The 71,539-nt window shown below is 33.0% G+C and overlaps 3 protein-coding genes across 3 annotated transcripts in view; 2 read left to right on the forward strand and 1 right to left on the reverse strand.

Moving 5' to 3' along the window:
• The window catches only part of LOC129216084 (electroneutral sodium bicarbonate exchanger 1-like), a 303,250-nt gene extending 297,521 nt beyond the window's left edge, over positions 1-5,729 (forward strand). Inside the window, exons 22-23 of the mRNA XM_054850233.1 lie at positions 229-452; positions 4,117-5,729. Coding sequence (XP_054706208.1) covers positions 229-452; positions 4,117-4,315 — 423 coding nt within the window. The 3' untranslated portion in view covers positions 4,316-5,729. The remainder of the gene's footprint in view (positions 1-228; positions 453-4,116) is intronic.
• A 13,430-nt stretch (positions 5,730-19,159) lies between these two features.
• LOC129217424 (uncharacterized) lies at positions 19,160-38,116 on the reverse strand. The gene is made up of 3 exons (XM_054851723.1): positions 37,733-38,116; positions 29,903-30,014; positions 19,160-19,379 (listed from the first exon to the last, which is right to left on the reverse strand). The coding sequence occupies exons 1-3, from the start codon at positions 37,809-37,811 to the stop codon at positions 19,322-19,324; spliced, it is 249 nt and encodes an 82-aa protein (XP_054707698.1). The 5' UTR covers positions 37,812-38,116; the 3' UTR covers positions 19,160-19,321.
• A 202-nt stretch (positions 38,117-38,318) lies between these two features.
• Positions 38,319-53,184, forward strand: LOC129217425 (uncharacterized). Its single transcript, XM_054851724.1, has 4 exons — positions 38,319-38,578; positions 40,263-40,346; positions 48,541-48,580; positions 52,793-53,184. Exons 1-4 carry the CDS (start codon positions 38,541-38,543, stop codon positions 53,021-53,023), a joined length of 393 nt encoding a protein of 130 aa, XP_054707699.1. The 5' UTR covers positions 38,319-38,540; the 3' UTR covers positions 53,024-53,184.
• Positions 53,185-71,539: the final 18,355 nt, after the last annotated feature.

Here is a 71,539-nt window from a genome sequence, read left to right on the forward strand (position 1 = left end):
AAACTTCATGAAAAAGGGCTTAATTTTGTAATTAAATATTTTATTTAATTATGCAATATCTAAATGAAAAGTAAGCTGCTTATATATTTGGTTCTTTTATGTTTATTTTTGAAGATTACTTTGTCTTCAGATCATATCCTCCCCCAAATAAAAACCACAGTATTTTTGAGGTGATGAGAGAAGAAACTGGTGGCTAATTTAACATTCTGGAACTTATTTCCTCCTTAGGGAAGTCTGATGCCAAATGCCAGTTCAGGAAATGTAGCCATTACATTAGCTAATGGCAACATTCTCAAGGTACCGGTTGAAAAATTCAACAAAGATGAACCTGATCAATCAGCAATCAACATATCAGAACAGCTTGCACAGTCTGGAATTTGGCAGAGTATTGATCAGCAAGCACAAAATACACCTGTTGTTGTTGAACCCAAAGTGACTAATTCTTCATCTAGGTAAGCACATTGTTCCAAATACGAACAAAAGTCACTATGGTATATGATCTAAAACTAAGTTCATTCATTCCATATTATACACTTTTTGGACTCAGACAAAAAATTTCTTATAACAACAGAAAACGCTGGTCCATTTTTATGTTTTATCTTTAGTTTTAATTCATATTTTGTGTTTTCAAAATATTTTATGCTGTTTATTATTTTATGATTTCATTATATGCTATCATTTTCTTCAAAAGCGACTGTTAAGGAAATTTTGCTTATTTTTAACAGAAAATTGAGTGTAAACAATTTTTCACAAAACAGAGGAAAATAAAAACAAAATTTTGACTTGTTAGTTCAGGATTTTTTTCCTTGGGAAAAAAAAAAAACTTTGCGATAGCCGAATTGATCTTTAGCTAATGCTTCATGTACTTTGAAACTTTGGTATCTAATCCAAATATCAAACCTGTATTGAATGAAAATTGAATGGGGTTGTTTCCTTCTGTCAAAAGTACTCTTTTTAGTCACTGAAATTGATAGAATAAGCAAAAAAAAAAAAAAACATCGACCCAGAAAATACTTTAATTTTCCCAACAGTTAATTTTTAATTATTTTTTTTTAAATGACCGATTTTTCAAACAAGGCATGGTCTTTATGACGTCGCAAATGATTCACTTTTGGGTGGTCATCTGTCTGCCACGATTCCAAGTTATGATAATCATGAAGCGAATTAAATATGGTCCTCTAGGCTTGCTATCAACCATATTGTTGCCAGTACACGTGAGTAAAGAAGCAAATCAAATATTACGTTCCGCGAACAGCAACAGTGAATATCATTTCATCGCTTGTGATGTCATCGGCAGAAACGTCAACGATAAAAGCACATCGATTAAAGTAATTTTTAAAAAATATTTAACTTAGTCAAATTATTTAAAAAATGGTCAGACCCTATGTTTTCAAGCATGCTCTTTCAGAAAAAAATACTTTTAAAATTTTGAAAACGACCCCATTTTGTTATTTAATTACTAAATTGTTGATGAAAGTCGGATTTCATATTGAATGCAGGACATGATGATTGGCTTCAAGAACAGGAATAATTTTACAAATAAATCAAGAAAATACAGTATTGGTGTTGTACAAAATGAATATGTTCAGTAACATGTTTTTCTTCTAACCCCATTAACTGTAAAAAAAAAAAAGAAGAAATCGTAAATTTTGTTAAAAAAAATATACTAAAGTAATAGTTCTACATAAATAGACATATCTTTTTTGTTGAACCAGTGAAACAATGTTGTTTAAACTTCTATACTACTTTATTTTTAACTTAACCCTTTATGCCCCGACAGAACTCATAAATCCCATAAAAAATGCCTAAATTTTCAGTAACTAGGACTTTTTCATGTCCTAATAATTTCTCCTTAAATTTATTTCTCACCTTCCTTTTTTTTTAATTAAAAAAAATAATGAAGTGTCTTTAATGCATAATGATAGGTAAAAAATAAATTTCAAAACTTTTTTTTTAAATATAAAAGAATTTGGGTCAAAAAGGTTTAAACACTTTTCCAATTGTTTTTGTTATTTTAATTTATTAATTTATTTTATGTTGCTTATTTCTAATTAAAAAAACAAATAGGAAGTACATTTTCTGTAGCTCCAAAATCTGCTGCTATGTGTAATTGAAAACTAAATTTGGCGATGTTTACTGAAAATAGATAATGATGAAAGTTTTCTTATTCATTTATCCAGCCATGGTTTTTTCTCTCTGGATCACCATTTCCTCTCTTCCACCCTTTTTGCTTTTCTCTCCTCTATTTCTAAATTATTTTATTTGCGGCATTTAATTCTTCTCTGTTAGACACAAAATATAAATGTATACTAACTTCAGAATAGAGAATTTCATGTTTTATTTATGAATTTTATTCTGTTAAAAATAAATAAATAAAAATTATTAGAAGGTAATACTAAAATAATAAATTAATTAATATTCTTTTTTTTGTCATTGAAATCAATAATAAAATTTGAATTTTGCAATTTAAGAATTTAAATAAAGTCTATGAGCAAAAGTGGATTTTTCTTTTTCCACATTTCAGTCAAATTTTTTTTTTTTTTATGTGTGTGAAGAGTAAGCAAAGCGATGCTGTAAACCATGTTTTAAAAATTGTAATGAACTCCTTACTTCTGCTTTATTATTATTATTATTTTTTTTTTTTTTTCTGGTATGTTTAAAGAAGTCTCTTTTAGAGTTGTGAGTTATGATGCTCTTCTTATATTAAACATGTCTTGTACTTTTTGAATTATATTACTGGGTGGACAACAGAAATATTTTTTATGCGTTTTTACTACAGATAATGATCTTCCCATGATATTTTTACTTGAACTTGCTCTGTTTGAAAAATAGAAACCCAAATGATTTAATTCATACAGTGAAAAGAGTAACCAAAGTAATGGCCATTTTAATGGGAATGTTACTTTAGATATAAGCCACAAAATAATGATAATGTTTCTGATTGAAAATACAGTCAGAACCCGATTTAACGAATTCAACGGGAACGAAACTTTTATACGTTAAATCGGGGTTATTCGTAATATCGGGGTGTGAAAAAAAATAAAAATTTAAAAAACTGCACTTACCTTATATAAAACCCCGAATAAGGAACGGCACAAAAATATCCATAATTAGAAAGTGAACACATTTTATTCAGCATTCCATGATTGATTACACACTAGTTAATGTGAAATTTTAAAGTACTGAGTAATAGATGTTTGACAGTTTCCTTGATACTCGAAATGCTTCTCTTTCAACTTAATGGAGATAAGAAAATACTGTGTCATTTGCAGCTTGTTGCATGAGATATTTTTTTAGTTTCCAATCCATTTAAGCATTTGAAAAAGTAACAATTCTAATGGGAGTTTCATTATTGCTTTCTGCATCAGAATCAATATTCATTAGTTGCTCCCTTGCCTGTCAAAAATTGTTGATTCCAAGAAAAGTCTTTTCCTGCTTCGGACTATATCGAAAACAATCCATTATTTCCTTACTCAAATTTACAAAAAAAAAAAAAAAATCGGCTGTTGAAATAATTTGGTAATTCAGGGTTTATAATTCGGTAAATAGAGGTTTTTGCCTTCATTTTTGTCGGGGAATAAGAAAAATTTGCTAAATCTCGATTTCGTTGAATAGACGTTTGTTAAATTGGGGACCGACTGTACTAGCTGATTACAACAAATAGTCCACTGTGTATCAGAAAACTTTTAAGTTTTATACAATGTTCTAACTCTTCAAAGTGTCAAACATTTATCTTAGTTAATGAGTAATTTTATAAGTGAATATTCAGATGAAGAAAATTTTTGCTTGTATGTGCAAAGTTATTCTAATAGAGTGGGAATGCAAATTATTTCATAATAACTTATCAAGCAATATATAATGTTTATTGTGATTGCAGGTAGTTTAATTTTCATAGTTTCTTATTTTATTAATTATATTTTGAAAACAAATTTATTTGTTAATGGTTAACCAAATAAGCTGAATTTTATTACGCAACATAAATTGGTTAGTAATGCAAAAATGTAAAATCACTTAGCAAGCAGTGACAAAAATTTCCTTGTTTCTGCAGCTGTTTAGGTTTTGCGCATGTGTGCTCGCATTCAGACGTAAATTCACAGTAAACGTTTTCTCTTTCAGTAAGAAAAAAAGAGGCAAGAAGAAAGATGCAATCTGCGACGAGGAACATAAACGACTTTCCACCATGGCTGAAGAAGATGATGAAGATGACTGTGGAATAATGATTCGAATTGATGCCCCAACTCCTACACCTTCTATTGTCTCACCCAAACATTCAAGAAAGAATGGTGGAGGGGATCAAAACGAAACTTCTGTGTGATAGGCGGATGTTACGAGTTGTGGGCATCTCAGGACAAACTAATTATGTATGCTCTTGATTAAAAGCACGTACCCACACCTGCCCAGAGCTCATTAGTAAATCCAAGAGATTGTATATGTTGCAGAAATAAAGGGATAGTGCTTTGCATATGTAATTTAGTCTTCCGCATTGAGGCTATAAGAGTAGTCTTGTTCCAACGTTAAAGAAAAGTCGAGTAAACGTGAATGGGTCATACTTTTAAAATGAAGTACTGTAAGGTAAACACACCAGTAGTGGCCAGTGCTTCAGTAGTAGCCACAGTGAAGTATATTTTTAAACTGTGGGTCTTCAATATTAATAACCTCTCTTGAAACTCAATCAGCGTATTATAGCGCAACTCTTCCTTCATTGTCCTATTCTCTAAGAATGACAGAATTCCAATTTGTTCAATATTTTATCCATTTTTTCCTCAAACATCAAATTTGATCCATTAGTGACCACTACAAAATCTGAAAATTTCAGTAGTGGCCATCTGACATTCTCCCCTCTGAAGAATTTACATTACTTACTTTAAATTCAAATAACTGATGAATTAAATTGATTCAATATGATAATTACATTAAGTGCCAATAAATTAATCACATTCGTTCGTTTCTTTCTTCAAAGTATGTAAGTAACCTTGAAGTTGCCACTACTGGTGTTTTACCTTACTGTATGCTCGCATGGAAACATTTGCTAGGTTAATTTTGTTTTTACTTCTAAGCCAAACAAATAAAAAATTTTGTACTAAGCCTGATATCGTAAGATCCTAAAGGTTGTTGCTTTTCTATGAGTTAATAAATATTTGGTTTCATAGCAATTTCAGTTACTCACAATTCTATATAAAATGGGAATCGAATAATTTAGTCTTCAATCACTAGATGACTTGCTTTACTTTCAAAATCCATCTTGTGAAAGTCATCTGCAAGAGAAAGCAAATCATTCGTCGATTTTAATGATTTTAGCTAGAAGTTTCTCTGTCCTTTCAACAAACGTAAAAATGCAGAGATCTTAGCAGCCTTTCAGAATAGCAAATAGGAAATTGTGGCCTAGTGATATAGTTATATCACTCACATATAAAATAAAACTTGCATCATTTTGAAATGTTTTATCATTAGGAGAAAAAAAAATTTAGAGAATGTTGTGGATATTTTTTCCTCCCAAGTAAAGGAAGTATTAAAATGATGTTTATTTTCTAGACGTTATTTATTGAACATTTAACCATACATTTCCTATTATAATAAAATATGTGCAGTTGTTTCAGGGAGCAATTTTAATTTTTAAATTTACTTTCTACTTTTATTTTAGTTTTTAAAATTGTGTTTTTGATTTACAATTATTACATATTGTCTTCTTCAATTGTATCTGTTTATTAAAAAAAATGCTTATGCTTGTACTGATTCATTTTTACTTGTTTAATATGTTGTAAGTGTTTGATGTTTTAATAAGCATTACCATGTAAATATTACATTTCATAATTTATTTATGATTAATTCATCAGTTTCAACTCATTACATGGAAGCCCTTGATAGATTCATTCATTAAAATACAATAGAATAATAACGTACCAGTTAAAGCAAAATGCCATTGTATAATAAAAGATCAAATAAAATGCTCCAGTTTGTATATATGATTAAGCTTCATTTTTATTTCTATTTGGTCAAGGGCATATTTTTATTTATTTATTATTTATTTTGATAAAACAATTGTTCCTAATGTTATACATTTTTTGACAAATGTTGTTAGTAAAACTTAAAATAAATAAATATTTTAAGATCATAAAATATTTATTATACTGTACATAATATATTATTATAAGAACATAAATTTTTACTTTAAAGAACATTCATATAATCAAGTTCAATTTCCAACTTAATGTCTGGAAATTATTTATTGATTGAACTTGTTTTACAGTTGTTTATACTTTCAAAATAAAATAAATCCAGATACATTTTTTGTGGAAATAAATATAAAGCATATATTATTTTTATGTTTTTCAAAAGAAATGCTTTTTTTAAAAAATATAAAACTAAAAAAATTAAGGAACTAAAGCATAGGAACGCTGAAACTTATTTTAATTGGTTCAAAGTGTATAATGGGAATCATTACTTTTATATATGTTTAAAAACTTTTGGAAATCTAAGCCATAATATTTAACACATAAAATAAACCTCTAGTAATTGCAGTGCCTTATGTGTTTAAGAAGTGCAGGGCGTAGGAACAATTATATTACAAATTAATTAAATTTTTATTCTCGTAAAGACTTTTAATGCAGTATTTTTATGTTTTCCAATAGCTGTATTGTGTCAAAAAAAAAAGTCATAAAATTGCTTAAATTTTACAAAAATCATTTGTTTTGAATTTTCTTTCATAACTATCTATCAGATTCTGGTTATTCAAGATTTAACAATCTCAAAATTTTCGAATAAGTGCATGTAACATGTTTCAGTTCACATTCATGTTAACAATAGGGATGCACCGGATAGTGATTTTGCCGGATACCGGATATCCGATGCCCCCTTACCTGCTGGATTTGGATATCCGGCATTTCGATTGCATTGCATGTTCGCATTTTTCTACAACGCCATTTCAAAACAATAAATCAAACTTGTTCCACATATCATTTCTTTAAAAACATGTTAAGTACATTCAAATGTACTTTTTTAAAGCTTCTATATTTGAATTGTGCTATATATAAAATGAAACATTAAAATATTGTTTTATTTCGACAGATTTTTTCGAAAGAGACAAACTTTCGGCAAAAATTAATTCTGTATATAATGTACATATGGTTTAAACTTTTAATTATTCATAGTTGAAATCTTAAAGGTTGTATAATGAGTCGTTATTTGTTATTAGATTTGCATGACGTGTAGAAATTTTTTTAAACTTCATCATAAAGTAATACATTTTCTTGTTTCCAATTTAGAAATAACAAAAAATAAAACTTAGCTTTGAAATCATTTTTATTACAGATAATACACGTGTAAAATTTTTCTAACATACAAGTTAAAAAAGAAAATATTAAAACAGGGCCAGTTTGACTCAGAAAATAAATAAACTTCAATAATCAACTTAAAATTTTACTTTAATTCCAGAAATAAAGGTACATTTTCTCTAAAGATGCAAATTAGCATCTTAAATACAGGGATGCCCCCCCTAAGAGCAAGGGCCCACCCCTAAAAACCATAAATACCCCCCAAATAGAAAGCCCCTCCATCCAAAAAAAGAGAAAATACCCCTAAACCCCCCCCCCCCAGGTGGGCAACCCAGTTAACAAATTAATAAACTTATGCTAAAATAATCAACTGAAAATTTTACTTTAATTCCAGAAAACAAAGATTCACTCTCTTTAAAGATGCAAATTAGCATCTTAAATACAGGGGTGCCCCCCTAAGAGTAAGGACCCACCCCCTAAAAAGCATAAATACCTCCCCCCAAAAGAGAGAAAAATACCCCTAAAACATTCCCCCCCCAGGTGGGCACCCCAGTTAACAAATTAATAAACTTATGCTAAAATAATCAACTGAAAATTTTACTTTAATTCCAGAAAACAAAGATTCACTCTCTTAAAAGATGCAAATTAACATCTTGAATACAGTATTAAGAGTCATTCTCAGAGCATTCACTTTTTAAAAACAAATTAATAAACTTACGCTTAAATAATCAACTTAAAATTTCCCTTTAATTCCAGAAAATAACAATTCACACTATAAAAAATGCAAATTAATATCTTAAATATATTATTAAAAGTCGTTCTCAACATGTTAACAGTTTTTTTAAACATAAATAAAATTCTACTTAAATAAGCAACTGAAAATTTCACTTTAATTTCAGAAAATATTCACATTCGTAAATGATGCAAATTAACATTTTAAACAAACTATTAAGAGTCGCGTTAAACACGTTCACGCTTTTAAAAATAAATTAATAAACCAATTCTTAAAGAATCAACTTGAAATTTTACTAAATTCCAAAAAATAAAGTTACACATTCTTAATGATGCAAATTAACATCTTATATTTAATATTAAAAAATATGCTAAACATGTTCAATCTTTCTTAAATGAATTTATAAATTTATATTTGAACAATAAACCGCTCCTCCAACTTCAAGGGCTTTGATATGAAGCATTTCAAGGTTGACTTTTCACTTCGGCCTGTAAAAGCAGAGTGAGAGAGGGAGGGAGAAATTATTCGCAGCATACCGTCAGCAGATTCGCGAAGGAGAGGGGGGGGGACGCGGGTGAATGTCAGAAGCTAGGTTTGAAGAGGAATGGTCGTTTTTGAAGCAGCAATTAAAAGAGAAAGCATCATCGAAAAGTTTATGAAATAGTGAAAGCTTTAAATGGAATTTTTGCAAAAGTAAATTCAAAATTAAACCCTCATTTCGTACCGGATAACCCCACATCAACCCCGGATATCTCTCACATTTTTACCGGATAACTGCCCGGATATCCTGCAAAAAACTGTCGGATATCCGGATCCGGAGTGGCTTGTTGGATCGGATACCTCATAGTTCCGGATAGTTAAAAAATCAGCCGGATACCGGATAGTTACCGGATATCCGGTGCATCCCTACTTAACATACTATTGTGTAATTATAAAATGTTCACTTATATAGGCAATCACATTGAGCTTAAGCAGTTTTAAAGAAAAAAATGAACAAAAAATTGATTTGATACCAATAAATATCTTTGAATTAGTTATTTATAAAGTAAAATAAGACTTGTGAGAATTATCTCATTTGGACTTACTTTATGACATTGTACAGAATTTATCAGTCATTTTGTTAGAAGGACAAGCCTCATAGATGATTATTTCTTTATGATGATATAAGCACATCAAATATTCATCCTTCATCTGGAACTTATGCACCAAACTTGTTTCACATAGTAATTAAATCAGTACTTTTAAACATTTTTTTAGGCATGGCAGGAGGATACTTTAATGAGTATTATATTTAACGTAAGTTTTATATTTAACTTACTCTTAATTTAGATACGTACTTATATAAATTCTCATCCCTATGTGTACGGAAAATCTGTAAAAACTTATAGATCTGATTTTTGCGTGGCTTTTCACTGAAATTCCTTATAATATTAAGAGGATTTTAGGGATATTACATGTAATTATTGTTATTGAGTGATTACATGAACCTTTTGAAGGATAGCAAAAAATAGCTTTTTTGATAATTTTTCAGTAATACACATTTTGCTAGACTTCAATTGTTGCTTCAAAATGTCTCATTTCCACAATCACATACTTCCTTTGTGGTAGCCAATTCAAATTTGAGTATTTTGAACATTCTGTGGAACAATGGATTTCTAAATCAATAATGAGGAGCTTCGTTCTAGGCAGAGTATTTCAGCATATCGGGAAAACCTTTTTAAGTTTGCAACTAATTAAGTGTGAAATATGTTGAATATTTTGTTTAATCATAACAAATTTTCCAAATATAATACGGAATTACAGTGAAATGTAACTAGCATGAATCACTTGAGACAAATTACGATTTTTCTAAAAATTGAAATATGCATTAAAAATAAACGCTTTTAATGGAATAAAATTATAACTTATGTTAACTATCTTTCATATTATTGTTAAGTAAAAGTATGTTTTTTCTATTATTGTTCAGTTAAAATAAAGCTACATTCGATAACATCTAATAGTTTGGGTCTAAATATATATACATATATTTGGACATACCACATATAATGTATACAAATACAAGTCGATCAATGCTGTTGACCCCCCTACTTTAGGAGGCAAATCGGGAAAAAATCAAACCCGCATATAAGAGGAGCTCTTACTTCCTGAAAAGATCGGGAACGTTTTGCCACTAATTTTTAATATAAACGTTCTAAAAAGGAGGAAAATGAAATGCAATGAACATTTTATGATAAAAACCGTCTTATTCTTTTGCACAAAAAGGATTCATTTCTGCAATCGCGGTTTTCGAAAAGGGCCATTACGATTTTTATTATTTGTTGATTTTATTTTGAATAAATATGAATAAATTTCTGCCCTGTAGTCATTTTTTATTATTGTGTTAAAAAATTAGCATTTATTCACGACTATCAGGAAAATATAGTGATTCCTGCACTTTTCGCGTAGTCGTCCATTTACTGTAATTATTTAGTCGTTATTTCAGTCAGACCGTGTAAAATTATAGCAGAATGTGTAAGTATTTACCATGGGCGGATTTATAGGGGGTCAGAGGGGGGCAATGCCCCCCCAGTTTTGGGCGGACTTTATGTAGCAACAACACATCTTCCAAAAATTTAAAAAAAAAAAAAATCATTATTTTTTCGTTTTTGAGTAGTTCAGAAGAGCATGGGTGGATTTATAGGGGGGGGGACGAAGGAGACAATGCCCCCCAATTTTGCGAGGAGTTTATATAGTAACAACTTATCTTCCAAAATCTTATAACAAAAAAAAAATCATGATTTTTTCTTTTTTGAATAGGAAATTAAAGTTTTTTTCTTTTAAACTTAAAATAGCCGTTTCTTACAAAGTTTGAACAATACTGTACAACTGTATAATCTACTACTCAATTTCAAAGACTGGAAAGTGCAAATTATTGATAGGTTCTAAAATCCCTGAAAAGAATTGCCGCAGTATAGCCTACAAGGGCTCTTGAGCCAAAACCCCAATCTAACCAACCAAACCTTGAAAATAATTAGACAAGTCTTTGAAACTCTTAAGCAAAGAGTGCTTCAATTTTATTTCTTATCAAGTGTATAAATTAAGCATTGTTCAAATGGGTAGTATGTTACTCTCTTGATACCTATTCTCTTAATCTGTGCACCATTTCTTTAAAGTATTAACTTGCATCACAAAGCACTTTTAAAGCGTAATACTTAAAAAAAAAATATTTGCCTATTATTTCTAATTAACCCTTATAAGACTTCAAAATGCAGAATTTTATATCCATTTTAGATAATTTCCTCCGGGGGAGTAACCCCCGGGGCCCCCTAAAACTGGAGATATTCTATATCCCACTTAAAAGGGAGCACTGCGTCACTCTCTTAATACCAGCCCCCTCTCTTTTAAGGTCAATTTAAAAAGGACAGCATGGTTACACACAGTAATGAAAACGACACATAAAAAAGTAAAGAATGGCCTTACGTATCACAGAAAACAGGCAAAAACATCGGAGGGGGAGGGCAATTAAAAATCTTGTTCAAAAAAAAAAAAAAAAAAATCCTGCCCCCCCCCCCCCCAGGAACTCAGTCCTAAATCCGCCTATGGTATTTACTTCTATAGCATCTGCTTAAAAGGGTTGGACTAAAATCGGGAAAATGTTCACGTTTTCAAATAATTTTTTTTCCAAGAATCGTTTGCAAAAATGTTTCAGAACTTTGCTCCTATAAGTTGACCCTCGAACTTTTTATCTCATTTTTTGTACTAAGTTTCTCTACTTATACGTGAGTATATACGGTATATAACATTATATTTATTATGAACTTTTTCTTTGAGCAGACCATTCTGCTGAACATAACTATATTATTTAATCGCATGATTTAAATCGACTGCTGGCATAAATTCCCGACGTGATGAAAATAATTCCATTATTTTCAGGAGAAAAAAATGTATCCAACTACGGAATGATTTTTTTATCATGCAGAAGTTTCTTAATTTGAAAAATTTGTTTTATAAACATTCATTCGAAATATTTCACTGTATATACTTCTTAGATGTTAAATATAGACAATCAAACTCTATGTATAATAATGTAGAACTCTATAACTGAAAAGTGCTTTTCAGATGCTAGTTTTTGCTCTACTATGCAAAGATTTTGAGTTGAAAAAACCTTTTTTTCTTTCTCTCTTCCTATTTATTCCTTATTTTTTTAAAATATTGCTTTGAAAAATATACCATGTTGAGAAAATTGTTTGTTTTTCTAGTGTATTAATCGTTATAGTGGGTCACTTGCTACAATTTTATGGGTAAATATTAATAATGCAAGAATCAGAAACTTTTTGGAAACATAACATTTTAAAAGCATCAATTTTCTGAAAAATTAAATTTTTGTTTTAAAATGTTTCAAAAACAAGTGGCAAAATCTGCTAACCATTTTTGAAACTTATCGACTTAAAATCCTATTCTATGCATAAAATATTGAATTTCTTGTTTTGATTTGGTACATTAGGAACAGAATGGAGGGTTTTCAGTGTTTGTGTCATCTTAAAGCAATGGGAACCTTGTCATACAGTAACATTAACTGCATTTACGTCATGCAATTATTTTGACTAAATTGAAACAAACTTTAAATTTGAAAGAAATGGAGAAAAAGCTTATTGCCAAAAACATTGCAATGTGCATAAAAGGGGGGGGGGGGGGGCATGTTTAGTGTCCATAGGCCAAAAACCCGTAGGGAGTTAATTTACAATGTACCAGGAACACACATTAAATTCCTTTTATTTAAATATATTTAAAAGTATTTGAACATTCACCTTTGTGTTGAAATAGTTTAGGAGCAAACTGAATTATACCATAAATTAAAAAAAAAAATGCATGTTTTGAGGTTATAAAGAGTGTCTTTATCCTTTTATGAAGTTGTGAGTTTTGAGATGCAAGTAATTCAAGTCAAGTAAACACTTGCTTTACTTAAATAACGTAAAAAATTACATATGCTTAATCCCTTCTTGCTGAAAATTTTTATTACTTCTAACACTTGTATTCGGAAAACTTCTTGAGAAAAATCCCCTCCGGCTTTCGCACGCCAAAATTGCCTCTTGAAAATTAAAAAATAAAGAGCATATACTGTTTTATCACAATTGAATTCGTTTTTTAGTTAAGTTTTCTCACTTCCCAGAAGAATTCAACGAAAAGGCTGCACAACATAAACAGTTTTTTACCACACTATCAAGGGTTTGGTAATGCCTAAAATTTTGCCAAAAATATCATGAATGGAAATTTACATGCTTAATTATAAAATTGTCGTTACTCTGCTGAAAGTGTAGTTTATCTTTTGTTAGAATGTGCTACTGGTAATGTGGCACTAGTACATTAACTATACAATCTGACAACGACAAATAAGTAAACTATACAAACTTTTATAACGTTGTTATAGTGAATATGACATTCTAGGTGTTCCTTGTGGTTTATGTGTTGTGTGTTGCACAAGTAGGGCAGCATTAAAAAAAAATCTAAAAGCATTACAAAATACATTCTGGAACTAATTAGTGTTTTAATTTGCTTACATTGAAATACATTGATTACATTTAAGATGCCTATGATTTAAAGTTAGAAAATAATGCTGCTTTTAAATTAGAGTTATGTGGAATCAAGATATGATGTAATTTTTAAAATGTATACAGTTAAATATTTAATGTTTGTGGTTGAGCTGCTTATTAAGAAAACTAGATTTACTTGTTTTACATAATGGCTAAAAAAATTCCAAAAGTATAATTGTCACACACAGCTTAAAGCCTTGGGTGAAACACAGGAAAAACTAAGCACTATTTACGTCATCTAACATTTGCAGTTCAAGGGTCTGAAAAATTTTGCCTTTTTAAATTAATAAAAGTAATAAGATGCAATCTTAACAGATCAACATACCGGGTGATCCAAGAGTCAGGATGAACTTTAAAAATGAATATAATTTGAAAACCAATAAAGTTAAAAGGATGCAGTTTGCACTAGTAAACTGATAAAAAAAGAAGCCGAGTTTTGTCTGGCAAAAAAATACAAAATAGTTCTGTTGGCGACCAACAGATGAGGCACTGTCAAATGCAGGATCATGCTAAGCAACTAAGGACATAAAAAGGAGCAATGGGAGCAGGTAATGGTAGTCAAAGCTTATATGCATCGAAATGTTGCCTATGGTGAGAAAGCCCTTTTAGTTAAACTGTATCATAGGAATTAAGAAGAAATAAAATGCTATAGCACTATCTGTTGGTCGAAAACAGAACTATTTTTGTTTCGTTGCCATATAAAACCCCGACTTATTTTCTATTTGTTCTGTGCAAACCGCACCTTTTAATAATTGTTCCTTTCATCCTGACTTGGATCACCCTGCATTTATGAAGGTAATTATTTTTGCTTATGTTTTGCTGTAATCAAGCTAGAAGCATTATCAATTTAATGGCAAAATAAGTTCTCGGGGTTTTTTTTTTTCAAAAAAAGATAAAATGAACACGTCGTTTTTGTGTTTGACTGAAAACTCGGAGGGTGAACCATACCAGTACCCCTCTCTGTTAATAGTACGCTATAGCTATACTTTAGTAAAAAAAGTTGTTCTATTGAACTCTGTGTGAAACGTGTAACATTATCATTTTTGTCCATATGAATGTCAGGTTTTTAGAAAACAAAGCATTTAAAATTTAAGTAAATTATTCTTCAGTTGTGTATTATTTTCATTGTTGTATTTTAATTAAAAAATGTTTTATTCTGTTAGTTTTGTCGGTCATTTTGAGTAGCAATTGACTCATTATCAGGGCTTAATTTCTAGCCAAAAGAGTGCAAGAGCCTTCATGCATAGTTAAAATTCTACTTAATGTAGAAAAAAAATCCTATAAAAACAAAAGACTTGAAGCTGAGTTCCTATGTAAATTAGGCCCTGCTCATACTTTTTATATATATATACAAGGATGAGAGTGGTCAGAGAGTAAAAAGGAGAAAATCTAAAAAAAATTCGTAAAAGGGATGATATCCAAAAAAAATTCGTGAAAGATGATATCCAAAACTGCATCAAAATAGAACCTGGAAGCCATGATATTCAAAAATTCAACAAAAAATGGCTAATTCACCAGTTTTAAAGGTAAAACATATTTAATTAAGTATAAGTAATAATTTTGTACAATTTGCTGCATTGCACCATTTTTTGCAAGAGTATTTAATCCTAAATTAATCTAAATTTTGTAAAAGAGGCAACAATTTCTAACCCCTGAGTCCTTGAACAAAGGGTTGGGGGAGTCGGAGATCAATCTTGGCTGCATCACACAATAGTGTCAACTTTTTATATTTTTTAGAGAAAAATAAATTTTTTTCATTAAAAACATATGAGTTTATAGTTTTAAACGAATGAGAACATAGATTTTAAAATTAGGTCTGTTTGTAAAGTAAAAACTTACAACAGAGAGAAAAATCTAAAATTTCTTTATGTGGTAGAACATACTTTTCATAATAAGAAATGAAAATAAATAAATATATATGTATATAAACAGTTGGTTATCTTTTTCCTTGCATACTCAAAAGTTGTTTTTAAAACTTCCTAATATGATTTCAGAATCAAAAGAACAACTTGCAGCTGCCTCGTGAAATCACAAAACTTTTAACAGGCTGTAAAGCATAAACCGTCTGAGATTCACAATAAATATCTTTTACACTTTCTTAAATACACAAAAAAAGTAACCATGCCAAGTTTCAATAAAATTCGAGGCTGTGGGTGTTAAGCCACATTTTTTGATTAACTTTTGCATTTTTTCTAAAATAAAGTAATAAAAATATTATTGAAAATGATGAATAAAATAAGCAGATATAAGGTAGCATATAGTAAAAAACGACTCAACATTAAAAATAATTGAAATACTTGCAGGATGCAAAAAGATTGAAATCTCAAACGATGAATGCAACTTTCGGCTCAGCAGGTGTCTGACGTCGTTGGCATGCTTCCAAAACATACGTTTTTGGCAGATATCGCGGAGTGTGAAGACTCGAGGGGAAAAAATAGAAAGATTAAGAAATCAAGGACAGAAAATTTTAAAAAATAGTTTTATTCCCCCCGATTTTTGAGAAATAAAAGGCTTGAAAGAGGCAAAAAAAGGAGAAAAGGTTTAAAAAGTCAACAGAGAAAGCCGGAAAAATCTCATCCCAGTATATAACATTTCATTATATCTTAAATCAAAATGACAAAGAATTAGTCCCATTGTTTTACATTTTTCTGCAAGGGGAGGGGGTGTATACTCAATGCAAATTATAACGAAACACTACTTCCTTTTATATGTACGTATAAGTACATTAAATTTCCCTAAGCCATCAGTTGCCTCTTCCTGATACCCCCCCCCCCCCACCTAAATGATCAGAGTTCGTACGGGTCATGGAAATCCTGGAAAGTCATGGAAAAAAAATAACAGAATTTCAGACCTGGAAAAGTCATGGAAAATTGAAATTTTCATTGAAAGTCATGGAAATTTATTTCAAGTCATGGAAAAATGTCCTGGATAAAGAGAAAGGAACAGTAGCTAAAGAAGCATTAGAAGTCTTGAGTGATTAACAGTATAGCACATAAAAGCTATTAAAAGTGGAAAATTGCACGATCCCAAAATCAAATCTGAATTTTAAAATCTCATTGCATCCACTTCTGTCGCAGCCGCTTGCTATTTTTTGGGATGTGATTTTACTGCCTGGACATCATTTATTTTGAATTTTCTGTTATTTTCAACACTTCTTACGTTTCATATTCTGTAGTAGCAAAATTTCACATTCTTATTTTTGCCACGCCCACTCAAAAAAAAAAAAAGCAATTCAATTGCATGCGAGTTCGATTCCATCATTCGTAAGAACTTTATTATTAAATTGATCAGGGTTTATCTTCATTTGTTGAATATTTTAGAAAAAAAAAGATCTTATTCAGGCAATAGAATACAGAAAAAGAGGAATTCTAATGCTCTAAAACAGTAGTGCCCAACATACGGCACACAAAACTAATCCATGCGACCCACTGCTACGTTCAATGTCGGGAATTAGACGTGTTCTGGAATTTCTGAACCTATTAATTTATATGCATTTGAAAATATGCAAATTTGTAAACAAAACAAATATACTTTTGAATCAGAAGATTGATTCATAACTGAATGATTTTTTTCAAAAAAGATCTAGTTTAGAAACATAAAGAACTAAATTATGTGACTTTACTTTAAAGAACCAAAATACTGTCAAGTTACGTGGATGATTAAAGGCACTGTTGACACCAAAAAGTAACTTTTGAAGCAAATTTATTGAAATTTAGTAATGACTCATTCAACCTTTGTCCAATTCATTCTGCCTGTTTTTTAAAAAGATATCAGTCATTTAAGCATCATCATATTCGCTTCACTGCATTTTTACTGTACTTAAATTAAAATGACGAAGAGAAATAAGAGTAGTTTTTTAAGTGGGCACTTATATTTTTTTCATTACGAGTAAGTGCTTCAATGAGGCTGTGGCATTCGTATAGACGTTTTGCTAATGCTCGTTTCCAAATATTACCAGGTTTGAGATTAGAGTGCTATTCCCTTCGTGTATTGAGGTCATGAACATTTTCATTGAAGTCATGAAAAAGTCATGGAATTTTTTCATCCAAATAGAGTATGAACCCTGAATGATGGACCTGCAAAGAACATATATGGCAGAGGGTGCTCTTTTGAGTGCTTGCACGGTATGTCACATTCAGCATTGGAAACCAATATTTGAATGTCTGGTTTTTGTCCTATAAGTTAAAGGTGGTTTTGTGATCACTTTTACCTTATAAATATATAGAACCCTTTATATTCTCTGAAAGATTCAAGAGACCATAGATTGTTTAGCTGTTAGCTGAAAATTGTCCATATCATGACTTATACTAATTTTGTGGGTGTGATTCCTCCCCCACCCTTAATTACTTACTGAGCAAAAATTATAATTCCAAACAACATAATTTCTCCCCCCCCCCCGTTTTGATTTTTTTTTCCCCACTGAAATTTTGCATTTAAATGGGAATGTCTTGGGTGCTACTTTCAAGTGGAGACCCGGGGCATTATTGTAACAAATAAATCAAAAATTAATGCTTATTACGTTTTTTTTTTTTTCATAAATACTTTTTAGTTAAAAAAAACCTCAACAATCATTTTCTGAATCGAAGTTTATGGGTCACATTCAAAGAGATGGCATCCTTAGGGGAGGACTTCCTAAACGTAATGTTTGCTCTGGTGTCCCACCTGGTTTTATTCAGCTCTGGTTGCAACTCCTAAAAGAAGTTGTAAACATTTCCAGGTTTTGCCTTCCTTCCTCACTTTTGTACTCCATACAGATGTATGCTAAAAAACGGGAGGAGTTAACGAAGGTATAAATTATTGCAAGGACGGCAGTAGCTGAAATATCCTTTTAACACATCAAGGGATAGCATAAAAGTATTGAGAATAGGTTCTCAACCTATTTTAAATGTGCATTTAGTATCTTATCTGGATTTGAAAAATTTAAGGATTTGGAAAACAAAGCAACATTCTATGATGAGTTCTGCACTGTTGATAAGCTACAATCAACAAAATGACTTTGTTATCAATGACGGTTAGCCTCCCACCTCTTTTATGTAAAATAGATACACAGAATGTTTCTCTTACCTTGATAACTGCAACTCTAAAAACTAACAGGATTTCTACAAAACTGAGAACAAAGTATTTTATGGATACCAAAACAGCAAAAAGAGAAAGTGAACCTCAAAATAAGACGGGCATAACTAAGGGATGAAGCTATCACTTCCTGATGTAGCATTTAGAGAGCTCCAAGTTGATTTTACGAAATTGTAAATTGCAACATTTTCCTTTCTAAAACACCAAAAAAAAAAAAACAAAACAAAGATGTAAAATCTGAAGTATTGTAGTTATTGGTGGATACTTACACAGTATGAGAGAGGGCTGCTTTGAGCCTAAAGGAAGAGGATTGGAGAATGAAGTAACATTCAAAACTTTTGACTACGCGCCTACCTTCTTCTATTACAAGGGCCCTCCCGCAACATTAAGAGTTTTTCATTCCAAGCATCACCTTCAGGCAAATTTCATTAAAATTACTCTCCGTATAAATTGCCCTGAAAATTGATGCTTGGTTAAAGAATGAAGCACCATTATTCAAAAAGCTGTCTCTCTGTTACAATGTGAAATTATTTATTTTCAGTTCAAATTTCATACATTTTGACAATAGGAAAAAAAAAACTGGAAACTAATATTAACTTCAATCACGAAAATAACTTGAAAAGCACATGAAGAAAAACATATAATTCTCAATAACTATATACTTTAGGCCTAAATCATTTCTTCTCTTCTGGAAATCCAAGTTTATCCCATTCTTCACGAGCCATCAAATTTCTGAAATAATATTTAACTAAATTACTTTGCTGTTACACATACATATTTAGTTGATTTTTAAAATCAATGCTTTCATATGAAATGTAAAACCTTAAAATTTAAATGCATAGAAAGTCAAAAAATTGTTTCTACTTGTACTCTCGTGGCGAAACTTTCGGGAAGGGGTGAGAAATGATGAATACTTTGGAGCAGCTAAAATACTGTTTTCGAGCAGGATATTTCAATATTATAGTGTTTGTGGTGTATGCAAATGCATATTGTTACGAGTCCGGCACACTTCAAGAACTTCTTTAAATGAGATACAGTGTCAAAGCACAAAAAAATTATTTATAAAAGTAGTTAACAATTGTTATAGTACCCATAGCCAGTAGCGCCGCTACAAGGGGTGTGGGAGGGTGGCGGACTGTCCTGGGTGTCGACCGTGTGGGGGGGTCAGGGCCTGATTAACGCACGGTCCGGCGGGTCCACGGACCTGGGCACCACAAATTTAGGGGCACTAAAATAGCCTAAATTAGCTGAGTCGCCTATTTTCAAAACCGGCCAAGTGCAAAAATTCTCGATTTTCATTTTTTTTATAAGTTCCACTCAGTTTTACTAAGCGCTATGGTAACTAAAATTTTACGTTCAAAAGCGGCCTTTTTCAATGATAAATTAACATGGAAAGATTCGGTTAAGTTTCAAAACCGGCCAAGTTGGGTTTCTCATATAATCCGCTTGGAGCGCCCTTCACACAAACAGTCTGCACCTGTCTGTTGCTATAGTAACGAGACATGTCTCATTTCTTCGAGGGCAGTTGAATAATGGTTAGAGCTTTAAATGCGGTATATTGGCTTAGATTTTTTTCTTCGGGGGGGGGGGGGGGGGGGGAGGCTAGGATTTCTTCCTCGCCTCCTCCCCCCCCCCCAGAAAAAAAAAATCTAAGCCAATGTACCGCACTTAAAGCTCTAACCGTTATTCAACTGCCCTCGGAGAAATGAGACATGTCTCGTTACTATAGCAACAGACAGGTGTAGACTTTTCGTCTGTGGCTCTAGAGAAGTAAGGTTATTTGAGTGAGTTTGAGGTTTGTTTTTAAAATCTTTTATGGAAGTCAGTTTTTTCAGTGTTTCATGTTTTTTTTCTTGATAAAGAAAAATGGAAGTGAATCCGCAGTGTGTTGAACCAGCCTTAGCACGGAAAAGGGTTCGAAATGAGAGCTCTTGGCAACGAAGCAAGGAAAAACGAATGCGATACAGTGATCCTGGATTACCCTTAATGCCAAACTGCAAACATGAAAATAAATAAGTTTACAAGTGTGCAGATCTTCGCCGGGAAGATGTATCGGTGTTTCATAATCGTTTCTATTCGCATAAAACTAAAATCCTGCAAGATGCCTTCATACTAAAATATGTGATCGCTGATGACCCGTCCCGGAAGTCTAAAACTTTCCTAGACAGAGAACCAAAGATGTTTTTTGGGAAATTCTTTGTGCCAACTCCATCTGGAACTCAACTAAGGGTATGTCGACAAACGTTTTTACGAAGTCTAAACCTTAAAAAGCATCGGGTTCAGGGAATAATAAAGAGACATAAATTAAGCGGCACAATGCCTTCAGAGGGTCGTGGTGGCGACCATAAATCTGCAAATAATCGCGACAAACTTTCATCTGTTAAAAAGTTTATTGAAAAACTGAAATGCTGCGAGTCACACTACTGTCGGAGTAAAACTGTTGCTCGCATGTACCTTCCATCCGAGTTAAGCGTACAAAAACTGTGGAAAATGTATGAGGCGGAGTGTAATGAGGAACAACATGTTAAGGAAAGTTATTTTCGTAAAATATTTAATACAAATTACAATTTGGGTTTCGGTACACCTCGGAGTGATGTATGCTCAGTTTGCACCCAGTATAATGAAAAAATAAAAGCGGAAAAACGTGAGAACGAAAAAAAAGTACTAGCCTCTCTGAAACAAGTTCATTTATTGAAAGGAAAAGCTTTTTATAAAAAACTTAAGGAACGTCGTCCTGATTTATTGACCATTTCTTTCGACTGTCAAAAAAACCAAATGTTGCCTCGGCTCCCCCGACCAGGCGTCATACTTCAGTAGGAAAATTCCAATGTACAATTTCACCATTGTTCAAGGAGATTCAAAAACTCCTCTCAACCCCAGCAACGTATTCATATACGTGTGGAATGAAACTGTTCTACCCAAAGGATCCAACGAAATCGCCTCAGCCGTTTTCCATCGCTTGGTTAACACAGATTTCACTGGAATTAAGAAATTGAGGTTAGTCGCGGACGGATGCGGCGGGCAAAATAAAAATTCAACAATAATAACGATGCTACACCACTGGCTGATAAAATTTGCCCCAGAAGACATTATTATTGAGTTGCTATTTCCAATGGTGGGACACTCTTTCCTCCCACCTGACAGAGTCTTCGGATTTATAGAACGTGACTTAAAAAAATTAGAAGTCATAGTGCGCCCTGAGGAGTTTGTCGATATTTTTAAAAATTATGGGACTGTAGAGCAACTTGGCTCTGATTGCCTTGTTTACGACTGGAAATCGGAGTGCAAAATTATAATGAAACCTCCGCAAAGCTGGCATTTTAAATTTGCACCCACGAAACGCTTTTTTCTTAAGAAATCTGGGAATCGGATATTAATAAAAGGAGAAGTAAATTATCAATCTGACTTGGGACAATATAAATCCATAACAAAAAAAAATCAGAAAGCAGAGAACATTCGCCTCAACATCATTCCAACTGGGAAACCCATTGCTCCTGCGAAAATTAATGATGTACATAATTTGCTGTCAAAGCATTTTGGGGACAATTGGAGGTCATTAAATACCCTTAAGTTTTACTCAGAACTGCGCCCACACCAGGATGATATTATTGAAGAAAATAACGAAGACTGTCACGAATTAATTATCGATCCAGATGAAGAAGTAAGGGGTTGAGTTTCATTTTAATCGTTCTTTATTATTCAAGTTTTTTATTTCCTTATCAATTTGCATTACTTCTGGGATTTTTTTTTTCGTTCTTGAATAATTTTTTCAGTTTGTAAAAGAGTTTATGAGGCAAAAGTATTGTATTAATTTTTTGAGATATATATTGTACTTAAATATATTTACTTTAATGTTTTCAGTTTATTTATTTTAATCGTTAACCTAATAGTTGAGTATCAAAAGTGGTCAAGTGACATATTGAGTTTCAAACCCGGCCAAGTGCAAATTACTTTTCTTAATTACCATTAGTTAATTTTATTATTTTTTAAATTAATCTTTCAGTTTGAATATACTAGGCTAGAAGTATAGATAGAACCACAATTGATACACCACAATTGATTGATATAGTTGTAATAAGTTTTTCGGCCCTCCTGAAAATTTTAAATCACTGCACTAGGCCGTTTTTGAAAATAGGCGACTCAGCTTACTTCCTTCCTTTTTTTGTGTTAAAGTGAAGGTTCCTTTTCAGCTTTGAAAAGAATCAAAAATTGTTTGAGAAGCTGCATTTCTCAGGATAATTTACAGGCGTTTTTCTTATTGACCATTGAAATTTCTGTGACATCAAAATTAGATTTCGATGATGTGATCGACACATTTGCCTCTGTTAAAGCCAGAAAGAAGCCTTTTTAAAGCTTAATGTCAGAATTAGTTTTCTTTTTTTTTTTTTTTGCTATTTTTGCAGTTTTAAATTGCTTTTTAATTCATTTTCACTTTAAGGTAAGGCAATTTAACGATGATTAGTATGGTGACTATCAAGTGTTTGGTATTCAAATCCCAGGTTTCTGTAGTAATGTGTAAGTTTCTAGTGTATTAGGCTTCTAGTATAAAACATTGACTTTGAAATTATGCTGATTTTCCCATGGGGGGGGGGGGGCACCAATTTTTACTCAGGACCTGGGCACCAGTTTGTCTTGATCGGGCGCTGTGGGGGGTGACCGAGAAGCTTTACTCATAAAAGAACTAAAGCATGTTTAATTAACAGTTAATAAAAGAGTTACATAAATGCAAATTTGCAATAAGTTGTAGACGCAAGCTTCAGAGCATGACAATGGTATGTCAGAAAACTTTAAATCCAAAAATCCACTTTTCTAAATTGAAAAGGGGGGTTCTCAATACTTTGAAATGTGTCTACAATTGTATGCAAATTTGTGCTATTATAACATTTTTCAACATAGGCGGATTTCGACTGTGAATTCTGGGGGTGCAGCAATACCGGGGATCGGGAGGCGGGCAGGGATGCAGATTGCAACTAAGGCTTCTATTTTGACAGTGAAGACGACTAGGGTGACTACTTTAGTCAAAATATGGGAAAAAATGACTACTATGCATCCAATTGTAAAAAACGGCGACTATTATAGTAAATGTAACTGAAGTAAATAAGAACAATGGGGTTTTTTTTTTTTTTTTTTTCGTTTTTTTCTCCTGGGAAAAAATTGTCAAAAGAAAAAAAACTAAAATTTGCTTTACCAGGGAAAAATAGGCAAAGTTTAACCACGTTTAATTTTTGAAAACAATCGTTTAAAAAGTGGGAAAATGGAATGAAAAAACATTCACAACCAGAAATGTGATGTTCTATTTTTGTACAAAAAGTATCGTTTTTGTGATCGTGATTTTTTTTATAGGTATTGTTTCTGCGAGCACGATTTTTGTAAAGGGTTAGTTTTTGCAATCGCAATTTCTGAAAAAAGTTTGTTTCCACTACTAATTCTTTTCTGTTCTTTGGTTTCTAATTTCTTGTATCCAAATTATGTATTCATTTTTTGAAAACGAGAGCTAATTTTCTTTTGATCGGAAATATCACAAATGTGATGCTTCTATAGTTGAGGGAAATCTAACCTGGTAGCATCATAATGCTGTGATTAGGATCTGTGTAGCCTTTACAATGCTGCCAAGTTAGATTCGTCCAAACTATAGCTCTTTTTATGCAGTCAGTGTTTTACTGTTGTCTTTAATTAACATCACTCTATGAGGGTAACCGTAATGGGCATGTTTGAACAAAGTAACAGGTCAGTCGGGTCGAATACACCCCATGTCTTTGCGAAAAGCACTGGGTGCTCTGTATAATACAAGAATTTTGATTGGTTGCCAGCGATTCAATATGGCTGCCTAAATGGAGATGACATGGAATTAAAATTAGTGATTGATGTTGAAAATTATTCTCAGGAGGAGAGGGGAAAAATCAGGAGGTTAAAACAAAACTTCAGGAGTTTTAAGGGCCCTTAGAAAAAAAAATTTAAATTCCAGGAGTTTTTCAGGATTTTCAGAAGGCGTACGAACCTTGGATATACCATAAAATATCCAACTATAGAGTATACAATTATTCTATAATACAACACTGAATACAGTGGACCCTCGTTTTACGCAGGTTTATTTTACAGCGTTTCAAATATATGCAACTTAAGATTTGAAACCTTTATTTTATTTTTCGCGGGTGAGTTTCGGTTTTACGCGGATGCGGTAATGCAAACAGATAAAAATTTTCCCCTCTCAGATTACACTTAATAAAAAGCAGTTTGACATGCTAACTGACATCGGTGACACACAATCAATAACAATCACACTGAAAATTCTGAGCCATTCCTAGACAAAAGAAATAATCTTTTTTACTTGTTAGTGAAAGAAGATTCTATCATGGAAGTGTTAATGCTCAGCAAAGAACTACTGCGAAAAATTCTTAATGACTGCCAAAATATATCATAGCCAGCTCCTTTTTATAAACAGAACACGAAATTAATTTATGCTTTCTTTATGCTGTGCATAGCAATCGATATAAGTACTTATAGCGATAACTTATTATACAATTAGTCATCACTAGAAGGAAGTTTTTTTTTAATCTACGGAACCTAACCCCTATTTTAATACTAATATTAATTCTTAATTTGTGCGGTTTTGGTTTACGTGGCATTTCTGTGGAAGGTAGACCCCATGTAAAACGAGGGTCTAGGGTAACAAATAATTTAAGAAATGTATTTACTTGATACATGTAATTATTTATTATCTTTCTTTTTTAATTGGATTAAAATGCTTTTTAATTTCTCTTGCACTGGCAATGTGTGGTGACCGAATCACACAATAAACTGCATATTATTGCATTTTTGGGTTTACTCTCAAGTAAATTAACTTGCATTGTTGCTGTAAAAGAGTATAGGTTGTTTTACAAACTTTTTGATGAAAAAAAAATTTTTTTTCCTGATAAAATATATTCCATTAAAAATTTTTTTGAAAATACAACCAAAAATGTTACGGGCGCAGTCAGGGTTGCTATTTTGTCCACTTTTTTGTAAAAAGTCCGGGACACTGGAAGAAACTGGACGAAATGAAAAATAAACTGATTATACATACATAAATTTATTGTTATAGTGTAATAATATTAATATATTATTCTAATACATTTTCTATTATGAATTAATCATATAATTAAAATAGAATCATTAGCTTTAGAACTTCATAAATCTTTAAAAAAAATTTATTAAACATTTTGGCAGCTAATTTTAGATTATAATTTACTTAAAAGTAATAAAATTTAACAATGAGAATATGCTATTGGCAGGGCCGATCCTTGAGTGTCGGCCGCCCGTGTGCAAAGACCTAATGTGCCGCCTCTGAAGTGCAATTTGCATTTTTTGACTAATACTTAACGCCCATATAAATCTTTCTTCAAGTTTCTGTATCAAGTTCTAATTTAAAAAAATGAAAATAAAAAACAGAAGGATGAATTTATGTAAAAAGTTAGAAACTCCTTAGGTACAATTTATATCTTTGAAGAATGTAATAGGTACCGAAATTTATCAGTCGTAAAAACGCATTTTATAGTCTGTCTTTGGTGACATCAGAGGGGGGGGGGGGGGGGGGAATCGCCCTCAGAAAATATACGAAATTGGCGTATGAAAAATAGCTGTAATTAATCTTTGGTTGTGTTTGGTTGCAAGGAAAAGAGTCGGGAACATTCAATGTCCACGAAGAAATTTTCAATATTGACATCAAAAATTGCAGTTTTAAGAAATTTTTCGAGAATTGATGGCAAAGTAATGTTGGAGTTCTTTCCTGAAATTCTTTCAAAATTGATGTCAAATTGCAGCTATTTTTTCTGATCTTAGTTTAGGTAAGATCGGCGCTCTCCCCGAAAATTTTCTGAAACAGTAGTTTCAAACTACGGCAATTTCGGAGTTTTCGAAATTGAAGTTTAAAACTCAAATTTAGGCTGTCTTTGGTGACATTAGGGGGTCTGGCATCTTTCCTCTGGTAATTTGTCGGCACTATTGTTTCAAAAACACATTTTTGGCTAGATTTGGACACGATAGGGGAAACGGGAAAATATTTCGAACTGAAATATTTTTCGGAATTAAAATCAATTTTATGTTATTTTTGTGAAGGAAGGATTTTGGGGCTCTAGAAAGCAAAATTTTGTGCCATTTTTAGTGATGTTAAGGAAACCGGGAAGCTTCAGCGGATCTTTCTGAATATTTTTCGATATTAATATCTGAAAAATATAACTAAAGATTTTTCTCCACCTCACCTCGGCGATTGATGGGGGATGCCGGATGCCCTAGTGCCATGAAAATTTACATAAGTCAGCCGGATTTTTTAAGAAATTGGAAGTCTCAAAATCATATTTTAGGCATTGTTTGATAACGATGGGACAAAGAGCGGGTGGGGTTCAGTGTGCCCTCAAGAATTATTTTTTGAAACTGATGTCAATTTCAGGTTAGTTTATGTAGGAAGGGTTTGGTGGCTGCACGGAACCGTCTAAAAACGAAACTTTGAACTATAGTGATTACGTTGGAAAAAAGGGGGATTTGGGGTATTTCCCCCAAAGTTCTTCGAAACTGATAACTGAAAAACGCAATTTTAGTTTGTTTTTGAATACGTTAAGTGAGAGGGGGTGGGATTGGGGACCTCTCTAGAAATGCTAATTCAGACTATCTTTGGTAGTAATGTTAGGGAATGGATTTCAGGGCCCTCTACCGCAAACATTTCGAAAAAGAAATTCAAAAAATGCCATTGAGCAATTTTTGATGACGTTAGGGAGGGCTGTCTCCAGAAAAGACATTTTGGAGCCATCATTTTTAGGCTATGTTTGATTACATTAAGGAAGAAAGGGTGAATAAGAGACTTAATTGGATCCTTAAAATCGGTGGTTCAACCAACGAAATTTTCCGTAAGTCCTAAAAATGCAGTTTGAAGCCTTCTTAACGTCAAGGCATCCTTTTGGATCTTCGTTTTGGAGCCACACTTAAAATTTGTAACCCGGGGCAAAGGCCCTGTCCTCCTACCTCGTCTAAAACCGGGCAATTCATTCGTGATTTTAATTAGAAAAAATTACTGTAAAGGGGGAAAATTAAAAATTTTAGTTCGTTGATTATATATGTTTGACTCTCAGGGGAGTCGCAATTTTCCATTGTCTTTCCTCTCCAGTCTCCACGCATCCACGACTGCTAAACACAGAATTTGTTGTTTGAAATACTTGCGAGAGTATCCTAACAACATAGTTTTTTTTTACACAAAATATGTCTTCAATTTTTAGGGTCAATAAAAACTAGGGAGGCTGCGTGAAACATTAGTGGCCTTTAGAAGGCACCCTTCATGTTTCAGGGGGGGGGGCTTTCGTCATTGCCCCTCCCCTGTATCCATGCCTGATTACAAGTTCGGTCACAAATTTTGCAACTAAATGAAGCATGTATGTAAAGAGTTGACATTAATGGATAATGGAGCAACACAATGTGCTCTACATTCCATTTTTCTTAATATGCTATGCTGTTGGAAAATCGGCACTTACTTTGATAATTGAACGTTTAAAATTCAGCACATTTATTCGACTTATTATGTTATCTTGTGAGAATTTCTTGAGGAATTTTGCTTGATTAAAAGAACTATATGATGCGGCCTGCGGCCGCCCCTTGCTTTGGCCGCCCGTGTGCGGTGCACACTCTGCACACCTGCTAGGATCGGCCCTGGCTATTGGGCATGATTAGACTTATATACAATAAAATCAATGGGAAAGTCAAATGAAATGCTTGGAGACATACATACGAAACAAAGATTTATAAACTAAAAATATTTTATAACTGTTATATTTTTCGAGTTTTTATTGACGCCACCCCATGGTAAAATATTTATGTACTCGCATATTTTATGGATATGTTAATGTCATACAAATTAAGAAAAATTACTACTTTAGTAGGTTTGTGGGTACTCAGAACAGTGTACCGGAAGAGACTATAATAGGCAAGAGGGTAGATAGCTTTAAAAGGGTCATTAATCTTCATTGGAGACGAATAAATTGACTAAGAACAGCCTGGTCAGAGCCTGTTGCTGATCATCACATTTGTATTGCAAGAGCAAATTTCACTTCATGCCAACATTTCTTTTATTAATATCAAGTAGTTTTTCTTTTTTTTTTTTTTAATATTAATTTTTTTTTTTTTTTTAAACTCCAATCTTTTAAAACTTTTTATTTCTACTTTTTAATTTTATAAATTCACTTATGGGCAATGAACCTCTACATCACAGATAAACATCATAAAATTTACAGCTGATGTGCCTGTTTCATAATTGCTATTACACATGTATTATAATTTATTTTAACACTCATTTGATTTATTAACACACTTACATAAACTTCAACTGATCTTACTTCTTTTTTATTTTCACTTTAGATACAGATTTATGTATGCTATTTTTATCTTCAAATGTTATTTGAAAAGGTAAAATCTATATAATTAGTTATTATTTTCAAACTTCAAATTTATAACTCAAAACTTTCAGTTTACTAATGAAGTGGATAAAATGACATTTTGTCCGGGACGGTTTTTTCCGGAGTGGACAGAATAGGACAACCCTACGTGCGGTGCACCCCCTGGCACCCTCATAAATCTGCCTATGGTTTTCGACTATTACTTTGCTGCCCAAGGGCGCTTGTTCATTTCTTAAAGCATTTGTTTCTTTTAAAAAAAATAGAAAAATTCAAAAAATAGTTTACAAGAAACAATTTATTGTTAAAGTTAGCAAATATTTAGTACTGAATTGAACTGCAGCACAACTTCATGCAGAATAATAGAATAAATGCTAAAAATCTGTGTTACAATTTTCATTGCAGTTACTCCCGTTACTTATTCATTAATAATTTTAAGTATTGTAATTTTATAGAGCCAAAGTTGTAAAACTGGAACTTTTGTTAAGCACAAATCCACACAGGTTTCATTCACATACTCCTACCGGTGGGTTGATCCCATGACAGCCAATGGGGTCACCCGATGCTTCATCGAACCCTTTCGGTTGATATGTGGTTGCTTGCCCACACAAATAACGAGCAGGTGAAAATTACTTATTATTGGTCAAAACTATCACTTGGTTCAATGAACCAACTTAAATTGAAAAAGACTGATGGATTTACCAGTGAAGCTATTAGAACGACTTCAGAAACAACTAGTTAACCGGTAGTTGTATTAGAACATCCTGGTCAGTCACTGGTCGACCAGTAGCGCTATACGAAAAGCCACAGATATTTTAGAAATTTAAATTAAAAGCCACTCACTTGTCCATTCGACATTGTAAATAATCTTTAGCCAATAATTTACAGTCATCATTAGAATTATCTTTTTGATTCAAGCAGAGTAAATACTTCAACATATGTTTCTTGCATTCCCCTACAACAAAAGAAATCAACACTTTTAAAATCTTACTAGTTGCAAGTTTTAGGACAGTTAGCAAAAACAACACTCTACAACATAACTTCTTCAAATAGATTCAGATGGCTATCAACTGTCCATATCATAATGACTGCCTAGAGCTTTCAGCAGGTTTTTGCAGGATTCAGACAAAATGGAACAGTTTGCCAAAAATAAACATCCGGACAGGAGGAAGGGGGAATTTTGAAATTAAATGGAACTGTGTCAGATAAGCGAAATTTTGTATATGTTTGTTTTTGCTGGGCGATGTAGATTTCTACATCATGATACATAGCCAATCTTATACTGTGATACATTACAATGTAATTCAATTAGGATTAATATACACTGGCGTGGGTCGAAAAACATGTTTTTTTTTTTTCTAATTTCAATGATGGATAGTGCAGAAAAGGTGCCACTGCTAAAGCAAAGTGCTCATAAAAAAATTTAGATTTTTGGGACAATTTCTTGATATGCTACAATTGCATTAAAGTTTCGACCAAATTCCGCTTTTTGATGTTCATAGCAAAACTAGCAAAAAAAAAATCTTATTTTCGATGATAGGTAACGTAGAGAGACTGCCTAACCTAAAAATGACCTAAAATTTCAAATCATTGCAAACTTTCCTATTCAAATTGGAGCTAAAAAATTTCTTTTCTATGCCTTTATTTTTCTAGTTTACTTTCATTTATTAACGAACCACTAAACCTAATTCCTGAAATTATGTTTTCAAACCGTTCTTGTCCTGCATTAAAAGCCAACCCTGCTCCTTTTTGATTAGAAATTTGTCAGAAATTATTGGCTTATACCCTGACCATCAAAATTGCAAGGCCTAAGAACTCTGGTCATGACATTAGGTCCAAAAGGATCGACATTGAAATCTGTCCAATAATAAGTAACAAATAATTAGACTACAGTCTTATTATATGTTCCTTTCTATCATCGGACGGATTGTGATGTCGGTCCATCTGGAGCTGATACCACAATCTGAGTTCGTATCCCTTGTAATTTCGATGGCCTCGCTTTATACACTGTAATTATCAGTATTTTTAAGTACAAGTGCAACAGACCATATCCAGGCTTAAGTTATTTATGCAATAAACGGGTCATAATTATAACTGAGTTCTATAGCATTTATCTTATGCAGATTGCATCGGATAAAGTGTATATACTGTAAAAAGCACTCATTTTTGCGAGCCTTTAATTTTCGCTTTATTAGCAGGCCTTTCGTAATCGCAAATATTTAAGCCTCACAAAGTTTTTTTTTCCAGTTAAAATAAATCAGAACTTTTCCTCATAAAAATTTGTTGTTGTTTTTGCTTGTCCCACTTGGCAGACATAAACATCATACCAAGTCCATGAAGCCGTGCGAACAAAGTCCCTCCAAAACAGCAGAAGAGTCGGAATACAGCTGATTCAGGTCACAGCCGATGCAAGAGAAAATATGGGTGGTAGCAGCCTGAGTCAAATTGCATTTTGCGCACAAGGGGAAAACCTTAATACCAGCCACATGTCGCTGTGCTCGAGTGTGTCCACTTCTCAGTCGGGCTAGGACAATTTGATGTCCTCTACTACTTGCCCGAAGTAAAGCAGCACCAGGGCGGGATGCTTTGTACCATTCATGTATAGGGGGCTGTCTCCAAAAGGAACTGATGCTTTGCTTAACACGGGTTGCAATTTCTGAAAAAGAAAGGCATCCGTTATGAGGAGAAATCTCTCGGCTCCCCTGACGAGCCAGCCCATCAGCAATCTCATTTCCAAATACATCAACATGTGACGGTATCCATTGAAAAGTAATAGTGAGACATTTACTCAAGTGTTTTAGATGTTGGATTATGTTCAGATTCGTTTTGTCACCTTGTTTCCACCATTCAGACAGATGCTGAATAGAGCTTCGGCTATCACACAAGATCCAAATATCAGTACTGACACTCTCTGTGACGCAATAATTCAGAGCCTCCTCAATAGCTAGAAGTTCGGCCCGGAAGACGGAGCAAAAATCAGGGTTTTTAATACAAATCTTAATGCTGTTTCTTTCCCTGATATAAACACCGCTACCGGAGATAGCGCCGTCACCCCTGCTACCGTCGGTATATATTTGCAATGCATCACATGGGATTTGGTGAATAACCTCCAAAGCAAGTTGTCAAAGATACTCCAGGTGTTGGGAGCTCTTGTTGGTGTACGAGCACAAGTGAGGTTTGAAGAAAACTCGTGCATATAATGATGGGGCAGCATCCAGACCACAAGTCAGTGAAACATATTCAACTTCATTAAAAAGGAAACCCTCGCTTTCAGCAAAGCTAAGTGGACTCTGTCTCTTAAGGCGTTGATTATTCTTCCAGTTTCATACATAACTGGAGGTCCTGTTCTGGTCAACATAACTAACAAGCTTAGCAAAGTATTTAGCCAGGAGATATCTGCTTCGGAGTCCTAGAGGTTGCAATTCAGTCTCATACAGAACAATATCCCTAGGGCAACTATTTCGGAGGCCAGTGATGATTCTTGCAGCAGAGAGCTGAACCCTTTCCAGTCATAAAAATTTAAATATATTAATATTAATTAATATAATTAGACTAATACATTTTAGCGTGCATACCTATTTTTAAGTTTGAAACTCTTTAATATTATGAATAAAGTAAATCTTCTTAAAAACTTGTAACAGAAAGGACAAATTAATTTCTGAAAAGCTTTTTAATTTTAAAAAATAAAAAAAAAACATTGAATGAAAAAAGTCACTGTATACATATATTGAGAAACACTACCCTTAATGTATAAATTAAAACTATATGAAATATCACTGCATTTTAAAGTTATTGCTGTTTTAAAAAGCAACATTTTTAAAGGGAAAACTCAAAATCAGAAATGTCTCTTATTCATCTTAAATTTTAAACATAACTATGAATGCCTGTCAAAAACAGACATTCAATCCAGAATCTTCAATAAATTTCCATCAAAACAATATCAAACACAAGCATATATTGCTTTAAGTTCAAAACCATGTTGTGGTTTCAGTTGGCATGGAATGACACATATAGTTGATCACATGTGATGAATTTTTAGACTTTCAGTACATAAATTAACTATTTATTGCTTTTAATTTTTAAAATTGCAGTATGCTATTTGAAAACTTAGCACAGCCCTCCGTTTGTTTTGCATCCAAAATCAACGGCAGTATCTTAGAACTCACTCTTAATCAAATACAAATACAAATGTGACGACCAGCAACAGGCTCTGGGCCCAGCTAGACTGGTCCTAGTCAATTAATTAGTCCCCAATGAAGATCAATGGCCCTCTTAAAGATATACAGTCCCTTGCTCATTACCGCCTCTTCCGGTAAGCTATTCCAAGTGCCCACGACCCTGCTAAAGTAGTAGTTTTTCCTGATTTCCAAGTTAGCCTGAGATTTAAATAGCTTAAAACAATGACCCCGTGTCCTGCTTTCCCCGCAAAAATTTAATCCATTTACATCTTTCATTTTGATAAATTTAAGTAACTGAATCATGTCCCCTCTGACTCTCCTTTGCTCCAGGCTATACATGTTAAGCCTATTAAGTCTGGTATCATAATCTAAATCTGAGAGTCCCCTTACTAATTTAGTTACCCTTCTTTGAACCCTTTCCAATACAAAAATATCTTTCTTCAGATAAGGCGACCAAAACTGAACAGCATACTCCAAATGAGGTCTTACTAAACTCCTATATAAAGGCAGAAGAACTTTCTTAGATTTGTTTGAAATAGATCTATTGATGAACCCAAGCATTTTGTTGGCTTTGTTACTAGCAATACTGCACTGTTGACTAAACTTGAAGTCCTGATTTATAAAGACACCCAGATCCATAACATTTTCTGCCTGATTTATGACTGAACCCTGTAAACGATATCTCATACGCTTATTTCCATGACCTAAGTGTAGCACTTGACATTTCCCTACATTAACTGCCATACCCCATTTATCTGCCCACTTAGTAATATGATCTAAATCCTCTTGCAGCTGTTTTACTTGTTCTTCATTTTCGACAATCCCCATAACTTTTACATCGTCAGCAAAACAATTCATGCTTCCAGAAATATTTTCATTGATGTCATTCATAAATATAATAAACAAAAGAGGCCCTAAAACTGATCCTTGAGGAACCCCACTTAAAACATCACTCCAATTAGAATGATTTCCTCTCACAACTACTCTTTGTTTCCTACCAGTAAGCCAATTTCTAACCCAAAGTAAAGTTTTTCCTCCTATTCCAATGTCAGCTAACTTGCTGAGAAGAGCAACATGCGGTACCTTGTCAAAAGCTTTTTGAAAATCAATATAAACAACATCCACACATTTTTTGTTATCTAAAGCTGAGGTAACCTTGTCGTAGAAATGCAATAAATTAGTAGTACAGGATTTACCTTTCCTGAAACCATACTGCAAACTAGTCAACAGACTATTAGTCTCTAAGAACATCATGATCTTAATTTTGATCAAAGTTTCGAAAATCTTACAGATCACCGAAGTCAAACTTACAGGTCTATAATTCCCGGTAATACCTTTAGACCCCTTCTTGAAGAGTGGCGTTATGTTAGCCTGCTTCCAGTCCTCTGGCACCGTCCCCGAGTTATAAGAAGCATTGAAAATATAGATTGCTTTCTGGATCACTTTCTGGATCTAGAATCACTGGTAAATCTTTTTCAATCTGAACGAAGTTACTCTCTCTTAACTAATAGAAGTTTGGCAAAACAGCACTCTTGTAAGAACAGGAAATTACAAACAAAAAACAACGTCATAAGGAATAAATAAAAAACTGCAACATTTGGTGTGCATTTTTCATACGAACGAACTACCGATCTGACACCCCTGATAAACAAGATAGAAAAACTACTGTACCGAAATGCTTTCTGGTTCAATCAAAGACAAGCTGATGGGATGCAAAAAAGCTACTTATGCTACCATTCTATGTTATCTCTCTTTGTTACTTGGGCAAAATGAAGGGAAAATACTGAAAATTGGTGCATTAACCAAAATTTTTGATAGTTGTGCAACTATTTCGACGGCCCCCCCCCTCCCCCGGGGAGTTTCAAGACAGCAAACCAGGGCTTATTTGATACAGGGACTGATTTAGAAATTTTGGGACTGTAAGCACAACAAACCCTCAACTTGCAGAACCAAAGAAGGTGCTCAATCACATATCTTATTGTCATTGCAGAGGTTCGAATCCCCCCCCCCCAAAATGGAGTACCATTAAAAAAACCTGAACATCCCCCCCCCCCCACCACCACCACCAAAAAGAAAAAAAATCTGTGGTGCAACCTGCACCATTGATTTTTTTTTTTTAGGTTGACCACATCAACATTTGCATGGCTATAGGCTGCAGTAAACATGTTTTGATAATATCACTGTAATGTATTTATAATTTGAAGTCTTCTTTTCTCTGGAAAGCATCATTATCCTCTTTTGTGACCTGATGGATTTTACGAGGTGGTGAGAGAGTTTTCCCGCTGAACTCATAAACCTTGTGACGGCTAGATTAATTCAGAAGAAGACGCCGTTGCTATAAAATATTGTAAAATGAAATTGGCAACGGCAAAGGATAAAAACAGATTGCATCGGTCGAAATGTGTGAGTTTCAGTTGTGTTTTAAAGGCGCAAGCCTAATTTTTACTAATCCTTTTCAATGTAAATAAACTTTTAACTTTACTTACCTCATAGTGTTTTCTAACTTATTTGGATTATACAATTTACAAAAATGAGAAAAAAGAAGTATTAAAGAGAAACCGGGTTTCGGCACCATTTTTTTTGTAAATTGTAGAATTCAAATAAGTTAGAAAACACTATTAGGTAAGTAAATTTAAAATTTATTTACATTGAAGAGGATTAGTAAAATTAGGCTTGCGCCTTCAAAACACAACTGAAACTAGCACATTTCGACCGATGCAATCTGTTTTTATCCTTTGCCGTTGCCAATTTCATTTTACAATATTTTATAGCAACGGCGCCCTCTTCTGAATTAATCTAGCCGTCACAAACCTTGTTAAAACAGAGCCAGCAATAACAATTTAATTTTTAAACTTACACTAGAATAAAAAATATTTTGAAAATTTTTTATAGTGCAAAAGCAAATAAAAACATTCATTATGAAAAAGAATTTTTTGCCCCTCCCCCTCCCCCAAGCTAGGGGGCCCCAAAGCCTGTGCTTCTTGGGCTTACACTTAAATCAGGCCTGATTTACATAGTCTAGATGGCTTGTAGCTGCCTACAGAACTTTTTGATTACACTTCAAGATCTCAAAATTCAAACTTTTTTTTCCCTAAATACTTTTGAAATTTTCTATGGAACAAATCATGCACTTTTTGGGATTGGACATTTGGAACAACAAATCAGGGGCCCTAAGCTATATAGCTTATTTAGCTCATAGTTAAATGTGGCCCTAGCTATATTGAACATTTTATTTTAGAAAGTTATTTCAGCAGTGTTGAATAATTTTCAGAAATCTGCAACTTATTTTTTTAAACAGTTTTCAATAAGACTGAAGTAAATAGATTGAAATCCTCTCTCGAAGGAAAATCTTTTATATGCAATATACCATAGCTCAGTTATCACATCTAGAGACTGCATTTGCGTTCGTATTATGGACTCGTCAATCTCGAGTAGTGAAGCTGAATGAACAGAGGTAATCTCATTGAAGCTGAGAGTACAAACAAACTGGTAGCTACAGAAAGTTTAGCAAGACTCTGCAGCCATGGAGGAGCGATTAACTGGTAAACTGAAGGCAAAGCTTGGGTTTCTAGGGGTTGTTTCCCGAATTTTAAAAGTATTTTTTTTCTAAAAGAGCATGCTTAAAAACATAGGATTGGACAATTCTTTAAATAATTTGTCTAAGTTTAGTAGTTTAAAAAAATTATTTTGATCAGTGTACTTTCATTGTTTACGCTTCTGCCAACAACATCACAAATGATGAAATGCCATTCACGGATCATAGTATTTAATTCGCATCTTTGCTCATATATAGTGGTAATGACATGGTTGATAGTAGAGCCACTATATAAATAGGCCGAAGCATCAGCTTACGTTTAGCCATTTTGGATCGGATTTTTCATTGTTGTGCTGCTAGGGTTACCAGAGCAAAGTTTTGGGTTTCGCCAAATTTGCTGAAAATACTTTATTTAATAAACAATTCACGTGCCGATAATAATCATTCGTAGTAAACAATCATCAAACCCAATTACTCACCAGAAAAGACAACCGCTCAAACACGCACTCCGATCCAAAAAGGCTGATTTTAAGCTGATGTGCTGGCTCGTAGGGGCCTTAGTTGATAGCAAGCGTAGAGCGCAATATTTAATTCACTTCTTGATTATTATGACGTGGAACCGCCAGTACAGATGCACAGAAGTACATCATTTATGACGTTATAAAGACCACGCCTTGATTTCAAAATCGGACACTTTAAAAATTTAATTAAAAATTGAGCGTTGGGAAAATTAAAGTTTTTTTTCACGTCATGTTATTTATTTATTTATTTTTTTTTTTGCTTATTCTATCAATTTCAGTGACTAAAAGTAGTACTTTTGACTAAAGGAAACAACCCCCTTACCACGTATTTTTGAATATACTTTTTAAAAAGAAAAAAATGCTTTTTTTTTTCATTGTTTTGAAAATAAAAAGGGAAGATATGAAATTGAACTAAAAAAAACCTTGCTTCATATCTCACCTTCATGGTCCAAAGGAAAACTACCTTTGTCGGGAGGAGATGGGAAGAATGGTTTTTGTTGAAAAGTTAACGAAGACATAATTTTATTTTATGTAAATAAATAATAATATATAAGGAATTTTAAAATTTTGAAACTACGATAATATAGGCTAGTTTGGTTATTTCAATAAATATTTAGAAGAAAGTCTTGTTCAAATTAATTTCAACAAAAAGATGTCAAATTCAGTACAAAAGCGTTTTGAAAGTTTTGTTTGTAAATAAAATAGCAGCTATTGCCATTGCCGCTTTAAAGACTCAGTTTTGGAGTTCGGTAATTGTGGAGGTGAGCTTTGAAATATTCTTTTCCGTAGTACTTCGTACTGCAATGACAAAGTACCACGTAAAACCAACATGCTTGATCCAATCAAAAGTTAATAATAGACCAATGGGTGGAGCATCTGTGTTAAAGGTCTCGGAATTTTCGCCACTTGGCAATATTATTTCACTGGCGTCAAACATCAGCATGATGTTACGTGCTATCACGTGCTACAATGAATAACTTATCGCTCAATATCTGTACAAACTTGGCAAGTTTTCAAACTTGTTGGCAACCCTTCAAACAAAAAAAAAATAATAATAAATTTCGAAATCGGGGAATGGATGAAAATGAAAATTAAGCTGTGTGTGTGTGTTGTATTTAAAATCGTTTGATTCATAAAAGTGATGCGAAGACGTTTGATGAAATGGATTCTTATATCAGAAGTTTCTTAAAAGGCTAATCCTGTTGAACTTTATTAGACGTATTTGCAGTCAGAAATCATTTGGTCCAATGTTTTGGGACATTAATTCAGTCATGTCTCATTGCAAGTAATGTATTTTAAATTAATTGTAAAAAAATTGTACATAGTATATAAAAGAAAACGTGTATTCTTTGAAACTAAGAGATTGAAAAAAAAAAAAAAAATTCTTTAGCTTTTTTTTTAAATTCTTCAGTAAAGAAAGAAACAGAAACTTACTTTTGCTTTTTAAGCTTTAAAAAGTACTATATTTCACCATTTATTCTGCTATTTAGTTCTAAATAACTGATTTTCCAATCTTAATACATCAACAGATCTCAATATCGAAGATTTTCTTAACATCTTGTAAGCAAACAACTTCGAAATCGTCAGAAAATTTTGTTTGTTGAAGTGTAATGGTTTTAGAAATTGATCTCTCTCTCTCTCTCTCTTTCCCCTATTTACTCGGTTTTTTTTTTTTCCTCAGTGGTTTACATTTAGCCTTGCTTTCTTGATTAGGTAATGATGTCTGTGCCAGATTTTAGGAGGGGTTCCAGGGTAAGGGTTATGTGCCCCTCTTCCTATGGGGAGGTTGAGAGGGGGAGGGGGCTAAAGATAAAAATTAATTCACTTTGGGAAAAGTTTTTAATTTTTCAGTTGCACTAGCAAAATTGTTAAACTTGTAACACTTGCTTTAAAATCTATAAAATAATAGTTTAAATTTTTAACAAAACTTTTGTTCTATGAACAGGCTTGTCATTTTAAAATTTCTCTAGGCTGATGGAAGGGGAAACTTTACACATTATAGAACGTGAATGTGTAGACAAATGTTAAATTACATGATGTTTCTGAAAGGCAATCTAGCAATTGCCACTTTTGATTCTCCAAAAGAGGAGCCTGGCTGTGATTTTCTTAAATGTATGATATTTTGTGATTTAACCATTCTAATGCCATGCCCGAAGAGTAAAATAGATAACATTTAGAATTTCCCCCCCATCTAATATGTATAAATTATTAAACCTTTCAGCATTTGGCTATGGGTCCAATTACTAACCCAATCAATCCTCCTTGTATAATCATCATGACAGTGTTCGTAATTATTACAGCTAACTATTATAAGCATAAAATCATATGTAGGGTCTGGTATTTGTCTTAAACTGCTTGACTTCATTCAAAATATATGAGTGGGTAATTCTACAAAAAACTCGATTTTTTAGGTCCAGGGTGGTTAGTTTCAAAAATATTTATTTTTAAGCACTTTTTTATAAGATTTAGAAAAGTATAAAAAAATTTGAAAATGATCAATACAAATTAATAATATTGTAATATTTTTTTAAATGTTTTTTTCATTGAACAGAGGGATATTTGTATGCCCCTCCGTTATATGTCCCAACGCATTTCCTCCCATGTACTTTTTAATTTATTTACTCAATACAAAACAGATTAAATAGTGAAATTTGAATCATTTGATGTTTTTTTTTTGAATAGTTTAAAAGAATTATGTTATAAAATAAAAAATATATAGCATTCATAATCTTTTGAATCACTGTCACAGTCTTTCTTGTATCCTCTGTTCGGGATTTAATTAAGTATTAGAATTTCCTATTGATAGCAGAGATTTAAGATTACTTTCTAAAAAATGTACCTTTATTGTAAAATTTGATTCAATGTGCTTTGGGATTGAATAATGGTTACCTTCCCGATAACGGAAAAGTGTAGTTTCTATTGTGTTCCATTAAAAAGTCTATTCATGTCTAATGAATTCTTTTTTGTAGTGGACGTAAAAGACCAAGATCCTGTGAAGAAGATAGTTGTGAATTGATGCCAATATCAAAACGAATCAATGATCTTCATATTCGGTAAGAAAAGTTTAAATTTTCTTGTTCTTATCTGCCATTGAAAAAAAAACTTGCATCTTTCCTATACTTTTGTTATTTGTTCTATTCTATACGACTCACGTAGTGAAAAACTAAATTTTTTTTTTTTAAGTTTAGAAAACAGGTTAACGAATTTAGCTAATTTAAAAGCACCTGCATGAGTCTTTCTACTTTGTCCCACTGGTATGTACCCAGGGGTGCCCATCCCCCCCCAAGTTCAATGGCGCAAATTCCCCCCCCAAAAATTTTCTCGCTTTCCGAATCGGGTTAAATATAACAGTTTTTAGAGTGTATAATTTCCAGTCAAATCCATGAGGGGGGGGGGGGTAGCGCTAACAAATAGCATTTGAACAGAAAATATTGTTGGATTGTTGACCTGCCCTTGCCTTCCCAAATTTTACAACGTGCACCTTGAGTAAACAAGTTTTGGGTACACCTGGATTTTGCTACATCTTATTTTTTTTCAAACGTATGAACAATTAAAGGAAGAGTGGATTCAACTTTCTGACTTGGGATGGAGTCATTACTAGATGTATACAATGTGAATCTATAAAATATGAATCGTATTTTATCGTCACTTAGGAGGTTCGTGGGTTTCTCCTCCGGAAAATTTTCGAAATTGTAGTTTTACAACCAGTTTTAGACTATCTTTGGTGATGTTTGGGGGATAAAAGATTTGGTGTGCCCTTCCCGGTAATTTTTCAATATTGAAACTTAAAAACCGCAATTGTAGATAGTTTAACGTTGTGTGAAAGAGGGCTTTTCCTTTGTTTTCAAAATTGTAGTTCTAAAAACGCAGTTTTAGACTATCTGTGGTAATGTTAGGGAAAGAAGAGATCCTAGGGCTTGCCCCAGGAAAATTTTCAAAATTAAAGCCTTAAAAACGCTATCTATGATTGGGGAAAAGCAGTTTTCTGAAATTGAAGCTCTAAAATCGCAATTGTAGCCGACTTTTGTGACGTTAAGAAAACGAGTTTTCGGAAGCTCTCCCGGAGTTTTCTCGAAATTGAAGCCCTGAAAACCAAATTTAACATGATTTTTAATAATGCTGATGAGAGAAGGGGGGGGGGGAGAGGCACTCCACTTAAATTTTCGAACTTGTAGCTTAAAAAATGCAGTTTTGATAGATCTGGATGATGTTAGTGGAAGGTGAATTTCGGTGCCATTCCCACGGCAATTGTTTGAATTTGATATTCCAAAAACGCAATTCTTGGCTTGTCTTTGATCATGTTAAGGAAAGAGGGGGGAATCAGGGGCTCTCTCCTATAAATTTTTCAAAATTGCAGTTCGACAAACGCAGTTTTAGATGGCTCTTGATGATAAAGAGGGTGATATTCTGGCGCTACAGTGGGGGGCGCTCTACTGGAAGTTTTCCAAAATTGAAGTTGCATATCCAAAAAAGATGGATCAGACACACCGTGACAGATATGTTTCGGAATTCCTCAAAAATGGATTCAGCTATTCAGCACACATCAAAAATCTTAATTCGAGAATTTTAATGAATCAAATATCCTTCTATGCATATCAGATAGAAGAAAGTAAATATGATTTACAAAACATAATTTAAACACCATAAGAACAGACTGTTCTACCTCCATCAGCGAAAACCAACATCACTGAAAGTTTTAATAAAAATCTAATGATAAATTGAAACAATCAGTTTAAAAATGGTAGAGAAGATGGGAGTAAAGTGAAATGAAATATTTTTCACCAGCTTAAGCTCGTTAATGAAGAAAATATATTAATTGTCAATTGGAGAGATAAAAAATTATTCGCAAACTTCAAAACTAGTTCTTAACGATTGTCGAGGTGCAAATGAATCAATGGAAGACTAGAGCATACTGGACAGAATTATTACAAACAATAAAACATTTTTGACCTCTCTCCCTCTCATCATTTTTACACACATTCATCATGTAGAACTGTGCAACTTCCAGAAAATTTATAAAAAAAATGAAAAGAAATCAAATCGTCTGATCCAGCTTTGAAACGGACACTAACTCCATCCCGTCTGTGATTTTCCCTTCAGTGAAAATGAGACACGGTCATTTAATTTTGGAAAGAGTACCAGGGCCGTCCCTAGGTAAAAGAAGAAAAAAAACTGGGGAGGGGGTACGCTTTTGAAGGTCTGTTAATTTTTCAAACGCATGTTCCAATATGCAGAGAGAAAGAGAAGATTTGGCTTCTGGTTTAGCGGGGATAGTCATATTACAAGATCTTAGTACTAGCAATATAAATTTAATCGTAAGGATAATATTCAATCAGAATCAGGAGGTGTCGGAGGGATACCTTCTTGCATTATTTCGAAATTGCAGACACAAAAACGCCGTTTTAGACTATATTTTAAGTTTGGGAGGAAGGGGGAGAGGAGGTCCAGGATAGCATCTGCCGATAATTTTTCCAAATTTAAGTTATCAAACACAATCGTGCGTTATATTTAATTATGTTCAGAAGAGAGGGTCTGGGGCTCAGCCCGGGAATTTTCTAGATTGTTATTTGAAAAACACAGTTTTAGACGACCTATGGTGAAGTTAAGGGAAGAAGAGACAGGAGATCATCGTTCTATAATTTTTCAAAATGCAAACTTCAAGCACGCATTCCCAATTGTGAATTATTTGTGAATGTGACACGTAAAGGGGGATCTGGGGTCTCTCCCACAGGAAAAATCTGAAAACTGTAGTTTGAAAAATGCTGTTTTTAGATGATCTATAGTAATATTAAGGGGAAGAGAGATGCGCCCCCCCCCCCCCCCCCGAATTTTTTAAAAATTTTGAAGCTTTAAAAACGCGATTGTAGACTTTTTTACCTCCTTTTACAAAAAAGGAAGTATTTCGTGACGTGTGTATGTACGTATGTATGTGCGTATGTATGTCGCATAACTCAAGAACGGTATGTCCTAGAAAGTTGAAATTTGGTCCGTAGACTCCTAGTGGGGTCTAGTTGTGCACCTCCTTTTTTGGTTGCATTCGGGTGTTTCTAAAGGGATCTTTTGCACTTTTTTTGGTGGAAATCATTGTTAATTTCGATTCAAACTCAAGTGGTGTTATAATTTGGCGGACAGTTGGCGATATATTGCCAGTCTTTTGGTCATCAAGTTCTGTCGCCAACTTGGCGACAAATTTGGCGATTTTTTTTATCTTTTTTTATTTGGCTTCAATATGGCCATTGTTGGTGATATTTAGAGAATTAGAGAGAGAATCACATTAAAATTGCAATAATAGGGAAAATAACATTAAATTGGTGCAAAAGGAAGTCATGTGATGCACACATCAGCTCGTTTTGTTAAAATTTAGTGCACCGCCAGTTTCTTGAAATTAAAGCCGCAAAAAACGTAATTTAAGCCAACCTTCGATGAAAGGGAGAAGGGGGTGTTTTTGAAGGGGCTCGAGACCAGAAATGTTTCGTAATTGAAGCACTTAAAGCGATATTTAAGACATTTTTTGATGATGTTGTCGGGAGAGAGATAGAGAGGGGGCGGGAGGACATTCTCTCGAAAAAAAATTTGATTTGTTGAAACCGTAGTTTTAGAAGAGTTTCGGTAATGTTAATGGGTGGAGAGATTCGAAGTAATCCCCTGGCAAATTTTCAAAATTAAATTCAATTAACGCAAACGTAGACGATTTTAAATACTGTTAGAGGAGTAGAAGGTTTTGGAGATCTTCACAGAAAAATTTTCTGAAATGAAGCCCTAACAATGAAATTTTTTGACGATCTTCGGTAATATTTGGAGAACGACAGTTTCAGGACACCTCAGGGAGTTTTTTTTTTTCTTTTAATTGAAGTCCAAAAGACGAAATTTATTCGACCTTGAGTGATGATGAATGATTAATTGAGAGGACGTTTCTCGGAGGTTACGTTGGGAGCACTCTCACAGCTTTTCGAAATTGCAGTCCTAAATACTTAGGTGTAGGCCATCTTTAATTACGTTAGGGTAAAGGATGGGATTTGAGAACGTTTTCCCAGGATTTTTTCAAAACTTAAGTTATAAAAACTCATTTCCAGGTCAGCTTCGGGGACGTAAAAAGAAGTTTTTGGAGTTCCCCACTCTTCCTGTCAGTTTGGCTACGTCTCTCCTATCTTCATTGTAAATTTCAGTAATTGATAAACATATTGTTTTAACATTTTTTTTTTCCAATTTTTCTTTGCCAAACACGATTATTTGCTTAGATTTTCATAAAGTTTTCAATTTCCCGCACAATATTTTTGTTTTCTTGCAATACAAGCATTTGCGGCCTTAGGAAAAGGACTTTTAACATTTTGAACGGATGTGGGAATTTTCTGCGATACCTTAGTTCCCTATTCCACTTCATTTTATTTTAAATATGCCACCTGCATCTCTTGATCAAACTTTGATTTACTTACGATTTTTACATTCAAACATTTAGAACTTTTGGTATGAGTATTCATTATAATACTTTGAATCTCTCTTTGCATTTAACTGATTTTCTTTTTTCCTCTATCTCTCTATTTCTAACTTATTTCGGCGACCAATACATTTTTTTTCCACTTAGCAATGATTTTCAGGACAACATTTTTCATTAAAAAAAAAAAAAGTATATACATATGGGAATGTTTCGGCGACCCCTATCCTATGGGCTGTCCTGTTTGTTTATGTATTTTCATTCTTTTTTTTAAACTGCATGGTTTAAGCATGGTTTTGTATAACCAGGACTGCCGAGAGACAGACGTACAACATGTTAGTTTGGTCGCCTGTCCTCACTCCCATAATTCAAATTTTACTCTATGCACAATGTTTTTAATTCGAGTCGAGCCCATAGTTTCCAACTTGGCAGACATACGCACTCTTCGGCCTAGTAAAGGGTTTACTGTACTGAATACTTTTTTTGTGTTAATAAAAATGTTTGAAGTGTACATTTACGCGGCCTTTACTTAGATACTCTTGATAAAATATAGTCATGGATGTTCCTAAATTGTATTTTAAGATTACATTTTCTATTTAAATTTGACAGAAAAAATTCTTTTTGTCACTATCATTTCACTTGTTTATTTAAAACTACTATTTTAATTTTTTTAAACAACGACGAGTTTTCCTTTTTCTTCGTTAGTTGAAAAATGAAATTGGCGGCCCCTCTTCTGAAAAACAGGGGGGGGGGCGGCTTGCTACTGCGACGGCCCTGAAAAGTACGAGGGAAAAGTATTATTAGTGCTTATACTTCTTGATGAATGAGTCTAAATATTTTTTCTTTCCAAAATTCAAAAATTTCATGCTCTAAATAAAAAAAACCTTCTGGAAAAAAAATCCCCCCCAAAAATTTTGATGGCGCAACTTGCGCCATAATCCCCCTTTGTGGGCACCCCTGTATGTACCAATACTGGGCTTTTGATATAAATTTTAGTAATGCTTCGTATCTGTAGCAATATTTTTTTGTACTTTTCCGTTCTAAGTTCTTTTTTTTTTTTTTTTTTTTTGCAGTTTTCATTTTACAGTGAACTCCTGATTATCTGTACAGTTGACTTGCACAACTATCACCAATAAATCAATGTCATGGATAACCCACAAAATTATAAAACTAGGATGTGGATCATCACAAATATATGTTCTTAACAATTTACACTGCACAATAATCTAACGAATAACAAAATTATTCATTACTTATCAATATTTAGATTTACTTTATAAAATCACTGAAAAGTTTATGCTTTTTTGCATTGAAACAGTTTCTTTTTTTTTTTGGGGGGGGGGGGTAGAATATTCTTAGTACTGTTTTATCATAAAATGGTGTGTTCTCTTCTTCCTCTAAACACTGAATAATGTTTTTAGGGTGAGCTTAAGCTGCATTGTGGCCAAGTGCGGATCCAGGAAGTTTTCAAGGAAGGGGTAGTTGATTTTTCAACTGAACTCTTGCTACATATCTGATTTGTACATACTTGGGGGGGGGGGGGGGGGCGCTTCCACAGCAGTTTTATGAAAAACAACTAAATGATAGGGATTTAGTCAAGGAGGTCCTCAACTATTCCTTTCTTTTCCACTGAAAGAGGTATTTGAAAATTGCGTTTCAGGACTTCAATTTTGTTATAATTCCGGGGGAGTGTTTTGAAACCCCCTCTCCCTGACACCATCAAAGGTCGCCTAAAATTTGTTTTTGAAACTTCAGTTTCGAAAAATTAGCTGAAGATAGTCAATGTGCCCCATATTTCTTCGAACACTCCCGAGATTATTACAATCTTCTTGTCTTTAAGACTTACATTTTTCAAAATGACTGGAGGAAGGCTTCCAAACTTCTTCTCCTAACATCACCAAGGATCGTTCGAAATTGCCTTTTTGAAATTTTAATTCCGAAAAGTTTCCGGAAGGAAGATTTTACCCTTATTCCTTTTCTTAATGTCATCCTTTTCTTAATGTCCGTCTCCTATACGGCCCTCCAAAAAGGGCCTCCTTAAAATATTTAAAGATTTTAATTCTTAAAAATTGTCCATGCAGGGGTCTCAAGGCCCCCAATACCCCTCCCTTGTATCCGTCCTTGATTGTGGCTCACCTTCTCTGTACCTTTATCATCTCCTTTGTTGCTCTGTTTTCATTTACTTATCAGTTACATGCTCAAATCCTGATTCATTAGTGTCACAATCACTCGATGATGGACACGAATGCGAACTTAAAAAATCATAAGACTAAACTTTTATGTTTCTTTTATGACAACTGAAAAATTCTTTCCAAAAAAAAGTAAACTTTTAATAGAAAGATGAGTTATGTCTGCCGATTATGATTTTTTTTAATGGTATTCTGTCTTCGGCATGTCTTTGTTGACATATTCTCTACCCATTAGCAACAAATGGCACTAAATCAGAGAGGCGACAATTGAGACTGAAAAGTGGGGGAGGGTAGGCAAAAAAAAAAGACAAATAAAGCCATAAGATTTTAAGCGGCAGGAAAAAAATGAAAGAAAAAAAGTACAAAACTTAGCTAAGGCTGGTGTTGAGAGCATTTGAGTAGTGGTAACTAATGTAAATCTAACAGTTTAACGCACGTTTTTCTTAAGATTTTGATAAATTATGTACACTATAACTTCCTCCGAAGAAATACTTGGGCTGGTAGGCTGGATGTAATTATACATACAAAGTAAAACAAATAACTATGATCTGAAAATTTTGACATTTCTGCTTGTTTTATAATTTCTAGTTTTGGTTCCTAAATTGAAAAAAAAAGAACCCTAAAAAGTGAAGGGGGCATGCCAATCCCCCCTCCCTTGAATTGCTGCCACTGCTAAATCATAAGTTAAAACATCGTCCTATTTCTCTTCAAGTTCAAACATAGGTGTATCTATGTTCAAATGGAATTAGTATTTACTAAAAAAGTTGTCGCTTATTCTTCATTCTGTCAAATCACAGAAATAAGCTCCATCCACAGGGTGGGAAATTAAAAAAAAAAATCATTGGTGGATAATCATCAAAGACGATACTCCCCAGCAGATATTTAGGAGTTAACTGTATTTGTTTGATTTCATGGTCAAACTTAAGTAGAAACTATAAGTGTGATGATGCACCACCCATAACTTTGACTTTTAAAATACAGTCAAGTCTTGAAAATCCAAAGTAATTGGGGCTAACGGCGCCTTGGATCACTGAAAACTCGGATTATCAAGAAAATTCTTAAGGTTCATAACTTTACACTATTTGGATAACATAAATATAAACACCTTTTACTTCCTTGTACTTCAAAAAGGATTTATTGTCTTCACAAATATTAAATTAAATTTTTATTTTAATTATTCCTCAAATGAGTTTAGATTAGTTTTTATTTTTATGTATCTTACTGTTGCTCTGAATAACAAAATATAAGAATTTTCAACTAATTAGCTTATAAAGAAAAGATGATCAAATAAGCTTTGTGCTACAATATAATTAAAATGAAAAACCAATTTAAACAAAGCACAAAATCTCAAGAAAACACAGCATATAGTTACTTCAAGGCTACAATGGAGTTCTCTCACAACTTTCTGGTTGTGGTTTTGGTTCTGGAGTTTTTTGCACTGATGTAGAACCTCCATTGTAGCCTTGAAATAGATATATGTTTTCTTGAGAATTCGTGCTTTGTTTACGTTGGTTTTCAATTTAATTATAATTAGCTTATAGTAATAATTTTGAAGCAATTCATATTAAAGTAAACCACTAATACACTTGACTTCTGTGGATTCTAACTGTTCTGTAAATATTTTAGGTCATGTTGTCCAGATTCCAGTTCTATGTTAACCGAAAGTGTAAGTATTGTATTAGTTGAACCTTTAATTAAAATTTTATCATATGTAATCTTATTGAATAAATGCAACTAATTACTCATACATGCCGCACTCACTCATAGCTGACAATTTTTTTCTTCTAATTCTTTGGTAAAAGTAAATAACAGCATTGTTGTAAAAGTTAAAATAAAAACCTCTTAGTCTTTTCTTTAAAGCTTGCTTACTGATTGCAAGTTTTTTATTAGTAATTATCAACTTATTAGAGCTTATATATTACAGTAAAACCCTTCCTAATGGACACTCCTCAACTGCGAACACCTCTCTTATGGGGACAATTTTTCATTCCCCGATTCTAAGGCTAGTAACATTATTAAACCCCTGTCATACGAACACCCCTCTATTGCAGATTAAAAAAAAGTTGTCCAGTTAGTGTCCGCATTAGAGGGATTTTACTGTAGATATATAAAACTTTCTAATAAGTTGTTATAGTACGACTAAGAGAAAATAAATTTATCTGAATATTTTCTCAGTTTAAATTAATGCAACAATTCTGGTTTTTAAGCTACAATTGAAGATTTTTACCCACTTTATTCAGCTATTCTGTCTTTTGTACTTTTAATGAATAATAGCTAAATTAAGAGAGCTATTTTTTTTACATAAGGATTGTTTTGTACCAATGAATTCAAAGGAAACTTTATTGATAATTTATAAATAAAAAATGTGTGCAAGCTAAAACAGGAACATTTTAATACTTTCCATCATCATCGCCATTTACGTCAAAGCATTAAAATTGTGACCCGAAATGAGAATCAGCAAAGAGGCTGTTGCCGCTCTTTTTGTTTTGCCCTGCTGTGTTATTTTCAAAAAATTTATTTGGTTATGTTTTCTGTGACTGTATAAATTTTCTGTAATTTGAAATTAAATTCTTGAATAATACTTAACAAGATTTTCGTCTACATAAAAATTCTTAAATTTTTTTCGTTTTGAGAATTTCTATATGTATTAGCTAGGATAAGTTGTTTTCCCAGCATTAATGCTGCACTAGCAAAGAAACAACTTTTACAGAATTTATTTAGGTTTTCGGCGCTTGCCTCAATAAAGCTTTGTGGCAAAGTTTTTAGCTATTCCAGCGTCTTTTATAGCAGTAGCAACAACTTCACCAAAAATATGAGTAAATTTTTAGCATGCTGTGATTTTTGATATTAGTTTTAAAGACTTTTTTTTAAATCTGCCTTATCTCCTGCAATAACATTACGGCCAAAAGAAAAAAAAATGGTGGATAGGAAGAGAGGATTGGTCATGAAAATATTTCATACAACCAATCTACATTATTAGCAGAGCGAGTGACCCCAAGAGAGTAAAGGGTTCATGAGTTATAAAAGAGTTTGAAGCCTTAAAGATGAACATCAACAATAATTTATCAACAAAGTTAAATGGCTGCAAAAACATAAAAATAAAATAAGTAAAAAGCTAGATAATAACATTACAACATCCCTTTTTACCTAGTTTTAAAACACTCAAATTTCTTTTAAAGTGTCCTGTCAGTTGTTCATTAAAGGAACAAGGTCTTAATCAATAACAATGTAATGACCTTTGAAAGTTGGCCCTTAAAAGGCAAACCCACTCACAAAAAGGGAGCTGGTATGCTGAACATTGTTTCAAAGTTACAAGGTTGTGCGTATGCCTATCCACTGCCATCAGTACGTTTATTTCCCAATGACTTTGCATGAAACCTCTATCTGATAGATCAAAACAATACATGTGTGAGAGACATAATTTCTAGAACAGCGGTTTGCACATCTTATCACACCACATCAAGCATTTCAAAAGCGTTTTACACTTATTTTTCTGATGCTAAATTTTCATTGTCAAACAGTTCGAGGCACAGGGCCATAGCTAAACATTGATATAAAGTAGGGCACTTGACTTACATGACAGGTTACTAAAAAAAAAAATTTCATGGGGAAGAATTTCACGCATCTTACTTATGGCCCAGGACTGTCACAAGATCAAAGTTGTGTTTCCTCGTGTATTTGATACGGATGCAACTTTTTCAGAATTTTAAAATAAATATTTACCATTCACAAATGACCATAAGACATTGTGTTTTGGTAAAATATGTGACAAAGAATCATTTGGTGACCATAACTCAATTTTGATAAAAAGTTCAGATACGACTTTTGTGCTTAGCGTGACAGTACAGGGGCAGTTTGTTTTTCAGACTACGTTTATCTTTTTATGCGGCTCTTTAAGGAACAACAGTAAGTAAATTCAAGATTAAACAATATAAAAACTTAATCCACTAATTCAATTAACATAGTAAAGATAATCAAACTTTACTGAATAGACATTTAGAGTCTATGAAAAATTGCTTTTGACACAATTCCTTCTGATTCTTATGTAAAAGCACCTCCTAAATCCAATTGTGATAAGCAATGTCCCCATAACACACCACTTTTTGAGATTGCCAGGCCAGGCATTTAAGGGTGTTTTTTTGTATTATGATACAATTGCAATGAGTACTCAATCTTTGTGATGCTTAGGAATTCCAAAAAAGCAGTTTTTGTGAAAATATTTAAGAATAAATAAAAAAATTAATTAAAAAAAAAATATATATATATATATATATATATATATATATATATATATATATATATATATATATAATAATTAGAGACGTACCGAGTAGCACTTTGGCCGAGTACCGAGTACTCGGCCTTTTATTACTCGGCCGAGTACCGAGTTACCGAGTACTCGGCCTTTCACTACTCGGCCAAGTTCCAAGTACCAATTATGTTTTAAGAAGAACCACCGACACACATGTGATGAATTTTGAACTTATTGGAATAGTAGTATAAACCTCCTTGTCCATATAATAGTTTTTAAAACTAAATTCCTGCTGAAATTTAATTACGCATTATATATATGCAATTTTGTTTGTGTCAAAAATTTTACAAAAAAATAATTTTTTAAATTAAAAATAAATAAATAAAAGGTATGATTAATCAAGTTGGAATTAAAACAAATTACAGTAAAATCCCTCTAATGCGGACACTAACAGGACAAATTTTTTTCTGCAATATAGAGGTGTCCGCAGGACAGGGGTTTAATAATGTTATTTGCATTGGAACTGGAGAATTAAAAATTGTCCGCCTAAGAGGGGTGTCCGTTAGGAGGGGTTTCACTGTATACCAATCAATTATAGTTCTAATCTGCCAAACATAAATAATTTTTAAAAGCAGATAAAACAAATGTGCAGGAACACTCCAGACAGGTGTTTCTGCCCCCCCCCCCCCCCCCCCCCCCCCCGTTACAAGGAACGTCTTTTTCAGTGCATAACATGTGAGCTAAAGAATGTAAAGACATTCAACAAAAAAATACGACTTTTGTCGGATGCCTTTAAATCTACGAGCCTCCATTTTGTGTATTGAAAAAGGAATTCCTTGTAATGCCAAAACACGTGTCTGCAGAGTTCCTGCACTGTGCTTTTAAGGTTGTTTTATTTTTTAAGCAAAGGTATTTTTACATTTTTTATAACTAATTTTTGTTTCGAGCAAAAATCCATTTTTAATATAAAAATTCTATATTTCTATACTTAAATTTTTGCGTAATTTTTAATAAATAAGTTTTATTAACTTTGGGGACATTAAAATAAAGATTCATTCCATTGAAGCATTACAAACTTCATTATTCTCAAAATTTAAATTTGACTTATAAATTTTAATTGTAAATGATTGCAAAATATAATGCTTGCTCTTTTTTTATAAATTTTAGTATCTGTCTTGGACAATATTCAATTTTTTGCAACTACTCAGTATTGGCCGAGTATCTGATCAGAATTTGGTCGAGTACCGAGTACCGAGTAGTTACCAAGTACTCGGTACGTCTCTAATAATAATAATAATAAAAGTGAAAAATATTGAAAAAAAAGAAATGAACTTAGTAATACATGTCCAAAAAAAGTCTAGATCCCTAATGAAATGTTCTGTATTATTATTTTTTAATTGTTTTTTTTTTCAAAGACAAACTGAAAAATTTTATTTGAAAAACGAAGAAGTTATTTTACTCTTTTTTATTTGTGTGTGTATGGGGGGGGGGGTTAAAAATTCAAGTCCACAAAGTTTAGTTTCTGATTTTTTCTGGCTCATATATGTGCCTATTTTTTATTTCATTTATGTTCCTTTCATAGTGTCTACTTTCTCGCTTAATCTAATTAAAATGATTATGTTTCAGATGCCAGAAATGCAGCCGCATAATAGATGTGCTAGAGATGCTCAGGGTATAAATTTTGCGTCTACTGCAGACATGCACAGGCAAAATTCTTTGCCAAAAGACAATATGCTTCATTGTGTTTACACCCCAGAACTAAGTTTAACAGAAAATCCATATTATTATCACGCAAATGAGATCCTTTACCAAGCTCATTTACAGCGACAACAAAGATTAACAAAACCTGTTGTTTGAAACACATGCTTTAAAAAGTTTGCTTAGTGTAAACTTTGTATTTTGTGGCTAACTCACAAATTCATGCTTTTCAGTTCTTTTTTGTATTTTGTAATTTGATCTTTTCGCTTCTTATGTAATTATACTTTGCAAACATTTATGATTCAATTAAATTTGTTTTAAATTTACATGATGGATTGTTTTTATTTTTAAGAACCAAAAAACTTTCGCCTCACTCTACTGTTCAACACAAAGGTATTTATTTATCCCAAAAAACTTTAATTTCTTTCTTTCTTTCTTTCTTTTTTTTTTTTTTTTTTTTTTTTTTTGATGGATTTATTGTTCAAATAAAGTGATAAGAATCAGAGATGCAATGTGTCAGTTTTATGAAGTTTGAAAAGTGTATATTGCATTTTTAACAAAAATTATTCTATAATAATCTTTGGATGATAAGTATATAAAGTAATTTACCAAACACTTAATTTTAATGTAGTAAAAAAAAACCGTCGGGTGCTGTCTATTTACATTTTGGCGAGGACAACAAATGGAAGAAATTCAAGACACTGATGAGAAGCCTCACCCTCCAACCTCTTGCTTTTTTGTATTACATTAAATGTAAATGTTTGGTCAGTTACTTTATATACTTACTAGCTAAATTGCCCGGCTTTGCCGTTCTACCTTGAAAATAAAAATTGTGCCAAGAGACATACGTATATTCAACAATCAGGCTTAAATACATTTTAAAAATAACATAAGGCAAAATTTCTCTCCCAAACAATGACCACAGATATTAAAATACTTTTAAGAAATTAAATCGAGGAAGAGTTATTTGAAAAGTGTAACCATGCAAACACAGAATAAAATAAGTTGAAAGAATTAAAATGCGAAAGAAAATGGTTAAGACGTTAGAAGCTTACTTTTTCAACCAAAGGTCGAGTTAGATCTGGAGTAAAAAGTCACTTTTTCGAATGGTGTCAAAAAAAAAAAAAAAAAAAAACTGGGGGACAATTCCTTCACTTTTATTTATTTATTTCATGAAGAAAGTAATGCCTAAATTTCAGCTAAGCCTAAAAAAATTTTAGCTAAAAACGCAAATAACTCCTGCTGTAATCAAATTAGAGCATTGGAGCAAATTGTGTAGAATGCAGAAAATTCTACGCTTTCAAACGATATGTAATATTAATATGCAAGCAATTTTTCACCCCCGTATTCCAGAATTTATGTGAAAATTGGGTGATCTCAGTCATTGATGTATGTGTGCGGAAATCATATTTATATTACTTTGAAAGTTTGAGATACATCTGAATAAAAGTATTGTTTAACAATGGCCTGATCAACAATGAATTACCAATTGAAGGCTTGCCTAAATTTTGGCATGAAATTAGTTAAAAACAATTATAACTCATGTTCTAATTATCTTGGAACATTGGAACAAATTTTGTCTGATGTAGAAAAACCAAAGGTTGTTATAGATATTTTTAAAGAATTTTTGCGTGCATTTTTTAGGTTTTTTTTTTTTATTTTATTTTTCTGCTTCACATTGTTGGATTTATGCCAAAATATTGATTGAAATTGGAATACACTAACAATTAATAGTTAATTGATTTGATTATAGAGCATTGCATTGTCATGGGATCTGAGGTCGCGTGCCAAATTTCAAAAGAATCCGATCACAATAAGTGGGCGAAATTTGAGTTGCATGATTCCGTTACAAAATACATACATACATACATACATGCCGTGTTAAAAAGTAGAATTTTTTCATAAATTCTTTCATTTTTAATTGTTGTAAAATTATTTAAATAACAGCAAAATGTATGGAAAATAATAAATTAAATACTCAAGTCATCCCAGTGTTAAAGTATAGTGTTGATATAATAACTTATATTTATAGTAATCTAGGGAGGTTTGACCCACTTTTTAAAATGGAGATGGCCTTAATAAGATATTCTAACAAATGAGAAAGTAAAGTTAAAGTTGTGCTTAATTTGATTTTTGTTTGATCAGGTAGTGAGTGCTTTTAATGACTATCAAAACCCTGTGATTGCAAGATAAGAAAAATAAGCTGCATCCATTTGAATTAAAAATATATTTTCAAAACTAATTTAATGTTGTATGCAGTTTACAAATTGTTACATGATCAAATGAAACTGAATGGGGAGGTTTGACCCGGCCAGGTCAAACTGCCCTTAATAGCCAATTTGGTGAAAAAATTTAAAAACACACGAATAGAAAACGTGAAAGTTAAAAATAAGTATGCTTCTTTTAGTTCATCAATCTGAGTACACAAACAATTCAACTTCCTTTTGTGTATGTTAATTACAAATAGTAAAGGAGAGATGAGCTTCCAAAAAAAAAGAAAAAATACTCTTTTTTCCTGAAAAAGATATTGTATATGCAGTGTTGCCCATCCCCCTAAGAGCAAGGGTGAGCCCCCTAAATATAAAGACCCCCCCCCCCCCACAAATGAGAAAAATACTCCTCAAAACAAACTCCCCCTTTCCCTAAAAATTTCAATGATGCAGTCTGCACCATAACCTCACCTAGATGGGCACCCCTGCTATATGATTGTTCCTTGATTCTACCTCAAAATGGCTAGAAAATAGAACTAACATTAAATTGAATATTTCTGAATTTATTGCTTAATTGAATATTTTTGTGTTGTGTAAGAACTATTCTCGTTAAAAATGGACCAAAGTAGCTTTATTGATATGTATCATTTTAGAATTGAATTTTAAAATGATTTCATTAAAGCAATAAGAGTCATTTTGTAGGTACTGATTTTTAATTTATTTTTATTGGTATGAATATGTATAGCATGAAAGATTCTTTGAAAGAAATAAATTTATTTTCATCCTTACAAAATTGAAGCTCAGTCTCAATGTATGATAAAATATAAAATGTTTGACTACTGTATCTTTTGTGCATGTAGCATAGGTCACTATCTTCTCTCTCGGATTACTTCAGGATTCTAGGTGTGTATGATAGATGAGTATTATTTAGAATTCTGGAATTTACCTGCTCTTGTGTGTTTGATACTTGTTTTGCATAAAAAAAACATCTGTCTATTTTATATTTAAAACTATGTAAAACCGTTATAATTGATACATTGTAAATACTGTGCAATTTTATGATTGTTAGATTAAAATGTCTAAAATGGATTCGTGTTTTTATAATAATTAAGAGAAAAACAAAAAAATTATCTTCTGCACGTAATACTTAAGTGTGGTATACATGACATTAATTTTCATCCTCCTTTTTTTTTAAATACAAACTTTTGTTTTGCATTAGAATTAAATGTTGTCTTTTGTATTTTGCTGACAAAATTTGTAAAACGTTTTATCTATTTTGACGTTGTGTCATCGGATTTCTTCTTTCCCCGCAGGCATGGAATTAGAATTCCTGCCTAGAAGTTTCTTTGTTTGAAAAACTGGAAAACTGGTGAGCTTTACTAGTCCAGTCAGTAAATTATGCATTAGTTACCATAATATAATTACCTTTTTAATGTAACAAAACTTACTGAGAAGTTCTGCTACAAAGTTAAAACAAAAAATTAATCTGCACATGATCTGGACTTTCTGTAATTCCAAAAGGTTGAGGAATTGTTGTTATTATTATTTATTGATTTATCTATCTTCCTTTTTTTTAAAATTCACTTTGAACTCCTTACATTTCTTCTTGGAAAGTCTCTATAAATCCTGACTAGAATGGCTCAAAGTTACATCCTAAACCTTCGACCGAAGATATTTGGTTTCTCCTACCTTTTCAAGAAAGGCTGGCTCCAGTTGGTGGATTGCAGACCTGAACCCCCACCTCCTCTAACAACAAGGTTACTGTTTTTCTCCTTCAAGCCGGTATCCAGCTCAGCTCCATATATAGGAGCTGCGACAGAAAGTTGGTAAGGTTGTCAACACCTGCACAACCCAGATGCCATCCATCCATCAGCACAGTTTTAATGCCATAGACATCGTTGGGACTATTCTGCTTCAATCACCACACGAAGATAGGAGAAGGGGAGAAGCTAACCTTTACTCATTATCCTTCAAGGTACTTTGACCTGAAATTGCTCTTTTTGCCACTTACTAAGCTTCTCCCAGTGGCAGATCCACAGGGGGTGGGGGGCGATCCCCCGCCCCCAAAAAATTGTAATTTTGAAAAATTTCTGTCACCGAACTCTCTCTCCCCCCCCCCCCCCAACACATCACAAAAAATCACCTACAACTCTATTTTTTTGACATTAATTCCAAAAATTTTCCAGGGGCAATACTCAACCCCCCATCTCCAATGTCATCGAAGGTCGCCAAAATTTTGAATTTTTAGAGCTTCAATTTCGAAAATATGGTCGGAGTCGGAAACTTTTCTGAAAATTCACTAACATTACGTTTATGAAGCTTCAATATCGAAAAGTTGAGGGATAGCTTCTGGCCCCATCCTTTTCCTTAATGCTACCAAAGATGGCCAACCGCCACATTTCAAAGCTCCAATTTCGAACAATTTCCTATGGAAAGTTCCAAACGCCGTTCCTTCCCCTTTCATAATAAAAAGGTGGCTTACAACTGCGTTTTCAGGACCTCAATTTCGAAAACTTTTTGTAGAGGAGCCCCCATGTCCTTCTTCCCTGATCTTTCAATATCATTCAAAGATTGTCTAAAACATAGTTTTGGATCTCTTGCATCGGAAAGTTCTGAACCCCATGTCTCTACTACGTCATCAAAGGGGGCCTACAATTGCGTTTTTAGGACTTAATTTCGAATTTTTTTCTGGGGGAAAGCCACCAAACCCCTTGTTTTTTAGCATCACTAAAGATATCTAAAATTGCGTTTTTGAAGCTCTAATATTAAAAAAAGAGACTGCGGCAGAGTTCTTGAATCTCATCCTTTTCCTTAAAAAGAAATCAAAGATAGCAAACAATTGTTTTTTCGAAAATACTTTCAAAAAATTTCCGGACAAGTACCCTCCAAGCCTCCCTTTTTCTTATTAACCACCAAATAGTCTAAATCTTCTTCAGATGGGGAATCAGATATGAGATTTTGGGCGGCCCCTTTATTTTGCTGTCCAATAGTTAGAGAAACAGGGTGGCGACAGATCAGGTAGATCAGGGAAAAGTCAGGGAACTTTATTGATCAGGGAAAAATCAGGGAATTTCGAAAAAATAATAAAAATTCAAGGAAAATTGATCAAATGAAGATTTTTTTTTTTGCTTTGCAAAATTAAACACCCTTTTTAGCCTACTTTCCCAGTAAAAGTCAGAAAAAGAAGAAAAAAGCATGAAAGAAGGCTTAATGCATCTTAAAAATATCGTGAAAAACAAAAAAAAGTCAAAAATAAATAAAATAATAAAATAAATATTGAAAAATTAAAAATTGGAAAGTAGGGTATTGAGATGGGGAAAAATGTCTGTCGGTCTGTCTGTCGGTCTGTCTGTCTGTCGGTCTGTCTGTCTGTCCCCCCTAATAACTTTTGAATGAATAGTCCGATTCGAACAAACTTTTTTTTGTTCGAAAGATCTCGGCGAGGACACCTCATTCCCATATTTCACTTTTTGATTTGAACTATTTTTTGTTCAATTTTGAACAGCTCAAAAAAACTTAACATTAGCGCCTACGGGGAAATTCAAAGCAATTCCGAACTGTGAGGCGAATTTGCTTCAAACAAACATTGTAGGAAAAAGTTTTTGATAAAAAACTTGTATATAAGATATCTTTTTGATTTGAACAATTTTCCGTTCAATTTTGAACAGTTCAAATCCCTTAACATTAGCGCCTACGGGGAAACTGAAAGTCAATGTAGATTCCGTACTTGAAGGCGGATTTACTTCAAACAAACTTTGTTGGAAATAGCTCTTGACGACCTACTCCCGACTCCGACTCCGAGAATTTAGGGGGACCTGACACCGACTCTGACTCCTGTTCCCGACAATTAATCGGACTCCGACTCCCCGACTTCGACTCTGACTTCGTAGCTTTGGCAAACATTTATACACGGAGGATAAATGACTGACTCCGATTCTTGGATATTCGACTCCGACTCTTTTATCCCAAAATGAGATTGACTCCGACTCCGCTGCTGTTGTTTTAACTGTGAAATAATTATTGTTGATATGATTTGTTTTTATTTTCACGCTAAAGTTTTAATTTAGGTATTTAGTTTTTGGTGAATAAACTCGAAAAATATGCGCAGACGATTTTTTCTTTTTTTTTGACCATGAAAATTATTTCTTTAAGTTGACATTTTATTGTTTTTTTTTATTTTGGTAAGTGCATTAATTCGTTTAAAAAATTATTTTCGGCAACAGGGGAAAAAGAAACGTTTTTTTTATATGATGTATTTATTTTAATGAACTTATTATTATTTTTTCGTTTTGAAAGCTGTTAAAAAAAATTTTTAATGGAAAGAAGTGTATTAGCTGCTTTGTTTAAAAGGTGCTGCAATTTTATTTGTTCGTTTTTTTTTTTTTTGAAGAAAAGTAAGGAATATTTTATTCCTAGAAATCAGCTTAAAATATTAAAAAAAATATGTTTGAAAAAATTTGCGATTTTAGCTATTTTTGAGAATATTGATCAGGTACTAGAAAGTAGTATGGGTATACGGGAAAGTAGGCTCGTCTAGTTCTAGACGGAACTTCTTGTTTCCTATTCATTTTCCGCAGGCAAAGAGGAAGTTGCCATTAAAGACTTGGTTCCATTGCCTTTACTCATTGTCTTGAAGTAGCTAGCGTACTGTAATCACGATTTCAAGATTTTTGTTTTTTTTTTCTTTTTGGAATTGATACTGTTAAGAGCTTAAAAGGTATTTTACTTGGCGTTTTCGATTTAATTGCTAAAATTGAATGTTAAATGAAAATCAACTTTGTTTTTGCCATCTTATTATTCGCTGTTGCTTTAGATTATACGAAGGGTTTAAATTTTTTATATAATTTTTTTTTAGACTTTAAAATCCTTTTATTTTAAAACCAAGTTATATACTATAAATTTTGAAATTAATTATTGTGTTTTTTTACATTTCAATGTTTGTTAAAAAAAATATTTTTTTCGACTAATAATGAAATCATTTGAAATTGAGTTGTGTACATAAGTAAATATTTTTACTATTTTTTAATAGTTAAAATTCTGTATTCCTTCGTTAAAACCTAAGTTCTTGTTTAGAGAATAGCTCAATATGACTGGTTGTTTAAAGGTTCCAATTTGTTTTACATAAGTATGTCCATTATTTATGTAAGTAAAACTACATTACTTCTATACTTTCACAATTACTTGTTATTCTCGCAGCAACAATTATGCTGCTTCAAAATTCAGTTCAAAATTAGTTCCAAATAAACATTTTTAGTTTTATGATGATTAGATATTTCTTTACGAGTGGTTATAATAATTTCTTAGAATTCCTATGTTAACAGGATACTGGAAGTAAAGCATTGTTTTAGATTTCCTATAATATTTCTTGGTAGATAATTTAATATACTATTTTTACTAAGAAAAAGAAGCTTATTTTCAAAATATATTTTTTTAATTAACAGCTTATAATGTTTTAAACACTGCATTTTATTTAATATGCAATGGTTTTCAGGTACGGTAAAGGAAGAAAACCATTATCCATGGTAACGTAAATCAGGGAAATTCAGTGAACTTAATCAGGGAAAAGTCAGGGAAATTTTTTTCGCTGTTCCTGTCGCCACCCTGAGAAAGATTATTAAATTAATGTTTTGATACTGAAACATTTCTTTTATAGTAATAGTCTTAATTAGGAAAAGAAATACCGATGTGCTTTACCTACAAAGGGCAGATTTAACATAGAAACCTGGCTACAGCCTTTACGTAAAAAACTTTTTTAAACCTTAAAATATCTCTTATTTTCTAACATTCTTTTTATTTATTTACAAATAAGAGTTTTTGTTTTTACTGTGTGTTCCCTCAGATTGAACTAGAGTTGCTGTATATAGAGGGGCCTTAGAACTAAACCATTTAGACCCTCGTGACCAGTACTCCTCCTTACTCGTTAAATGCTTACATTGTCCTTTCCGCTGCTGCCATAGACATTTTTCTCTTCTCATTCCAGAGTCCCCCGTACCTGCCACTACAGTTGAATTTCTGTTTAACGATTTTCAAACAGGGATGTGCCAACTGCGCCAATCACCGATCCTGCGCCAAACTTCCAAAAGACCGCCAAAGGGGACTTTTCTGCGCCAAAATCGGACAAACTTGCACCCAATCTGCAATTTTGCATTTAATGTTGCAGTTTCTTTAGCATATTTGGCAGAATATCATCAAGTTTATGCATTTGGAGCTTGTTTTTAAGATTTTTTGGCTTAGTCCCGATTTTCTGCGCATTTCAAAATCCGATTGCATCCGCTTTTGAAAAACGCGATCGTTTTAATCTTTTACGTGATTCTGTTCCTTTGACTAGAAAAATTTTGCACTGATCATTGTTTTCAACTTTTGTTATTTTTTGTTTTCAGTATATGAGGATTTGTAAATTTGTCTTCTTGCCACGCCCACTCGAAAATGTCAATCCAATTGCATCCAAATTGATTTAAACGAATGCCATCTGTAAAAATTAATATTGTTCACCAGTTTTTAATCTTCTGTTTCTTAAGATTTTAGGACACAAAATTGATCTCTAGTTTTGGTTGGAGACATTTAAGATAGCAAAAATCTAGGAATTCTAAAGCTGTGGTAATATATGCAGACATTTCAAGTTTCTCAGATTTAGGCATTTTTTCGTTATTCTTAGTCTGTCTTAAAATGTTCATATTTGTTAATCAAGTAGTTCAGTATCTAAACATATGTGCCGAAAGAAAATCGATTTGGGATTGATCTCGAAAAAATTTCGAAGTTAAAACCTTAAAGGCACCATATCATGCTATTTTTGATAGTCAAAAATTTGCATTATTTTCGATTCGATTCGATTCGATTCAGAGTCACAACTGACTTCAACTGCATTTATGTCGAGGTCTGCATACTGAGTGCCTTGCCTCCATTATTTTATATACCGATAGATGGCAGCACCATCACCGGATCGAGCAGTTAATGAGAATTTAGAACTAGTCCAAGAGCTAATAGCTACCTGGTACTAGCACCCCCAGAGGTATCGTTTCACTTGGAGGAGATTGAGACCACGAGCATATTTAACGTCGCCCAGTCCCCTTTAATGACGACGGTGGGTCTTCGGCCAGCAAGGATCGAACCCGAGGCCCTCCGGCCCCGAGTCCAATGCCTTACCGATCAGGCTACCACGGCCCCTGCATTATTTTAGGCGAGAAATAAAATTTATTTAGTGGCTATTCCAGATGGGTAATAATGCTTAAATTAGATGCGAAAGTATGTATTTTAGAAAAGGCGTTTTTTTTTTTTTTTTTTTGTCATTTTTTTAAGTGACAAATTTGAAAAGTGTGAAAAGAAAATATACAGATCTCATGGAACCCCTGAGAGAGCTCCGTGGAACCCTGTGGTTCCGCGGAACACTATTTAAGAAACGCTGGTGTAGATATTCAGAACATAAGAACAGAAGAGTAATATCTGGCCATTTGGACAATTCATACTTTATTTTGTTGATAAGAGACAAAATTGAAGAACTTTTCTATGAATTTCTAAAACTTAAATAATTTTCAAAGACTCTAGAACAGTTGAAATTATTCAAAGCACTTTATTTGCACTTTTCAGAAGTTGATTGCAGTCTTACAAAATGATTATAACTTAGCAAGACACACCCAAAATAAAATAGAGTAATGTTTTTTTTTTCTTATATTTAAGATAATAACGGTATTCAGTAGAAGCAAGATAAAAACAAGCAACACAAAAAGAACTTCCGAAATACTGAATTCGGTATTTAATAAATGGCAAGACACAGAACATATCAAGGGGGGGGGGAGAAGGGACACATGTTGGCCCGGGCATCAAGAGCCTGAAGGAGGCCCAATATTTTAAAAACCGGGTAGAAAATGGGAAAACAGTATGGAGAGGGGGTGGGGCGAAAAAGTCATTTGTGACGCGGCCCGAAATTTCTGTGCACGCCCCTAAAGGAGGGCAAGTCTACCAAACTGACAAGGGCCCTGCTTTAGACTTTTGGACGGCCCTAAATTGAATTGGCAAAGAGAGCAGGAAGTCCTAATTAAGGGTCTAAGTTTCAAGTATGCTTTGCAGCTAATGGGAATTAGTATTGCTTTCTCTGTATTTCTTCAAATTTTCCCTCGTTTAATAGAAACAAAATTAATAATGAAAAAATTTTGTTATTTTCCTTTTCTGACATTAGAAATTAAAAAAAAAAAAAAAAACAATCTGTTTTACGGTGCAAAACATTTTGGGTTTCGGGGAGGGGGGATCTGTATCTATCGACAAAAGGTGCCCGTCAATTTTTCATAATTAAGTCTCCAAAAACTGAAATTTATTCGATCTTCAATGTTAGAGTTCGGGAGTTATTCTCCGGAAATGTTTGCGAAACTGAAGCCCTGAAATCAAATTTGAGATTATTACATTTGTAATCATATTAGCATTTTGAAGAATTTCTTGTATTCAGACGAACCAGAAAGAACGAAGAGGGAAAGGCAGCCTCTCAGAGGGAACGTAATTAACTGATCGATAATCTGAAAACACGGGAAATTTTTGATATAAAGATACCACTTAAACTTGGGAGGTCAGGAAAGTACGATCCCGGGGAATTGTTCCCGGTAATCAAGCCATGAACGTAAGTTTCCACAAGAAAGAAACGCATTACCTGAAAAAAGTGATGCTCAAAGCTAGCGTTTCGACGAACCTCACCGATCGACCGGTGAGTAACCGGTTGCTAACCTCAGCGTTCTTTGGAGCTACCGGTTAACTGGTTGCTTCCCATGTCGTTCTATGAGCCTCACCGGTGATCTACCGGTCAACCGCAACTTAAGCTGGTTGATTGGTTGAGGGAACCACGTGACATTTTTGACCAATAGGGAAGTTTTCGATTTTCAATTTTATTTTTATATGATAGAGTAACATGTATAAACTTCATAAAGTTCAAGCGCTTGTGACGTCAAATGGCATGGGAAGTGACGTCATGCGCTCTTCCGATAGGGGGAAAGCCGAAGGTCATGCATTCGACTTCGAAGACGAAACGTAAAAGACCTATCTCCTCGCATTTAACTCCTCGCGTTTCTGGAAAATTAAACCTCTCATCCTCTCGGAAATACTCGAATATCATCATTGATGTTACATGAGGAAGATTATTTAGATTGTGCTTTAACGAACCCGGTCTCCATAGTGTGTTCAAAAGGATTATTGAATTTCTAAAAAATAAAAATATCAGCGCCCTCAAATTGTCCCTAGCGAAAATAATAGGGACTCTAGTTTCATCCACTCTTCCCGCTCTGGCTTGTGACTATTTTTTTAAAGGAAACTCGAAAGCGAACAAGGAGTCAATCTTGCAGCTCGGCGGCAACCCTATCTTCCCCTGGAAACCGGTTGCGCTCTCCGAGCGTAGCTGTTGTCGCAACTCTGAAAACTACGTTTTCATATAGGGACTCTAAAAATAAGGGATCTTCGGCGGAAGGCTGCCCATTCGCGCCCTGTGACGTAATCTCGTGACGTTTCAGAAGAGCGCACTTTTGCGCGTGGATTTTTAAAAATTCATTAAAAATCAACCACGGTGTTTTAAGATTCAGCGATGGTGAATTTTTTAGTTTTGAGGGTCAATTAACAATATTTACTGTAAACAATGTTACAGTAGTTAGTAGTGCAAGAACTTAAATTAAATTAAAAAAATAAAATAATCGCGACTTCGATTGCCTCAGCTCATTTTAAGATGAATCTCGCGGGAAAAATCGCGCATTAAATTCAAATATTTTTTTCATAAGAAATGAGAAAACAAGCAAAAGAAAAGATAGTCACAATTACTGAGTTTTGCTAGTCGTAAAAGCAGAATCATGAGAAAAAAATTGAAAATCCCTTACTAAAATCAATTACAAGTGTTTTGTTTGTTAACTCATAGAAATTGACAGTAGATAAGAATTTTAAATGCTTAAGCTTTCTACTATTGTGTGCCAATAATGAAATCGTTACCAATTGCGTAAATAAAGGCTTAGAATTGTTCTCAAAACTTACTTCAGAAAGGTTATTTATACCTTCAGTTCAATATGAATCAGAAGTCCCAATGCCAAACGAATCCTTTTGTAAGCAGGAAAAATGTGTTCTTTCGATTGCTATCAACGGGTCAGTCCGAACACATATAAAAGAAAATACTTTTTTTTTGAGCACTCACAAATTGCGTACTATCCTCACTCATTTCCCAAGTTTGATGTTGCTCTGATTTTACCATGATTACCCATTATCATGGTACCTGATTACCATGAGATGGTTGTTTTTATTACTTATTTAAGAGCGAAATTTCGCCTTCATAGTTACAAATCATGTGCGGTTTGATTTTATTTATATTTTTTCAGAGTTTTTTTTTTTTTTTGAGCAATCACGATTACTATCCTCACTTCACCAAAAAGGATTTTACTCTCCTTTTACGAGTGGACTCTTGGAGTCTTTCAGATTACCATGACGATGGCTGTTAGTAGTATTTATTTAGAGAGCGACATTTTCGTCATCATAGTTACAAATCGTCAGCGGATTGGTTTTATTTATTTTTTTTCAGGGTCTAACTCAAGCAGACTTTACACTTAAAAAATATTTTTTTTTGTTTAAAATTACGTTTTTTCAGGCGAAAACACTTGTATGGATGAATTTAAACAGTAAAACTTTATCTAAATTCAAAATTTCCCGATTACTCATTCCCATCAGTTAACACTGATAAGAAATAAAAATACATAACGTAATACGCTGTAAATAATCTTTCTGATAAATGTATTGGTGGACATCGGCCATAAAATCACAATCTTAATTACTGCATCCTTATCACTATTTTATTTTTCATGGATATGCCTCGTATTATCTATTCTGGAAAATTATGTGTCATTCTTGGACGGGTGCAGATTTCTTTGCCATTTACATTCCATTTCATCTGTAGAAATATGAACTTCAACGAGTAGGGTCCTATCGCAATTCGTGTTGGCGGAAAACTCAAGATGTCAAAATTCAAATGATTTTTTTCTCTCTCTAAATAACAGAGGACAGCACGGAAAAGGAAACGTAACTAAACTTCCAAGTGTAGCTACCCGCAAAAGTAGAATCAAGGGAAATTTTTAAATCTTTTTCAAAGCATTTCTTGCTGAAATAAATAAGAAGTATTTTGTTTATTTAACAGAAACTGACAACAGATAAAAATTTTTAAGTCAGTGATCTTTCCCTCGTCACCAATCGCATGCATGAATAAAAGCTTACGATTAAAATGGATGATAAGACGATTATCAGGCCCGTCTTAAATGTGCTTACTTACTTTAAACAATAGTTTGTTTTCTACTAGCGTTCTTAAATAATACCCTGCAACCTGCATTAGCTAATAGATAAATGCCCTTCCGTTACCGTTTTTTTTTAGTCCTTCCGTTGCCATTAAAAACCATATAAATTAAATATCTACTAAAATTTTAACTATGCCTCCTAGACAAGGGACAATATTCAGCCTTGCATTAAAAAAAAAACAAAAAAAAAAAAAAAAAAACTTCTATATCCCATAGGTTCTTGGTGAACTAATTGCAATGTAGTATTTCAGTAACGGAAGGACATCAAATTGTCACTTTATTTATGGATCTATTTCATGGTTGAAATAAAGAAACTTGAAAAAACTTACCAAAAAGTTTAGCTAGACATTCAAAAGATAAAAGTTAACCTAAATATTATATGTTGATAATAGGTTAATTTGAATTACAGATGTAACAAAGCAGAGATTTTTGCTGCGTAAAAACATAAACAGAAAACTTGATTTTGCACTTGATTTTCTGAAAGTCATCAAACTATTTGGGAAAAACAGGTTAAGATTCAAGAAATTCAATTATTTCTGAAGAGAATAGTGTATGGCAAGTGGCAGATTATTAATTTTTAAAACTCAAGTGTCATGTCTCCTTTTTCTTGGAATTCACCTTTAGTAATTAACAGCTGAAAAAAGTAGAATAAAGTAGAGATCTGAGTTCACCAAATCAGGTAACGTTTTTTTTTTACGTTTGTCATTTCCCCACTCTGTTTTCATAAAAAAAGAATAATAAAATAATGCATGAAAAGTGAATAATCGTTACTTCCTTGTTAAAGAATATTTGTGTGCTTAAATTCAGAAACTTATTACGCCTGGGTCGTGGCTATTGAAATCAAATTGCAGCAATTCCCTCACTGTCATCCCCTCACTAATGTATACAATGGGGGAATGATTCTGAAATATTAATTCTGAAACATCACTCTGAATTTCTAATACATTTCTTTTACCACGTATTTTGTAATTCTAAGCGAATTCTTTTCATATTTTGTTTTGTTTTCATGATTATTTTACGATTACCACAACTTGCTGATTTGCAACAACTGTATTTTTTTTTAAAAGAAAAACATACTTCTTTTCGATAACACTGCGCGATAAAATTAATAATAATAATAATAATAATAAAAGAAAAGAAATGAAAAAGCCTCTTCAAAAATTCTTTTGACATCATTCTTGCTGATTCATGTGTAAAAATGAGCTCCTGAATCCAAATATGACCACCGTCCCCCTCCCCTCACTTAAAATTTTTCGAAGTAGCATCCCCCTAATTAGTTTCCACTATTTACAGTTAAATATCCTTTTTTTTTTTTTTTTTGGAGAGGAAGAGAACATTCATATGAGGTGCAAGAGAGGTAAAACGTTCAAAAGCATGAACATTTGTGGTAAGGATCCCTCCTTACCGCCTTTGAGGGAGTACCTCCCTTCCCCAATCCGATACTCACTCATGGGGGTATTATTATTACAGCAGTAAGTAATAGTTTATGCATAGTAAGCATAGTTTATTAATACAGCAAGAATTAATAGACTATGCGGACGTTGCATTACCCCAGAAATATAATTACAATACGGGAAGGTTCATTACTGAGGATCTCGCTACTGATATTTGTTTTTAACACGCTTTTATTAGCTTCACCTGTATGTATGTATCTTGTAACGGAATCTTGCAGCTCAAATTTCGCCCACTTCCTGCGATCGGATTCTTTTGAAATTTGGCACGCGACCTCAGACCCGATGACAATGCAATATTCTATAATCAAATTAATTAATTAACTCTTTTGATTGTTAGTTTCCTCTAATTTTAATCAATATTTTGGCATAAATCCAACAATGAGAAAAAGGAAAAATTAAAAAAAATACATTAAAAAATGCTCGCAAAAATTATTTAAAAATATCTACAAAAACCTTTAATTTTTCTGCATCAGACAAAATTTGTTCCAATGTTCCAAGGTAATTAGAACATGAAAGATAATTGTTTTTAACTAATTTCATGCCAAAATTTAGGTGAGCCTTCAATTGGAAATTGATTGCTGATCAGACCATTGTTGAACAAAACTTTTACTCAAATGCATCTCAAACTTTCAAAGTAATATAAATATGATTTCCGCAAACATACATCGATGACTCACAGTAGCTTCCCATCGGGGTGACCTTGTCTTAACTTTAAGATATTACCTCGCACTCGTTTTATAAATAATTTCGTCAATTAAGTCCCAATCTGATTCAAATTTTCATAGACCGCACCAAAAAAAAAAAAAAAAAAAAAATTTGAATTTTGGCATCTTGAATTCAAATTATGTTTTTCGCAATCACGTATGCAGGGGTGTGTGTTTGTGTGTAGGGGGTATGTGTCTGTGTGCAGGCATGAATGTGTGGGTAGTTGTGTGTATGTTTTTGTGTGTGTAGGTGTTTGTGTGTGTGTGTACGTGCGTGTATGTATGCTTGTATGTAAGCGTGTAAGTGTAGGACATGGATGCAACCTGGAGACGACTTTCGCTATAGGAGTAGCATCGTGAGGACCCGGTCGAAGGTGATGGTGCGGAGGGTGGCGGTGGGAAAATAAAAAGATAGGACATCAAAACAGTCAAGTGAGAACAATAAGCAATAGTGATTGCTCAAAAAAAACTTTGTCTGATAATTCTCCAACATAAGACTAAAAAACAGAAAAATAAAATAATAGTCTAAAAAACTAAAAAAACACGCTTTCGTAGCAAAATGAACAAAACAGTGAAAAATAATCTTTGGATGATAGTAGTTGACCAATCACTTAATTTTAATGTAATACAAAAAAGCGTGGGGTGCTTCTTATCAGCTGTCTTGAATTTCTTCCATTTGTTGTCCATGCAAAAATGTAAATAGACAGCACCCCACGGTTTTTTGTATTACATTAAAATTAAGTGATTGGTCAACTACTATCATCCAAAGATTACTTTTCACTTTTTAGTTCATTTTGCTACGAAAGCGTGTTTTTTTAGTTTTTTAAATTATTATTTTATTTACATTTTAGTTCATACAGCTACAAAATCGAATTTATTATTTTTATTAACTTCTTTCTCCAACTTTATATAATAAAATAAAGGATTGGGATATAGGCTTAAAATGTGCCTTTAATTTTAACCATTTTCCTACTTTTCCACGGAAATAGGCGGAAAACAATTCGTCAACGCAAGAATGAAGAGGACAGTTTTATTACGGTTTTGGGGGAAGGAGGATCTTTTAAGCGTTTGCCTCCTTTGTTTTCTTTGTACTGCTATCTTCAATCGGGGAAGTGGGGCTTCATTCGAAGAACACACACCCTCAGCAATGGGATGCTTTTGATCAAAAGAAGAAAAACAAGCGTTGGTCACTGCAGAAAAATACTTTCTCACGGTTGATTCAAAGCGTCCACTTTCTCAACGTATCCATATCCAGTCCATTCCAACGATCCATTCTCTATTAACTTATGGCAATTATATATTAATCTTATGACAAACCAAAGTGATTTTGTTTGATCATGCTTTGTGTGTGTGCGTGTTTAAGAAATGTTTTAAAAATATTTGCTAATGAGCGGAAGGGGAGAGGGGTTACGGAGAAATTAATTTAAAGGTTTGGTAAATGGCATAGTGTAAGGAATTTTAGCCCTGTGATAGGGGCAAGAACCGCGCACCATTCTATAGATATGCACACAGCACCATATTATGCTCTTCTCCAACCTGGTTCTCATTCTTATTCACATGCGTTAAATATATTTGCAATCTTATGAATACGGAAATTCTAGCTTTTGTTTGAGGCTTTTCTTGAAGTCAAGGAATTTAAAAATTTTCCTTTTTGGTTATTTTTCCGCAATCTGTCGGGAAATTTTGAAAATTTTTCTTGTTCAAGCCTGATTGTTGAACGTCACTTGACATAACCTTCATTTCCGAGGTAGACTTTGCAAAGTAGGGCGAAGCAGCTAGTTAATTATGTCGGAATGTAGATTCGGACCTGCTTAAGCTCAGAAAATTATTTCTTGTCACAACACAAAGCATCAACTGATATACACAACTATGGTTCCAGGCTCGGATCCGTACATTTTAGGCCCCCTGCAACAAAATCTGTAGGGCCCTAATGGAGCCCCCCCCCCCATAGGCTGGTAGCTTAGGCAGATCCAAGCCTATATAGTTCCGACATTCTTTGTAGATGTAAATGAATCTAAGAAAAATACGTAGATACTCCATATTGGGAAGTACCGTCACATTATGACTTTATGCTATACGACTGCTTTTTAAAAGTACTTTTTAATTTCTGAATTCCTGTTAGTTTTAAAAAGTTTAGTTTCCACAGCTTTTAAATGCCAAATATGTATAGAATAAAACTGAAGAAAATGAAGAAGAAAGTGCTAATCTTTTATGAGAATAAAAAATTTTTGATTTTCGTTATTCTTAGATAACTTTTTTGTTAAACTTTCTAAGTGTTTATGATTTTAAAATAATTAATAATAATGTTGGGAGTTTAAACATAATTTCTTTTAATTTTTTCCAACTATTTCTTTACATTGCAAAAGAAATAGTTCTAAAAAGATGAAAATATAATGCGATATATCACAAATCTGTAAAAAAAAAAAACTCGGAATTGTGTAAAAGGAAAATTGATAAGTTTTTTTCTTCAATAAATTCTTTCCTGACGTTCGGAAAAAAAATCTGTGATTCAAAAATTATTATACCTCATAATTTTAGCTAAAACCCTTTTTTTTTTTTTTTTGAATGTTTCTGATAATGTTGGTTTTTTTAAAATAAATTTTAGGAAGACAACACAATACTTACAAAAAAATATCTGCTGAATACTTGAGAAAGAAAACCTAAAACTTCCTTGTAGAAAAGAGATAAAGAGAGAAACATACAAAAACAATACTGTGAATGTAAAAAGACTTGTTTTCGTTTTACTTTAATTTTCGCGATCTCTATTATTATCGCGAAAATTTAAGCCACACGAAATATTTAAACTTTCTATTCTATTCACATACAATTCACTAAATATTTTATCTCGCAAAGTCACCGATACGTTCATTTTCGCAAAAATTACGACTCGTTTAAGTGCTTTTACAGTAGGTAAATGGTTAATAAATTGAAATAAATCTGCATTTGTGTAAGAAGTACCGTATTAAATAATCCTACGTTCTCGATGAAAAATACTAACATTTTTAATTGTACA

This window comes from Uloborus diversus, chromosome 2 (genome assembly GCF_026930045.1).
Source record: "Uloborus diversus isolate 005 chromosome 2, Udiv.v.3.1, whole genome shotgun sequence".
NCBI lineage: Eukaryota > Metazoa > Arthropoda > Arachnida > Araneae > Uloboridae > Uloborus > Uloborus diversus.

Bases quoted from the DNA above. Each gene is read 5' to 3' on its own strand.
- LOC129217424 (XM_054851723.1), bottom strand. From the start codon at position 37,811: ATGTCTTCGTTAACTTTTCAACAAAAACCATTCTTCCCATCTCCTCCC. The intron at 30,015-37,732 runs GTGAGATATGAA...CTTTTGTTGTAG, and splicing joins TTTTCCTTTGGACCATGAAG to GGGAATGCAAGAAACATATG. The intron at 19,380-29,902 runs GTGAGTGGCTTT...ATATTATTTCAG, and splicing joins TTACAATGTCGAATGGACAA to AAATTTGATGGCTCGTGAAG.
- LOC129217425 (XM_054851724.1), top strand. From the start codon at position 38,541: ATGTTTTGGGACATTAATTCAGTCATGTCTCATTGCAA. The intron at 38,579-40,262 runs GTAATGTATTTT...TCTTTTTTGTAG, and splicing joins TCAGTCATGTCTCATTGCAA to TGGACGTAAAAGACCAAGAT. The intron at 40,347-48,540 runs GTAAGAAAAGTT...TAAATATTTTAG, and splicing joins ATCAATGATCTTCATATTCG to GTCATGTTGTCCAGATTCCA.